A 72,089-nucleotide genomic window follows, 5' to 3' on the forward strand; every position below is an offset into this window, starting at 1 on the left:
GACACTATTCCCTCTGATTGTTGCAACCCCTTGTGCAGCACGTGAGGGTGCATGAGATTCTTGATGCTCTAAAGTCCATTTATAGGCACAAGAGTCCGGACATTGATGGGTACTCTTCTGGTTTCTTTTTAGATGCTTGGCATCTGGTTGGGCCTGATTTTAAAACTGCCATTTTTTAGTTTTTCCAGACTTGTTATATGCCTAAATCTACTAATTCTACTCTGCTGGTGCTCATTCCTAAGATGGAGACCCCTCTCACTGTTAAAGACTTTAGACCTATTGCCTGTTGCACCACTTTTTATAAGGTGGTGAGTAAAATACTAGCAAATAGGCTTCAGCAAGTTTTAGACTCCATCATTGGCCCTGCACAAGCTGCTTTTGTGGCTAACAGGGACATTTTTGACAATACAATGCTAGCTCATGAGTAGGTTTCTAAGTATGGCCGTGCTTATATCACTCCCAGATGCTTGCTCAAGGTTGATATAAGGAAGGCTTTTGACTCTGTAATTTGGGGGTTCCTTAAAGAAAGTCTTCTCTATCTTAAGTTTCCTCCTCTTTTTGTTGAGTGGATTATGGCTTGTGTTACTTCTCCCTATTATTGTTTGCTTAACAATGGAGTGGTTCATGGTTTTTTCTCTGGAAAATGTGGGCTGGGACAAAGCGTTCCTCTTTCCCCTTATCTCTTTATCATTTGCATGGAGGTGTTTGTAACACCCCCATACACCAAGGTGCCTTACCAAGACCACCTAATACATGGAAGTTCTACAATCTCGGTTGAAAGATCATAGATCCACATTAGACTCTCTAATAAAAATTAAATTATCTCATAATTTATAATTTTGATGATCTATGTAACATGCAAATATAAAAGCATAAAAATGAAAGTTAAAGGAAAAAAAATTTCCTTACATTGATTTTATGGCAATTTGGGCACAATTATCTCCTACCTTGATTGTTCTTGAGCTTATAATATAAGGACGATCCTCCTAACAAATCTTCAAAGAGAAGATCTCCTTCAAGATGCACCCAAGAACTTAACCCAAAACTAACAATTATTTTACTAGAAACTTGTTAAAATTATACCCTTGATATTATTTTGTAATATTACTAACATTTCTTAGTAATAAAAATGATTACTAACTTCTTAGTAAAGATGTGTAATAATTTTGGAGAGATAGACAAAAAAATTTGTTCACATGCAAAAGTGAAAATGAGCAAGTGTGCAAAAATGAACAAACAATTGGTCTATAAAGAGGGAGGAAAACCGGTGGTGAGTGGGAGAGGTGGAGTGTTCAATTTGTCTTATATTTTTAATCTTACATCACATGCAAAATCTATTATAAGATAACTTATGGAAGGATATAAAGTAAGGTGAAATGATTATGTTCCTAATCATCCACAACTCTATTTTACACGGTCCACCTGCCCATTTACGGGTCCATGTCGGTTTTTATATTTGTCGCACAAATACGTGTAATTTTATTAAACATCGTTTCATGTTTAATTACTTCCATAATTAATTCGTCCAAATCACTCCGTAAATATACGTGTACCACTACACATATTATTTACGTACTAATATTAATCACATTAATCAATTAGTACAATTTTAGTGAATTAACAATTAATTAACTAAAATCCGTCTCCCAAAATTTATTATTCAATTATCACATAATTAAATAATAACTGTCGTGCCTCGAGTTCACAACTCGAAATCTCTCTAAAAATAATCGACTAACCTCTTAGTCTATAAATCAAGGGACTAAATAAATTGTATCTCATACAATTAATTAGTTGTCAATTGGGGTTCGTTCCTTTAGGTGTGACCGAAAGGGGTCAGTTGATCACCGCGGTCTCACGACAATAACGTCAAACTCTAGTCAGCAAACCGTTATCGATTTACATTAATCAACTGACGAGGATCAAATAATTAAATATCTGATAATATTCCACTAATGAGATTTATTATGTATATGCACTATTGTGGAGGACACTAACTCCAACAATCTCCCACTTGTCCGACACAAGGTGTGCGCTACCAATTCTCTTGTCCGTTTTAATCTCCCACTCAATGCAACGTGTCTTTCAGGTCACACTTGCACATGAACATATCGCGAGTAGTTTTCTCGATCGGGAGTGTGACTACCTGACCGGAAAAATCTATCACAGATTACTTTCGAGCGTGGCCACGCATTTGTAGTCATCAACTCCTCGAGTGGCCTTGAGATATAGTTTACCCAACGTGGGTGGACAATTCCTGTATGCCCTATCTATCCTATTGCACAACACATATCACCATGACCTAGTAAATGCCCTTTTGGCCTCCTTTCACGGCACGTCCTAGGACAAAAACCAAAGTCACTCGGAAACTGCACTTGCTCAGATAATAGTCTCCAGTCAAAAGAATCGACTCATTGGAACATCTTAGAGATCCCTTCCACGACCAAGCGTCTATAATAGAACTTAGGGACTCACTAAATGGTCATTGTCCGGCAAAGTATCACACACACTGCCTATGTAATCGACTAGTCATCACGTATGACCTCATGGTGTTGAACAACTATGAATCGACTCACAATCTAGTCACTCCGAGACGTAACCTCATTAAGTGACTTGGGATAAAATACAATGTTCATCTTATTCACTTGAATATTGTTCAACATTGTCTCCACAACTTATTCAGATAAACAAGGTATTCATGTTTTCAGTGAAACTGAATAATTGAGTTCTTTAGAGACTCAAACAATGAATGCGATCATCACTTATGTAAATATCAATACTCTATCCAATATTTACATAACGATCTTCAGCAATTAAGGTATACTGGTCAATCACATTGAGATGACATAACCATCATGTCTACCTTATACCTACGGCTTTGGTTAGAGGATTAGCAACAGTTGCATCACTTTAATTTCCATTGCTATTTTCTTTTGTTTTATGCAATCTTTTCATCACATAGAGCCTGTCTAAGTACATGTCTAAACAAGTTTTTAGACTCTGGTTCTAAAGCCAGTCAAACACTCCCACTGTTTTCACAGTCTCTTGGGATACGATATTCGGCTAACAGAACTACTCTAGTCCCATTAAATTCCGGTTATCAACTATCTCTCTTACAACATCGGATGTTGTAATGTACTTAGCTTTCATTCATGATTTGTACGTATAACACTTATACATACACATCCTTCATATGACATCTTTTATGTATGACTCCTCATACATGTTTGCTTTATACATGTATAACTTCTTATACACATATGTATAACTTCTTATACATATTATTCTTTATGCACATAGCACTCTTACATGCTAACCATTCCTTAACGAGGCCCATAACATCTTATAAGCATAGGAATGTTTCCGTGTAATCCTTTTACACAAAATTCACAAATTCCTCCAAACTACAAGAGTAAACCTTAGTGCTTCTCAAGTACTCAAGGTTGCTCTTGATAATTATCTAGTGACACTCACTAGGAAATGGTTGGTAATGACTTCTCATATTCTCAATATGATAAGTCCTGACGAGAGAAGCTTTTAGCATATTTAATAGATCCTGCAGCGAAAGCACAAGAGATCATATTAATTGTTTAACAACTTGAACGAGTCAAGAATTTTATCACATAAATCTCTTGACTAAAATGCTAATATCCATGGAGATCTATCTCATTAGATCGGGATGTTTAAGATGCGCCATGCTACTCTCAAATATTCACCCGAGAATATTTATAGTCACTAATATGTCAAACACATATTTAGACTAAGAAATATCACCTTAGCTACATTTCTAGTCAATAATATGTCAAGCACATATTTTAGACTAAGAAACTCACTTTAGCTCCCACTAAACTCCATGTATCATCATGTTATCTCGACACTCGAGTAATACCGTTTTGATAGACTACATGATTGAACCCAAAGTTCCAACTCTTTGATGTATATAGATCACAAAAGGGATCTTTCAAGCACGCCAGGCTTCTTAGCATTGACAAGATTAACAAAACTTCTCCGAAGGAGAAAGTTTCGTTATCCTTTTGCCTAAACTCATCCTCATGAGAGGCTATATTACTAAGACCATACGAATTGATAAAGGCATTTGGGTTGTCACAAACTCTCTATAACAAGCCCAAATTTTAAACATCTTATGTAACCTTTACGACAAGATCAAGGTAACCAACCAAAGTATTCACTTTAAATCAAGTCTCGAAAATATCTCGTGTTTCCTTCCTTATCGAATCATGTGCAAGGAGATCAATTCGAATTGCATGGCGACACGCCATCACATAGAATTCATACTATAGAAAAGCCTTTGATGAGGATTTAAGATTCGTCACTTTTGAAAAGTAACGCAATATTATCGCAAAATTATCTCCTTATAACCACTGAGCCACATTAAAGAAAGTCTTCTTGCATTGTACTCACCACTGAGCCTCAATAAAGAACATCTTCTTACATTGTACCCAGTTTGTGGGTCTTGGACTTCCGTAAGTTCAAAATTTCTCCCACTCTCTCTTCCAGAAAATGAAAATCTTTCTGGAAAGACAGCATTACGAGCCACAAAGTCTTTGTTCTCGTTTTGGAGGAGTAAAAACCAAGTGGTTCAATTTTGGATAACCCTCACAAATACACAAATTGGTTCTGAACATAAACATTTATGGTCCCAAATGTATAAAAAGACAAGTTAGGGACTCTCCATATCCATATCTCATATGGAGTCATTTAGGCTATTATAGTCGGGTTTTAATCTTTTAGTGAGAAAATAGCTTACAAAAATTGCGGAAAAACCTCAAACTATATTTCATAAAGTTCGGTTTATATACTTGACTACACCATACTCTATGGTGTCCCAAGGAGAATGTATTATGTGAACTGGTTCACAATCTTCTTAGTGATTATCAAGGTCATTACTTGATATTACCGATTTGATCTTCAAAGTCATTACCTTGAACCTTCCGATCAACATCTTGATCATGACGTGCTTTTGGTTTACTACTTCATTTTGAAAATAATCCACGTTTCAAAAATCACTTTTATGTCTTATTAAATAGATACGAGGTTTTCATATCTACTTAACATTACGGTAAAAGTAACGAAGTATATTTATAACCAACTATTGGCCTTACACATCCGTATGTATATGGTCAATCACCTCACTATTGTGTTTCTTTTCTGCAAAAGAAAACATAATAAATGCACATACCATAAGATTCTCAATCAAATGGTTGTACGATGTGCTAATCGTTTATACGTGAAACGAATTTACTTGAGGTTTGATCAATTGGGTTCACCAGATTAGAGACTTTAAAATCTACAAGATAGTATAACATTTAGTTTTCTTGAAGAATGTAAAATTCCTCTAACTTAAGTGGTCTAAACCAACCACCAAGTTATCATATGAGTAGGTACAACATTTTGTTTTAAATCACTTAAGTGATGCCTTCTATGTATAAACATAGATGATTACATTCTTTTGAAACCAAGTTTAGGTACATTTGTCCCTATCGAAATCATTGCTACTCGAGCACCATTTCGATACAAAAATATCTTATGCTAGACGTCTTATGTTTTATCAATTCATGTAAACTTCTTTACTAAGAAATGACCCGCACTTGGTATCTCATACCAAGATAGTGGAACTAGCCTATCCTTAGAGTAGATGTCTCTTTCAACTTTGTTCTATCGCATACATCTAGGGTTGATTCTTCTTAACTCCCACTCACTTTCACATTCCTCTTTGCTTCAACAAGCAAAAATGAATCTTATGAAGACCTCTCTTCAAGTCATTCGTGATATTTTATACACTTAGTAAGAGTGAATTACTATAAAGTGAGTACAACATGTGGCAAAATCTCAATTTCTTGCGAAATTGGACTACCTAACCGTTCAATTGTTATCATATGCCTAAACTCTTTAGCGCATAAACAATCGATTTGGCCTTTTTCGAAGTGAGCCATTTGACGGTATCATATTGGAGTATTATAAGTGTTTTTGAAAACTCTTTTCGCAAACTTTTGAATTACACTTGAGTAATTAAAACTAATATGTCATCATCATGATGGAGGTGTCACTTTCAAAACCAAGACTCTCTTGATAAAATGTGACTTCCTTTTAAACTCGTAATATGAGTTTGCAACATGAAACCCCTTTTTTAATATGTATGGACATTAATTAAGTTGTATAATAATCGCAAAAATCGTTGTAAGCTTATGTAGGTGAATTGGTAAATCATGTTACCAATCATTAATTCTTTCAAAGAAACAGCTTTCTATGAAAGATTGAAACAAGTATAACAATAAATAGAGAAAGGAGGATGTAGTGCGCGATGTCATACATTTATGAGAATGAACGAAAAATAGGAAAAATTAACATTCAATGTTTTCATTTTACTTGTGAAACATCTTTAACAAGTTTTAACATTTATATAATGATCTCTCACTAAACTATATAAATGATTCCAAGACCCAAATATTAAACAAAAATAAGCATCGCTTGGGCGAAACATTCCATAATTGTGTAAATTCGGTAAGTCACGTTGACTAATTCTACCTCTAGAACTCTTGGTCGACGAATTTCCTTAAATCCATATACTAGCCCCGGAACACAAGACCGTCTTATATCCCGTTGAGTCGAACCAATTTTGGCATGTGATAACCGCTTACCACCCTACTTACTAAAGGTAAAAAGATAACACCCCGCTTGGGCGAGCGTGGCTCTAATGAACAAGAGATTGATAGGTGTTACTAATTGGTAAGGCTAATCTCAATTTTAGTTATGTGAAAGATCTTGTCAATTTAGTCATAAATTCCCTATAAGTAAACTAAGTCGGTGAATGTAAATGACGTGAATTGACAACCGCGAAAATAAAATTCATGTGAATGGCGATTTTGGCATGCGCGAAAATAAAACAAGCAATTAAGTAAACATATGAATAAATCCTAGTATGGCCACCTAGTTAATAAAAACTAGTCTATTACATATCGGAAACCAACTCCTTGGTCCCTTGCCTCTTCATTCCAAAAGTGGCTCCTTCTTGTGGGATTTGGAACACCTTCCAAAAATAGACTCCGTCTCGATGTAATCCGTCTTTTGGAAACGACGGTAAGAATAACTATTACAATTTAATTACATAGCTATTACTATTATACATTAATTAATAAAATAAATAAAACTACTAATTAATTACAAACCGACGATACGTGATCGTATTTAATTACAAACAAATCGATATTCTCATTCATTTCTGGTAATAACGATTAAAATAAACTAGGCCATACTAGGAATACTTTAAATAAATGACAATCATTCATTCAACTTAAATAAATATGATTAAAATGCTGTAAAATGATGCCAAAATTGCCCTATCTATCAATCATTGGTATCCATCTCGGTTTTTGTGGATTTAATCGATTTTTTAACATGTAAAAATCAATAATCAACTCTTAAATCTCATTTAAGTCAAAAATAATTGTCTAAACTGTTTTGAACCTCAAAATTAGTAATCACTAATTTTATGATGAATAATTAGTTTGATTTGGTGATATTTTGCTAATTTAATCGGTAAAATCATAATATTTAAGTAAAAATCCAAAATAATTGAAAAATTACCCAAACAATTGAAAGAAAATTTTTGAGTATTTTGAAACACTCCCAATAACACCAAAATGTCAGAAAATATGCCCCAAAAATCCGGATAAAATTTATGAAGAAAAAGATCGATATTTATCGGTTTTTAACCTCTAAAACCAATAAATATCAAAACAAGGTGAAAACACATTTTAAAATTCACTTTTAATATTTAAATAATATTTTTAAATGTACATAAATTTATAATTGGCAGAATCAATTATTTCAAAATTATGATTAATTAATTTCACTTTTCTCGACTTTTAAATCATAAAATCAATAAAGAAGCAAAAAATTCGAACCAACCTTCAACCTTTTGCATACAATCGGTAGAAAATATACATGAAATACCATAAACATTCCATGGACGAAATCAACTTTTAACTATTTTTAGTCAATTTTTAACTAAAATACGGCATTTTGACTCGGTTTTCTACCAAAAAATCATTAAAAATAGCAAAATAACTTCATAAATCACCAAACTTAACCACAAACTTTTTAAGATCAGTAGGTATGCATGCCCCACAAATTTCGTGCTAAAACCTCTTCTAACACAATTTTTGAGTTTTTTTATAAATTATCTCATAATTTATTAATATGCTTAAAATCAACATTCAAATTACAAGCCTAAGCCCTGATACCACTTGAAAGATCATAGATTCATATTAGACTCTCTAATAAAAATTAAATTATCGCATAATTTATCATTTTGATGATCTATGTAACATGGATGCAAATATAAAAGCATAAAAATGAAAGTTAAAGGAAAAACAATTTCCTTACATTGATTTTATGGCAATTTGGGCACAATCAAGATCTCCTACCTTGATTGTTCTTGAGCTTATAATATACGGATGATCCTCCTACAAATCTTCAAAGAGAAGATCTCTTTCATGATGCACCCAAGAACTTAACCCAAAACTAACAAGTATTTTACTAGAAACTTATCATTTTGATGATCTATGTAATATTACTAACATTTCTTAGTAATAAAAATGATTACTAACTTCTTAGTAAAGATGTGTAATAATTTTAGAGAGATAGACAAAAAAATTTGTTCACATGCAAAAGTGAAAATGAGCAAGTGTGCAAAAATGAACAAACAATTGGTCTATAAAGAGGGAGGAAAACCGGTGGTGAGTGGGAGAGGTGGAGTGTTCAATTTGTCTTATATTTTTAATCTTACATCACATACAAAATCTATTATAAGATAACTTATGGAAGGATATAAAGTATGGTGAAATGATTATGTTCCTAATCATCCACAACTCTATTTTACACGTCCACTTGCCCATTTACGGGTCCATGTTGGTTCTTATATTTGTCGCACAAATACGTGTAATTTTATTCTAAATATCGTTTCATGTTTAAATATTTCCATAATTAATTCGTCCAAATCACTCCGTAAATATACGTGTACCACTACACATATTATTTACGCACTAATATTAATCACATTAATCAATTAGTACAATTTTAGTGAATTAACAATTAATTAACTAAAATCCGTCTCCCAAAATTTTTTGTTCAATTATCACATAATTAAATAATAACTGTCGTGCCTCGAATTCGCAACTCGAAATCTCTCTAAAAATAATCGACTAACCTCTTAGTCTATAAATCAAGGGACTAAATAAATTTTATCTCATACAATTAATTAGTTGTCAATTGGGGTTCGTTCCTTTAGGTGTGACCGAAAGGGGTCAGTTGATCACCGCCGTCTCACGACAATATCGTCAAACTCTAGTCAGCCAACCGTTATTGATTTACGTTAATCAAATGACGAGGATCAAATAATTAAATATCTGATGATATTCCTTTAATGAGATTTATTATGTATACGCACTATTGTGGAGGACACTTACTCCAACATCGGTTACCCGAGGTAATGTATATCAAATACACCTTAAAAGAACGTACTTTAATAGATAAGTTTAAGTGATTACATAACAAAACCAACTGTAAAGTAAAGTACAACTGTTCTAAAACCAAACTACAACTAAAGTAACAAAAGTATTATGACAACACAACAGAAGACGACTATCAGACTCGTGGCAACTCCATCCCCAGCTAATCCCGCGTGCATCCATAGTATACCTGCTAGACAACTACTCACCACCCTCGAATGGATCACCACAGTTTTTAAAACATTTAAACGAGGTCAGTTACTGCATAAACAATATAAGATAAACAACAGCAGATACACTTACACAATCTCCAACACCGCCACATCACCAATCATCTGACTACACACTAAAGTGTGTAGCCCTGCCAGAATATCCATCGCAACAAATATTCCTCACCGCCAGTGGGGGACCGCAGCCGTTCGCACCTTAGCCCCGCTCATCTCCATCGAGCGAATAACCCATGTTCCTTAATGTGCACATCCCCTATGTGGCGGATTCCACAGGGGGCGAATCAAGTGCATGAAGCCACTCCCGCAAGTGACTCCACTCAGTCGAGGGTGCACCTTGAGAACCAAAGACAATTAACAACAACCAATCAGAATATCAATGTAACACGGCAATACCAATTACGATATAATCATCATGCCAATCAACCATCATATAATCATTTATACAGTAACTAAGTAGGGAAACCCTACCTGGAAAAGCAATCACCAAGATCGTCACAATCAGCTAATCAAAATCGTTCTTCAATGAAATCAACTCCTATCAAACATACAATCATACAATCACCATCTAATAAACACAATACTCCCCAAACCCCCAATTTACCCAATTAGGGTTTCAACCAAAATCAATGAAACAACATAAAAACTATACTAGGATCTTACCCACAATATGACGGTCTCAACGGTGTAAAGAACACAACGGTCCAACAAATCTTGCCCTTAGGATTTGATAGCAATGAGAGAGAGAGAAGCAACGTAAATTTGTTTTGTCATTGTGAAGTTTATAAAAGTGTAAAAATGAAAAGAAACTAACGGATTAAGATTATATATATTTCTCACGTTGTTATCAAAACCCATCAAAACCACCCGTAAAACAAACTTACTTGATCGAGTAAGTAACTTACTAGAGCGAGTAAGTAACTTAATCAATCGAGTGACCCTTACTCGATCGAGTCCCCAACCTACTCGATCGAGCACCCATCAGCAGAACACGGTTTCGTAAACCAAACATACTTTCTCGACAGAGTACGCCCCACTCGATAGAGTATCCAAAGCCATAGAAAACCGTAGTATTACAGTCTTCCCTCCTTAAAATGAACTTCGTCCCCGAAGTTCAAACTCAACCTATAAAACACGAACTCCACCAACTATGCCTACCTCCACAACATGGCTCACGATATTATATCAACCACATTATAGTCTGTCGACACTAACTCCATAGACTTCCAAATACCATCCACCAACGTCGCTAGCTTCGTCTCACTACCTATTATACACTATAAAATCAAATATCAAGGCACTCATAAACATCAAACGGAATGTTACATTCTACCACCCTTAAAAGGAACTTCGCCCTCGAAGTTTACTCCTACTCATAACATCATCATCCAACTGTCAACACTATTAAAGTATTCTCACACTCTTAAACATCACACTACTACAAGCACGGCCATGACCTTTTAACAATATCAACCACAATACAAATCCATTCTTTATTCTCCACCAAGACTCAAACTTCCAAATCTACTACAACCTATACAGCCATCAAACTCTCTTTGTCGCATCCTACTCCTCTTAAGATAAATGTTACGTTCTCGTAACTCACTAATACTAGATCCTTAGCCATATCTTCTCATTATCCTCATCCCCACTGCATGTCAAAGATAACCGCCTATAACCTCAACACCTATAACCATTCCTATTTCCAAGGTTCTCTTACCTTAACAGTTCTCCTACCTCAAATTATTTTGCACTCCCTCTAACCAATATCACAAAATCCTTAACATAACCAATACTCCAACTGTTCCACATTACCGCAAAACGACATTCCCCTCTACATAAAGCACCAATCTCCAAAATCATAACTCACAATCCACACTTGTTACACACACTCATACTAGATCCTCAAGTTCTTTTCTTTCATTACCGCAAAACTCATCCATAACCTAACATGATACTAATTCCTAACACCCTATACTCACTGTCTCAATAAAAGATTATGAGCCACCTGCAGCTTCAAGAACGGTACAACATATGTTCCACAAATCACTTGCCATTACTATGTCAACCAATGCCTCCTCTAAAAGAAGATCACAAGTACTCCAATAACCTCTCGCAATTGTGTCCCATCAACAAGATATCACTATACCATGACAACAACGGAAACATACACAACTCTCTTCCATATCATACTCTACCCTCACTCCCAAGCTGAAACTGGTAAGAAACATGAATAAACAAAACAACCGTCTATCTATCCAAACCAAAACTCGCAGGAAACAGCATTAAACACACAACAATCTATGTATAACTGGTATGTACTTTCGAAAACTTGTATCGTAATCATCCCACCTACTCCACCTCAACCGATGACGGCATCGCAACACCGGCACCAACAGTCGCACCGCAGCGCGAAAATACCTGCATCACAACACGAAGTACCGTGCCCGGATCACAACCCGAGGCACAAAAACCACATCGATAGTCATCACAACTTATACAATTCCATAAACACTGACTCAATATAACTTCTCGAACAAGAAAACTTACTCAAAACCGCTTTACTAGATCACAACGCAACATATTACACATGATAAATAGCTAAGAACCTCATGAATCTCATCCATACCATTTCACGGAATAAATATATAACAGGAATACACATGCAAGTATAACTAGCCATGCGAGATCACCCAAATTATCACTTTTGAATATCATCTCATTAGGTTACCGTACCCAATATATATTAAAGAACATTCAGATAACAACTTTATAACTATTACGCCATACCACTTCTAGTGAGGTCAGAACCTCACACAAACATTTATACACATCATAGACCCGCAGTCAAATCTAACTAGTCGATCCTGATCACATAAGTTACCACTTGATAAAGGTTATCTCTCGCCCGAGCTTAAACTCGTGCCCTTCATAACACATTCTCTCATTCGCATAACTATCACCTCATGACAGATGTAACCATACCACTAATACCCAACTACTAGCAATGACCTCCAATAACCACCTATTATTCTCCCTCACATCCATAAATATCAATCTGGTCTCTACAAAATCAACCTCGTGAGAATGGCTATCTTTCCTACTTATCATCACCCTTAACCACTAGTGACAACACCTCAACACTACCACTGTTCGTATATCAAACCTCTTACACTCATCTCTAAATATCACAATTTCTTTCCTATCTTCGGTTAACATCCCAAATATCGAACATTAAGTCCATCAACAAAAATTACCTGAACATTCATCCCAATTCTGTCGTTAATTGTATCGTTACCTAACTCACCACCAAAATCTCGTATCGTGCAAATACTCTACCAACTTTTTACTCCTCTCAATTCTTCGAAACTCATGGCTAAGATGTTGTCCTGAAACTCCTATATAACAGTTAAATCACATCCTCATGATAGTATCATACATCTCGACGATTCCTTACTTTTATATCACCTAACTCCGGTCAACATTCTCCTAGTTTACTCCCCTCATTCTTTTCGTTTTACACTCGACAAAATCAATTAACAATTCAACTCCTTATTCCTTCTACCTAACTCTTTAGTGCTCCAGTTACCTTCTCATTGCTCCAAAACTCAAATCCCTTTATTTCATATCAGTACTGTAATACTCCACATATTTTATGGTTATAAGACCCTTTGTATGTGTCTAAAGTACAAGGTAGACTATGAAAGGTTAATAGGAAGCTTGCACAAATGTGCCAATTACGGAAATATGATCACTAATTTCAGGGGTAATTTGAAACGGTAATATCTAGAGTTTTACAGCTTCTATGAGGGTGATTCAAATTTGAGAAGAAACCTTATTGTCTTAGCTTTCCAACGCATGGTCACAAGCTTGATTCCGATAAGTAACGAAGAAATGACAGCTGTTTGAAAATCAGTGTGTAAAGCGGAACTCGCTGAGTGATGTTACGCGCTAATTAGTTTCATAATTTCGCACCTTATTATAGTATTCCTAATAATATAATATTATATCCCATTATTATTATTATTATGATTATTATTATTATTATTTATTTATTTTACCTGCCATAAATATTTTATTATAATATTATTATATCTTACAACTTATAAACTTTCCTAAAACGATACTACCTTACTACTATATATAGAATAGCAAACCACAAGTTTTATTCACTTTCACAAAACATAAAATATATATATATATATATATATATATATATATATATATATATATAGAGAGAGAGAGAGAGAGAGAGAGAGAGAGAGAATGAGATTAGAGAGATAAGGAGCTTGTTCATCTTTTCTTCATCTGAAGATTAATTTGTCACGCTTTTGTGAGACGGGTTTTGTTGCTTGGATTCATGTGCTTTGCTATTTGGATTTTGTTGAGCCGCTTTGCTATACATGTAGGATAGCTACTCAATTACTTTAGTGATTACTTGGATAATGTTATATGATTGTTTGATTGAATTGTGTTGGATGAATTATGATTGTTGGATTGTTGGATTGTTGGATTGAGATGACTATATTGAAATTAATCGTTTAATGACTACCTCAGCTCGTGACTGAGATGCTTATATAGATTAGGTTTCCCCATCCTCATATCTGGGATGGTAAATATATTATTTGCATATCATATCATGAGCACTTGCATTGGTTTCCCCAGGCCGGTTCTGCAGGACTTGTCTCTGGGATGTTATTGAGATTACCCCGGCCAGGGATTGGCGGGATGAACGGGATCGTCGGAGGATTGATCATGAGCATGCATTGCATTTGCATTTGATATTGTCTTGTATTTATTTATTGTTGTTGTTTAGCAATTCCTACTCAACCTTGTGGTTGACAATGTATTCGTGAACACCTGTGGTGAACCATAATGGGGAGCAGATTTGACAGGTACTAAAGATTAGCTGACTTGGGAGCTATGGAATACGTGAGGACTTGGCCAATCTACCTAGAAGTCTAGACCACGTAGATTATGAGATCACTTTATTTATTTCCGCTGCGAGTTGTAATTATTTTATATTAAGTTTTAGTTGATTAATTTGTAATACATATGTATTCATTAAAGTTTTAATTTAAAGTACTTTGGTGAGTTGGACTTTGTTATTCACTACCTTGGGAAACCGAGATGGTAACACTCTTATTTATTTGGGAATGTCTAGCTAAAGGCTCCTGAATAAATGGGGGTGTTACAAGTACCATCTCACTCCTTCTTACCATGGATCTTTTCTCATCATGCTATCACTCACACTTGTCACCAATCCGTCCACACAAGCAAAGTTTACTCTTCAACAATCTAGAAACCAAAACTCATTTCATATCGTTAATTGCACAAAATCACACACTAGTTTCACCACTTAATAAACCAAATTATTCCCCAAACTCGCTCACTATCTACAAATCCACGTCGTGACATGTCTCCATCTAAGTTAACTATATACCACTCTTCTCCATCCCTCTACAATGACCCTTTCATTACATATATTCTTAACCAACACAATCCTAACCATCTCCCTCCATAATTCCTTACACATCTCAAGTTGCTACTATCCATATCCTTCCTTTCAATCATTTCATTCTTACGTTCCTTAAACTTACATCATCCCTTGCCCAAATTCACTTACTTTTACATTACTCAACACGCGACTATACCACTCGCCACATCACACAAAACAATGGAAAGATCCGGGTAAAGAGCTCTTGTTTGGCCCCTTTGATGGATATGTAATCCTTGAAGGCCCGGTTATGATTGAGTGGGTCCTCCACTCCTTTGAACTTAGGCACATCAGTTAAGGTAAAATTGTCAGGCAGTTGATCCCTGACAGTTTTGAACCTTCGATTTTTCTGGATGTTGTTTCCACGGGCCAAGAGTTGATCTTCGAAGAGCTTAAGCCTTTTCTCGGTTTCGGTTAATGGCGGAGTATTATGCTCTTTGATTTCCTTGTTTTCCACAGTGTCGATACATGTCTCAACACGGTCCAGAATGACCTTAAGGGCTGTTAGCAGGCTGGCTAGCTGAGCAGTTGTGAGATCTCTGTTGTCATCGTTGTTGTTGTTGGACGAAGCTGGAGATGGGACCAAGGTTCTGAGGTATAAAATGGCTCACGTTACATCTCAATCCGACACGGTTTAACGACTAAAAGCAGACAATACAAAGGACGGAAAGACACTTTGGTCTCAACGAGACGAGGGCAACCGTGCGTGGTGCCTCGGTGCTAACTCGATTAATGGTGAGACGGTGTTGAGTAGACTTTGACTCGCGTTCCACGTGATGGTGTGACGTTGTTGAATGAGTCTCGAGGTGAGATGACTCATAAGTAAAGACCAAAAAGTACGTTTGCTTTGACGCGGTAGACACGAGGAGGAATTGGAGTGGTGGACTAAAATATTTGAAAATAAATTTTTAAAAAAGATACATTTGTTGCTTTATGGACGGCTTTCGAAGAGTAGGGATCTTCAGAGAGTCGGCCAGTTAAAAATGGTTGTCTTAGGTTTGTTTTCAATAGACGGTCTGAGTTAAAGTTGCGGCGGCTTTGAAAACGATGCTTTATTTCCGAAGAAGTTTTTGAAATTCAAAATCGTGCTTTTTGAAAATCGAGGTTTGCATGGTTTGAAATTGTTATGATCTCGAGAATGGTATGTTGTCCTCGGAACTTTAAAAGCCTCGAAAATGGTGTGTCATTCTCGGGTTTTGAAAGGGCCATTATGTTGGCACAAAGGTCCATTATGGCAGCGCAAAACGGTTTAAATTCCGTGTTTTTAAATTGCCATTATAATTGTAACACCCCGTAATTTCGGACCGTTATTATTTTGCGAAAGTAATTTATTAATCAAGTTGAATTTAATATTAATGTATTTGAAGTAATAATAATTCAACGAAATATAATTCTATTATATTTTGAAGTAAATTATTTAATTTGATAGTTTCAAATTGTTTAAAAATAGTTTGAACCGTGTAAAAACCTTTTTATTTCGAAATAAAAGCATATCGGGAAAAATGGCAATTCTTTTGAAAATTGGGCAAACGATTTTGGAAATGGGTCATATGAGTACTAAATCTTCTTGTAATCTCGGGTTTAAGAACTTTGGCATCGTCGGAATTTGCATTTGACGAACGGTTTTAATTATTGTTGAAACGAGCCAAAACCGACTCATAAAATCCCGCCAAATTCCCGCTCTTCCTCTCCCTTTCTCACGCCACACCTCCCCTTCCTCCTTTCATTTTGATTTTTCTTTACCAACTTCATCATACTTGAATGTTCTAAACTATTCCAACTAAAAACACCATTTTTATATGAAAACCTAAGCTTTTCTAAGCTAGTTTTCATCGTAATTTACTCGTTTCTACTCCAAATCTCATAAGGATTACATATTTGGAGTCCTCTCTTCATTTCCAACGTCCTAGTATATATTAAATTCATTTGCCCTAAATTTATTTTGTCCACCATTTTTAGGGTTTTGTTTATTAGTGCTTATAATTGTGTTTTTATTGTTTATTTAGGTGAAGATTTGGAAGACGAGTTTGGGGACTCGTATATTGTTGAAGATAGTGGCTAGTTGTATATTAGGGTTTGGTGTGCAAGGTGCTAGTTGCTCATTTTGTTGCTAAAGGTAACATATTTCGAGTTACTCGACGATTAAATGTCACATTCTTTGCTTTTTGTATGATTTTGTGATTGTTAATTGAGTGGTTTATTTCACATGATAATATGGGTTAAATTCATGTCTAATTCAGGTCTTTTGTTAGTTTAAGTTCACATATTAGTATGGAAATGAAATAGGAATGATTAATTGATGCTTCAGACGATATTAAACTGAACAAAAATGGAAAAATGGAGGGTTTGGGGTGGCAGCCCAGCAGGCCCGATAGGCCCACCAGGCCCATGGCAGGCCCTGGGTTGGCTCGGGTCGGCCCGTTGCTTGTTTCGTGGTTTTTCATGCGTTATTCGTCGTTTCGGGTTCATTAATGTTATATTTAGCATAAGTAACATATGGGTAATCTTTTGAAATGAATAATGTTAGTAATGAATATAATGATGTTGGTAAAATTATGCTTATATTGGTAGTTGGCACATGTTAGGATAGGTTATGATATGAAATTGTAATGAATAGGCTTAAAATGAATTTTATAGCGATAATTGTAATGTTTGGATGATTATGCCGAAAACTGAGCCCTTGGTCCTTTTGACTGAATCGATGTCAGTCAATTGTGTGATTGGTCAGCCGCGATTAAACCCGTACCTGTCGCAGGACTGGGGTTGCGGGTAAAAATTCGGTTGGATGAATTATTGTGAAAAATGGGTAATTGGCCTTATTCTTGTTTTAGGCCATTAACTATGTTTTTATTTCACATATATTGTTGGTTGATTTGAATGGGTTCTTATGTTGTAGAAACGGCCTTAGATTCCTCGAAACCTTTAATATTGTTAATATTGCTGGAAATGGAATTGGTATTGAATACTTCTTGCAGGTTGTTGTGTTTGTCATAGAGAGGCCTTTATAGTCTTTGACGAGTATATGTTCACTGCTTAATAGCCTTTGTGTTCCTGACTTGGTGGGATTATATCCAAGTTGGGGCATGACCTCGTTACTTATTTAGATAGTAAGTGGTCAGCTTAAGTACTAGCCAACCCTTTGGTGGACTCCTTAGGGTACTCACTTTGTTTTAGAAAAATTGTGGGTCTTGGGTGCGGTGGTGTGTATCCGCATGTCTAGGTCTCAAGCATTTTTAGGCTAGGGTTGTGTTATGTCTTGGCCATGTTTTGATAGAACCTCTGAGCCAGGATACCGGTTCGATTACCTTCCCTACCTCGTGGTATAGACTCGAGTTACAGAGTGACTATTGACCGTACTAAGAACTTATGCCTGTCTTTGATATATTGTCCTTTCTTGTATGGTGATTTTATGAATTGTAATAGGTGAGATGCAAGCCGGTTACAATTGATAAAGTTTGGATTACTGCTTGTTATATGTTTCACATGATAGTTTAATTTGGTCATTTTAGAGTTCACTTGTTAGAATATTTGATATCTAGATTATTTGTGATGTGGTTTACATGTTACGTTACATGTTACCTTAAATATGACATTTCGTGGCTGGGAGGACTCGAAGTTACTCCCCACTGAATTGTGGCTTTCGTGTTTGTATAAAATGCGATTGACAGGTTGATGATGATTAGATGGGGTCACAGACGAGCTAGTGAGCAAAAGAACCTTGGACTTAGTTTGGTTATTTTGTAGTAAACCTTTAAACATTTGGTTGTGTTTATATTTTGAAGGGACATATGTCTCCCTCTTTTACTTGGGTTTGTATCACTTTATTTTCGCGACTTTAGCTATGTTATGTAAATTAGCTTGTTAGTATTTGCAGGTTTTGGCACTCTTCATTTGGAAGTGTTTGTGAATGGTTTAGAAAAGTTTTTAAAATCACAGGTTTTATCTAGTTGAACCATTTACAAACATATCCTGTCAGTTTTTCTGTAGAATTTACGTGTTTATTTAACGCTAAGAATGAGGGTGTCACAATAATGGCGTGAAAAGGTGTTTTTGAAACGGTTGTAAAACCGGGTTTGAAAATCGTCATTATAACGGCATGAAATTTTTTTGCAACGATCGGCGGAAGACGAAGGTTTGAAACGGCCATTATGACGACGCAAAAGGGTGTTTTTGAAACGGTTGTAATACCGGGATTGAAAATCGTTATCACGACGGTATGAAAAGGGTTTACAACGGCCGGCGAAAGACCGAGGTTTGAAATAGCCAATATAACGACGCAAAAAGGTGTTTTTGTTGAAACGGTTATCGAACCGGGTTCAAAAATCCCCATTACGACGGCATGATAAAGGGTTTGAAACGGTCGGCGAAAGACCGAATTTTAAAATGGCCATTATGACTGTAATACCCGTCTTTTTGGGGACCCGTTAACCGTCGTTGACTGACCTTAGACACATGTATAGACCTTTAATAACCTTACGAGTTTAGTCTTGCGACATAGTAACCTTTTGAGTTTAGGTTGCTCGATCTAGCGGAGGCTACTCGATCGTGTAGCTCAGTCACTCGATCGATTAGAGGCCACTCGATCGAGTAAGTTACATACTCGATCGAGTAACTGGAGTTTAGCGGTAAAATATAAATCGTGGAATCGTGAAACCAAAAATCATTTCGTTTCATTTTCTCCTAAACCTAACTGTCATCATATAACTCTCCTTCACTTATACTCATCCTTTTGGATCCTTTAAGAGTTGAGACATCAAGGGGATGGGAAACATGAGTCGAGTAGCGGTCTTGTCGCCAGAATGTTATGTGTAGGTATGTTGTCATCATCATCATCGTCTTCCTTAGTCTGATTACGGTTGTCGTAGTTGTAATAGGTTGTCATACTGTATGTGTAGGTGGTTGTGGTGGTTGCTTGTCACCTTATGGTCGTACGCGGTATTACTGCGGATCGCTAAAGGTAGGTTTTTCCTACTCAGTACTGTTGGTTGATTAGTATTTTGTTTCTAGTGTCTGATTGCACTGGTATTGTGGTTGGTACTGTAGTTTGATTGTAGTTGGTGGTTGTGTGTCTATCTCTGGTTCGTGAGGCGCATCCTCGGCTGAGTGGAGTCACTTGCGGGAGTGGCTTCACGCCCTTGATTTGCCCCTTGTGGAACCCGCCACAAGAGGGGATGTGCACATTAAGGAACTTGGGTTTTCGCTCGGTGATGATGAGCGGGGATTTGGTGGGTACGGCTGTGGTCCCCCACTGGTGGAGAGGATTACTGGTTGCGATTGGTAATCTGGCAGGACTGATCCTTCGGGCAGTCGGAGGAGTGTTGGTGATTAGAGGAGGTGTAGGGTGTATGTTTTTTGTATCTAGTTTGTGTTTTCCTTCAGTTACTGACCTTGTGTAGTGTCGTTTGTGTTTTCTTCTTGTGTTGTGTCTGCCGTGATCCATTATGGTGAGTAGTCAGTCTTAGCAGGTTGTTACATAGATCTTAGCTCGGTGCTTAAAGGGACGAGTCTACCACGAGTCATGGCAGAGATAGTATCACGTATTTGATAGATGGCACGAGTTGTATCTTTATTTTATTGATAACTTGTAAATAAACATAATTGTTCTTTTATCGACTTTTGATATTTACTGTTCCTCGGCCAACCGAGATGGTAACGCCCTTATCTACTAGGGAAGGTCTTGTTAAGGCTCCTTGGTATATGGGGGTGTTGCAATTATGGCGCAAAAAGGTGTTTTAAAAGTTTGGAAATGACACGGAAGGACTTATGATCACATAGCACATAAGCACTCACCGTTCATTATATCATGCATAATGCTGACACGGGTTTTGGCTTAATAAGGGTGGTTACACACCAAGCGATCAATCCCCGATTTTCAAGAGGGATGCCTCGTGCACGTGGGAAGTGAATGCTCTTTGGCAAAACAGAAATGTGTAACGCCAATGGTATGCTTGACGCAATCGGGATTCGAAACGGGGGGATGAGAAAACTCACGCCGACGGGACGAGCCAATTGGTTGATAAAGGTTAGGTTATGGGCCCGGACAAGGAACCCGACTTATGACCGTAATATCAATTAATGCACTTAAACCAAGACCTCGTTCGAGTTTCACCATCTAGGGATCGCAAAGACACAAGTGTCCTAGTTTTCCCCAGCGGAGTCGCCAATCTGTGGATATGTGCCACCTACACGCTAGACCAATCTGTGGACGCGCAGCAGTCGGAAAGTCACGCTCTGCGGCGTAAGAAATTCTTTCGATCGGATCGCTTTAGATCGGTCGGTTTCGTCTCGGTGAAGGTCTCGAAACGATGCAGAGATGTTCAGAGTCGCCACCAAGTAATTATGGGATGCCTGGAAACCGTTCGAATCCACTTTATACCTAGGTCAATCAATGCAAAAGCGGTGCTTGACATAGGTACTAAAGATAGGAATCGTCCCTCTTTAGCATCCGATCGCTAGAATGACACTCGTTCGCCCGGGATAAGGTCGTCCACTATCAAAAGTCTCTGAGTAAGTGGTGAGGGTACGTATTGGGAAGCCCTTTAATCGGACAGCCAATCTCGGCCGCGGTAGTGGCGTCTACTGATCGATCTTAGTTGGTTAAGTGCAGAAGTTGATAAAACGGGTTAAATGCATGAATGGGCATCCACAAGTTTAAACCTAACATGTGAAATTTGCTATGTCATTGTTTATCCAAATATCAAGTAATTAATGTCAAGTCGGATTTAATGTTAATTTACATGCATGACGGAAATTAAACATCCATTTAACGATTTAGGTTTATGGTGCTTAACACGATCCATTTGTCTTAGAAAAAGTGTTTTGTAATGCAAAGTTTAAAATGTAAACTCGTCAATCTGATCCGTCCATTATTCGGGTTAACCGAAGTCGGGATCATACTAGATGAGTGCTGGAAATGGGACAGGAGCAGTGCCAAGCAACCATTGAGGCTCGAGCTATAAGGCGATGCAAGGGAGCCTGTCCAGATTTGAAAACTGGAAATCAGAAGGCCTGTTTAGGCGCGAGTCGGGCGACGACCCAAAGTGGTGTCTCCTGGTTGTTGAAGATGTTTGTGAAATTGCTTGTACAAGGGTGTTAAAACCCGCTTTTGTTGAAAAGGTCGTTAAGACCGTTTTTGTGCTAATGTGAAGAACGGGACTCGGAATCATTATCATTGTTTTGATAATATTCGATGCCGGGTTCGGTTTTACAAGCTTGACATGAATAGTTTTGTAAGAAAAGATGCAAAAATGTTTGATATGAACTAATCATGTTAAGTTCATTACTTTGTAATTAAGTGTGCAAAAGATGCTTGATATGAACTAATTATATTAAGTTCATTGCTTTGTAATTAGTCAAAGTTTATCATCGTACTCGGGTTAAACCGACATGGTATGTAGAACCAAGGATGATTATGCATGTATGACTAATATGGTTTTTGCAAATGTTAACAGATGAAAAGAGGTATTTAAAATACCCTTTGAAATGTAATTAACCAAATATTATCACCGAGTCACGAATTAAACCGTCATGGTACAATGAACCAACGGTGAATATAATTTATGGTTAAAAAAACTTGTTGTAAGAAATGGTTTGAAATATTTGAAATGGTAAAAACCGAATACAAATAGGAAATGAAAATAGAGGAAACACGGACTCACACACATTTGGGTTATGACTTGGGATGCCAAAAGAGGCGCGAGCCACCTAGTTGTGATTAGAAGCTTCTGCCTCAGGTAAAAACCCGGTTTTGGCTCATTCAATCCGTATTTTGGATCATGTTATGCTTGTTTTATCATGTTAAAGTCATAAAAACAGATAAAAGAACATGAAAGAAGAGGATTAATTGCACCCTCAGACTTACATGCTAGGTTGCTTGACGAGGAATTGACAAAGTGTAAACTTATGAGTTGGAAAACTCGATTTAAAACCGCTTTTGTAAAGTATGGAGTGTTGCTTTACTTTAGTGATGGTGTAGTTGGTCGAAGTGGTAAGTCAAGTTATTTATTGCACGATGACGGTACCAAATAATGTGTAAGGCTCGTATTTTCAATCGGTAGGTTGAAAATACGTGTCGTTTGTTGACTCGGAAAGTCGAGGTCTAAAATTTTAAGGGAGAAAAGAGAGGGCGGACGCTCGCGTACCTTCAAATGGTGGCATATGAGGGGTATTCGTAGAGGATTGTGTGGTTGTGTGCGTTTTGGGCGACGTGGCCACAGGGGCTGCTTGAAGAGGCGCGAGCATGTTCGCGAGTCTTCAAGTTGTCTTGTCATTATCACGCATTTGTATTTGTGGTTTGTTCTATCCTAGGTTTTGTAGGATATGATTGTTGTACTTGACTATCAAGTATACCGTGTATACTTAGCATGGAAGGTTTGTGATGTTTGTTTTTTGTGTTTGACTCGGTTTGACCCGTCGTTGGGGTCGGGATTTGAATTTTGAGTCGGGTTTTGATCCGGTGTCGGTTTTTGGTCCGGTGTCGGTTTTTCGTCCGGTGTCGGTTTAGACTCTAATTAGTGTCATTGCGACCCCGTTGTCGTGCATTAAAAACTCCAGGTATTTTTGAAATGTTTTGTTTTCGAAATCAGTTTTGGGTTTTCCAACGCATAGTAATATAAACTGTCGATCAAACGTAGCGATTCCTAAGCATGTTGTAGTCCGATAATCATCGAGTGTTTGTTGGGGATTCAACAGATACTGGTTATGTACACCTTCTCCTACAGCGTCCCTGACACGGGACCAACCGGCCTAGCGGACTCTGAACACTCACCTGGATTCAAAACAAAAATAATGTCAGTCGAAATTTCGGCATTACGACGGCACAAAATCGGCAAGAGCCATGAACGGCCAAAACAAAAATCACCTGCAAACGCAAATCAAGAGCGAAACCAATAAGGGCAAACCCGCCCGATCTCTTCCCGCAAAATATTTCACAAAAAAAAAAAAAAATTCACAACAACCCGACTCGCCCTTCTTTTCAAGCAAAAGACAAGTCAAGTCAACAACAAAGCAACTAAACCCCCCCTCTCCGCGGCTAACACTAAGCCTACGGAAACAAAAATATACACTCGTCTTAATCGGACACTTCACAAAGCTCAATAGGGAAAGTTTACGCCGAATTAAGCGCTAAAAAGGACCAAAAATTGAAAAGCGGCCACGGCAAAGCAACATAACCCGATCACGTCATAATGTGACCAAAACTGTTTCTAGGGAACATGTCTAAGCAAGTCGGGTCAGTTTCAGCCCAAACAGGCGCTTATATCGTCAGCATAAGACCGTCTGACAAGGGCAAAATGCAAAATTTTCACCCCTCGCGTACGACAAGGATTCCATATGGCAAAGACGGTGTTCCACGACTACAATGCAACATAGTGGGGTCCACAACTCGAGCAAACAAGCACAACATTGCGAAATGAGACGGTTTCATGCCTCATTCGCATTTTTCGCACATAGGCGACAGGAACGGGGACCAAAATGCAAATTAAAAGCACATATATACTCCTAAACAGGTTTCTAACCTAATGCAAGCATCAATTACACATAAAAACGGGCAAATAAAAAACGCCCAATTTAATTTGGGATGATTTATGGTTCGTCTTAATTCAAACAACAAAATTGCAAATAAAATCAAGTTGAATCTAGAGGATAGACATACATTGAGATGACATGGCGATTATAGCACTAATCCAAGCAACAATCGAGATCAATAATGATGATTTTGAGAGCTTTTTGGGTAATTTGTCGAAGAAGATGACGGGAATGAGAAACAGACTGTTCTCGCATCTTTTTAAGAAAATAAGGGAAGCCCCTTATGTCGCCCCAGAACTCGCGCCTCTTTGGGGCGACTCTGTCTGTTTCAGCCAAGTATTGGGCTTTGGCCCAAACACACGCCTAATCATCATTTTACGCAAATGCAAATTTTCAAATGACGGAATAAAAAACCGTCATTTTCTTCACAAATACAAAATGTCGAAATTCAAACTCGCTATTTTCACAAAATTTTCAAATGACGGAATTAAAAACCGTTATTCTTCTTCATAAATTTTGGTTTTGCTAATTTTTAGCTTATATAATCTCGATTTATTCCATTTTAACCATTAAAATCATAAATCGTGCAAAATTAATTGCATTAACTTCAAATTTTATATACAATAAGTACAATATGCATGTGAGATCATATTAAAATTTCGTGGCCAGAAACAACATATAACTATTTTTAGTTATTAAATAACCAATTTACTCAGTAAAATGTAATTATTATCTAATAAATTATAAAAATGAGCAATAAAATTCCATAAATCATCTTAAATGACCTAAAAAATTTTAGGACCAGAATGTATACATGCATCAAAATTTCGTTTATATACTATATTTACACAAATTTTCCGGTTTTTATTTTAGTCATCAAGTAACTCGTAAAAAACTCAAAAAATGATTTGCATGCATCAACAAAGCTCTGATACCAGTTGTTAGGTCCATTAACCCCTAATTAGACTCGTTTAATTAATCTCTAAATTACTTGTTAATTTAGATTTACAAGATCTAGTGCATGCAATATATAAATAAATGAAATAAGGAGAAAACAAATTTATCCTTACTAAATGGTGGACCGATTTTTTTGGGCACAAGGTAGTACACCTTCCTAACCTTGTTCTTGAGCTTAATAACATTGGGATGATCCTCCAAGATCTTCAAGTTTCAATATAGAAACAGTACTCTTAGTTGCACCCAAGACTTACCCTTAACACTAATAATATTATTAACTAGATAATATTACTAGTAATCTTAAATTTATTCTAATAAAATTATTATTACTACACTAGTAATCTTTTTGAGATATTAGAATATTTGAACAAATTCAAGTATATAACTATTTTATATGAGAAGGTCCCTTTTTAGAGAGATAAACATAAAAGATAAGAATCATAATAAAATGAGAACATCACATGCTCATAAAAAGGATGGGAGACCGGTTTTTCATACCTTGGTTAAGGTGGGTGGTTTGCTTTTTGTCTTAGCTAAAAACTAGGGTAGCTTTTTTAGGTCATATGTCTCATGATTGTGTTTTTACAATTAAAAACAATCAACCACCAAAATCCCTACCAAAAACCGGTTTCCAACACTAAAATGGACCTCCATTTTATCTTTGAAATTTGTCATTTGTAATATGTTGTGAGATGTGACATGTAATATGTCATTAGACATATTAATGCATATTTAACAAATTAAATATCATTTTAGAACAAATAAATTAAATTTAATAAATTAACAAGTAACTCACAATTACATGTATATAAAATGGGTCACATTTAGTCTAGCTAATATATCTACAACATTTTGTAATTAGGATTAACTAATTTTTGTTATGTCAATTGTTTCATAAACATTAATCAATTTTAGTAATATAACATTCAATTACTAAATTCAATCTTATTTAATCACATTAAAATAAGATATATAATTCTCACTCACAAATGAAATTTGTTCAATTTAAGGAATTAATTAATCTATATCGACATACAATGAATTAACTTATCAGTTAAGGGAATTATCCTATAGGTGTAACCTTAAGGGATCAACTGATCACCACCATCAAATGACAGTAACGTCAATCTCTAGTCAGCTAATCGTTACCGATTAATGTTGATCAGTTGACTATATATTGAATCATCCCTTGTGTATTCTTAATTTGAGATTTAAAAATGTGATCGCACTATTATTGCGGACACATACTCCAACAACTAAATCTTGATTAAAACTTGATGCTTAATCTCCTAATACAATGGGGTATTTATACTATGTACAAGTATTAGGGTAAATAAGGGCTTAAATGACGATTAAGTCCCTAAGATGAAGATTAAAGCCTTGCAAGTCCTCTAAGGAGCCGCTCGACCTAACCCTGTTGGACGCCCTTGCTGTAAGGAAATACGCCCGTCCTGCTTGTGGGACGCTCGGGCAGTGTCTTGGGATGCCCGTCTTGATCATCAGGACGCTCGGGCTGAGCTTGGGATGCCCGTCTCATAGGCCAATGTGGCTTCTTCTTCAATTTGGTACCTCATGATCCGTGCGGATTGTTTGAGGAGCCTTGGGTGTCCTTCATCATTGCCCAAATACTTGTTTTATTGACCTAAGCCTTTAGTGTCGGTCTCCTCCTTGTTGCTTGGTCATTAGATGCGATCCATTTAACTCCATATATGCAAGGTTAACATTCCTCTCCTACCAAGGACACAAAACCTCAAAGAATATGCAAAGTAGGAATCTAAAGATAAGAAACGACCCTAATGTATGAAAGGTTAACATTCCTCTCCTACCAAGGACACAAAACATCAAAGAATATGCAAAGTAGGAAGCTAAAGATAAGAAACGACCCTAATGCATGCAAGAAAGCATAGGAACGAGGTTAGTTTGGGGACTAAATGTGTGAAAGTATGAGTCAGATCACATCCTCAAATTGAGACTCGTCTACGACATTGACAAACTCTTCATTAGAATCACTTCTATCAATATGATGAAAAATTTGGTTCAATTGGGTTTCAATAACGCTCATTCTTGTATGGTTAAGTTCTATGATCCTTATTGTAATGTTCATAAATTTTTGTTGGTCCCTTACCATTTCTTGTTAGAATTTCATCATCGCTTGTTGATATTTCGCCAAGGTTCAGATTATTTCCTCAATACTTATAGAAGGGGCATCTTATTGGGCGCGTAATGTATCAGTATGTTGGTATTGAGGTTGTGAAGAAGAGTTCCATAACTACCACTCCCTAGTGCTATGAGCTAGGTATTGGAAATGTTCCCATTTATCCTCATAACTCAACGCATAGAGCCTTCCATTTCTCAAACAATCCACATGAGACATATTTTTCACATTCAAACTATTATAAACCACAAGATAAAATTAAATCAATTATAAACATGATAAATATCATAATAAAAATATATATTTTGACAGTAAGAAACATCATAAATTCGAGACATAAGAACCAAATTTTCGAATCATATATTTATATCATAAAAATGATAAAAACATCATAAATTGATAAAACATGCAACTACTCATAATAACAAAATGAAATGTCGAGTCATGCCATCATGCGATACCTCGTTTCCGGATCCGAATCAACAATAAGCTATCCTTCAAATGAATCCTCTATAAGCCTATAAAATAATATAAATATATGGTGAAAAACCATATAAAATGTTAATTAAAAAGAGGAATTAATTGTAATGATCTTACACTCTCTGATACCACTTGTAACACCACGGCCCAAACCCTGGAACGGGAGCGGGCACACTCGGTAGCTTTACAGGCTATGTACTTGGCCCACAGATCAACGCAGGTCTTTCCAGCATATTTTATCCTCATTCATGCGCATCTCAAATACCTTCCCAGGAGGGAACCTATCCAAAGACTACTCCAAGCCAAGCACGTTAACTGTGGAGTTCTTTTGCATGGATAACTAGAAAAGAAATTGCACTTTGTTGATATGAGTAGTACTTTCATTCCTTTTAAACACTAGGCAGATTTTAAGCCTATCAATGAATCTCTTCAAGGGGTTACCCCACCCCAATAACATCTTCGGTTCTGTGGAGTATTACACACCTTCACTTGAAGAACGCAACATCCTCGTTGCGCCTGGAAGCATCTGGCCGCAATATATCCTAGAATCCTCCCCACTAAGCGGGTGATCCAGTTACTCGTGACCACATTCTCACCACTCGTTCGCAGGGTTGCTCTGATACCACTTGTAACACCCCTTCACCCATCCTAAGACTACTCCTAATTGATGAGCGTGTCTTTGTACACTCTCAAACATATTTATACCCAACTACTAGCATAACAGGCAAGTCGGAGTCGAATCCAAAGGACGGGGGTATTTGTATTGTTCAATCTAATTGTAGTTGTACTTAGGGTTGTCAGAATTGAAATGGGTTGATGACTCTAAACTAATAAAAGGAATGAAAGGTAAAGAAGCAATGAAACAATGATGTGAACAAATGATAAATAATACTAGGGAATCATGGGATCATAGGGGAATCATGGTGAGATCAAACAAACAAGTTTCATAGATGCAAGCAATTATTATTCTTGGAATCAATTTAGTGTATTTCTTACGATTTTTAGGGGAAACATAGGTCTCGGAGCCGAGTCGGTCAAGACTTTACAACACCTACAAGTCGACTTGGTTTTTCCTATTCACGGTGAGATAACATGTAACACCCCGGCCCAAACCGGGTCGGGAGCGGTTACTTATGATAGCTCACCAGGCTGTATACATGGCCCATAGATCTGTTGGAATATGTGTCCTCCGACAATAATGCGATCACAACTGTTGATTATGATGATCACATGTTTAAATCTCATTTTAAGAATACATGTGGGATGTAATATTTTACAGTCAACTGGTCCACACATATCGGTAATGATTGGCTGACTAGAGTTTGACATTACTGTCGTGCGATGATTGTGATTAGTTGATCCCCTTAGGTCATACCTAAAGGGTAAAACTCTTAATTGATTATTTAATTGATCGTATGACGATACGAGTTAACTAAATTACTTAAAATTGACGGACGATTTTGGAAGTAATATTTACGTGTCTCGTTGTAATTTGATTAAATTAGACACGGTCTAAGTAATCGAATTGTTTTATTTCTTAGATGAAATTATTGTTTACAAAAACAATTGAAACTGAATGAATAATTTATTATAAATACAAGATGTTGTGATTTATTATTGGTAAACCGTTTTTGGTACAAGTAATTATAAATTACTAAGTCAATTTTGTACATGACGTATTTTTATTAATACGTTGATTTTTAATATGTTAAAAATGCATGACAATTTTACATGACTTGTGACATGTGACAAATTGATAAATTGACAAAGATAAAATGGAACCCATTTTATCTTATATGGACCGAAATATGGAGGGAGTATGGTGTTTAAATTGTGTTAAATTATTTGAGTGGAAATAACATGATTACACACCTAGCTAGTAGCCATGCAAGTCTATGTTTTCTTGAGAAGAATAACTTGCCCATGCATTGGCTCTCCCTCTTTTCCCCCACCGGTTTTCTAGAGCCATTTTAGAGGTTTTTCTCTCTAATTTTTCATTCATACTTCACACATTATTTCTAGTGTAAGAAATACAAAAAAAATCTCTACATCTTATGAAAAACTAGAGAAATAAAAGCTCCAAAATTATCCTCTCTTGGCCGAAATTACAAGAGGCAAAATAAATATTTTGGGTCATTTTTAGTAAGATTATTATTATTCTAGATCAAGTAATTTTAATCTATTAAGGGGTTATCTTGGGTATAAATCCTTCGGAGGGATTCTAAGGTTGAATCCTTGTTCATCCAATATTAGGAAGCTCAAGAACAAGTGAGTAAGAGAACTCATTTGTGCCCATATATCCGAAATCACAATGTAAGGAAAACGATTTCTTCTTTATTCTACTTATGTTTGCATGCATAAGATCTAAATTAATTTTATGAGTAAATTAAATTTGTCACATATATGAATATGTTGGGTATAATGAGATAACGATTTCTAACAAGCGGTATCATGAGCCTTAGGTTGTTTGCATGCAAATCGGTTATTGTTTTTCCGAGTTATATGATTAACAAACAAAACTTATAAATTTGTGTTTATTATGAAATATCACGAAATTTACTATGCATGTTAAAGTTTCTGGTCCTAAAATGTTTTTAGGATATTTTGGTTTATTTATGGATTTTATTGTTCATTTTTAATAATAATGGCATTAAAATGTGATTTTTATGATAAAAATGTCATTTTTGGACTAAAAATAGCTAAACTTCGATTTTTTCAGTGGTTTTTGGATATGTTTTCACATATATTATCTAATGATGACCTGTAAATGTTCATAATAAAATGAGTTATTATGCTCGAAATATGGATTTTTCAAGTTAAAATCGTATGTAATTGGTTATATAGGTTAATATGTGTTATATTTTGAATCTGGTCATAGAAATTTAGTATGTTGTCACTTGCAATTTTACAAGATGTTTGTAAAATATTTGGCTATATAGAATTCTTTATGCATGATTTATGAATTTTTGATGAAAAATCACATAAATAGTGACTTTAATTAGTAAAAATTGCTAAAACATACTTCATGACTAAGGAAAAATGTCACATGTTGCATTTTATCATTTATTTCAGATCTAAAATTGAAAAGTTGATGAAAATAATTTTTCTCATATTTTTATGGTAATAATTGATAAATCCGATAAACCGCAACATTGTTTTTCTCGATATTTCTTAATGAGTGTCATGGTATTTTTCCAGAATGTTCATGAGTTTAAATTTCGAATTTTGAAATTATTTGAAATTTTTATGATTTAATTTGAAGTTTATGGCAAAATTTTGTATTTTGAGTCTTTTTATGAACAATATTAAGAAATATAAGTTAATTATTGTCAATATGTTAGTGGAGACTAATTTTGAGTCCTAAGTTTGTTAGGGTAATTAACTTGTAGATAAATATGATTTTATGTAATTATTGTGATTTTAAAAGTTTAAATCACGCAAATCCGTAAAAACCAGTTTAATATACGATATTGGCTCCTTAAAGGCGATTTAGCATAAAATTGGGCATGTTCATACATATTATAATGCTGCATTTTATTTATGATTGTCATATTTTAAGTTTATATAATTTTTGAATTATGTAATTTTACTTAGTATGGCCTTAGTTTAATTGGTATTGCCCGAAATGTATGGGAATATCGATTTGGTTGTAATTTATTGTGATCTCGTATCACCGTTTTGTAATTTAATAGATTTATTTTTATTTTAATTACAAATGTATGATAGGAAATTAAGTGATTTATTATGTAATTTATTTATTCCGGAGTTCCTTGAAGACGGTGCCGCTCGAGAAGGCGATCCATTAAAGAAAGTGTTGCCTTGAAATGCGTGCCAAGACCGATGTTCAAGGGACCAAAGGAGTTGGTTTCCGAATATGTAATAGTTAATTACATTTACTATTTTAGGAAGGCCATACTAGGATTTAATTTATGCTTTGCATTTTATTTATATGTTGCATGCATCACTAAATCGCCATAACTGAACATGCATTTGTAATCGAGTTTATTGACCGTGTCAATTACAATTATCGTAGTTCACCGCTTTAGTTCACTTAAAACTTGATAGATAATAAATTGACATGACCTCTCGCTAAAATAAACAATTGAGACTTAGCCTTACCAAAAAGTAGAAACCATGAAAACCAATTTCGCGAGGGAGTGCACTCGGCTACCCAGGGGTACAAACCTTGTTACGTAGGGGAAGTGGGTGATAAATGTCTATCCACCGAATTCATGTTGATGAGGGATGAATCGGCTAACCCGTGCCCAAGTTAATGTGAATTTGGATCATGGACACATTTATTTGAAATTTGGATTGACCTCAACGGAAGTATTCGTGACTGTAGTCGCATGTGTTCCGGGCTATAGATAAATATTAGAGTAATTTTATCGACCGAGAGTTCTAAAAGTAGAATCGATTAAAAGGTTAATCCACCGAGTTATATTGATGAGGAATGAATCGGCTACCCCGTGCCCAAGTTATTATGAATTTGGATCTCGGAATCATTTATAATAGTTGGGTAGAGGTCGCAATATAAATACTCATATCTTGTTGAAATATTTACAAGTATGATTTAAAAAGACAAATGTTAATATTTCCTTTTCCTCCATACTTGTAGTTCATTACAATGAATCCATCAAACGCTACTACACCGATTACCATTGAGTCTTGCCACAATCTTTTTGACAACGTTTGCTTCAACAATGATTTCGACACTACTAGAGAACTTTCTTTTGGGATAGGTTCGGATGGAAACATAAACTTCATCACTTCTTCTAAACTTCCTACCACTACAAGATCTCTTGTGAGCCGGTCTCAGGAAGACCGCCTCATAAATCTATAGGATCTCTGTCTTTGGAAGAGAAAGATGCCAAGACTAGTGGGAGCTCAAGCAATCAAGTTCTTGCTTCCAAGGGTAAAAAGTTTAAGAAGAAGGGAACGAAAGAAAAAAACTTCAAGCAAGTTGAAGACGAGTGCCATTATTGCTATGGCATGGGACATTGGCTTAGGAATTGTCCCGTAGATTTGCGAAATATAAGGGAAGGAATCATCGTTCCAAAAGGTAAAATTCCTAAGGAAATTTATGTTATTGATGTAAATTACACTTCCACTACTACATGGGTACTAGATACCGGTTGTGGTTCTCACCTTTGTAATCATTTACAGGGGTTAAGAGACGTGAAGAGGCTTAGCAAAGGAGATATGGATCTACGCCTTGGAAATGAAGCTCGAGTAGCGGCCGAATCCAAGGGAACTTATGTATTAGCTTTGCCTAATGGGTTTGAGTTGTATTTACATATAATTGTTTTTATGTGCCTACACTTTCTAAAAACATTATTTCAATCGCTATGTTAGACATGGACGGTTTTTGTTTTGTCATTAAGAACAATCGGTTTACTATTTCAAGGAATGACTTGGTTATAGGCCAAGCTCCTTCCATTAATGGCATTTACATTTTAGAAACCTCGAATCCGACTAATGACATCTACAACATTCAATCAAAGAAACTCAAATCAAGTGATCCAGATGAATCGTTCATTTGGCATTGTCGATTAGGTCACATAAACGAGAATCGCATCAAAAGATTAATTTCGACTAATGTGATTACACCATTTGATTATCAATCATATGGAACATGCGAATATTGCCTTCTTGGCAAGATGACTCATAATCTTTTTAGCGGTAAAGGAACACGAGCTAGTGAGCTATTGGGACTCATACATACCGATGTGTGTGGACCAATGAGTATCACCGCTCGAGGAAATTATGATTACTTCATAACTTTCACCAATGACTTGAGTAGATGTGGGTATATCTATTTAATGAAGCATAAAAGTGAATCTTTTGAGAAATTTAAGGAGTTTCAAAACGAAGTAGAGAACTAATTGAACAAAAGAATAAAGGCACTACGATCCGATCGTGGTGGAGAATATCTTAGCCTTGAATTCGGTTCACACTTGAAAGGTTGTGGCATTATATCACAACGTTCTCCACCCGGAACACCACAACTCAATGGTGTTGCCGAAAGGAGAAATCGAACCCTACTTGATATGGTTCGATCCATCATGAGTAAAACCGAGTTACCGAACTCGTTTTGGGGATTTGCAATCCAAACTGCAATTATATCTTTGAATAATAGTCCCACAAAGACAACCGAAAATACTCCATTTGAGATATGGAAAGGAAGAGTTCCTAATCTATCCTACATGAAGATTTTGGGATGTAATGCTTACGTCAAGGCAGAGACCGACAACAAGTTTGCCCCAAGATCCGAAAAATGCATCTTTGTAGGTTACCCCGTGACCTCTCGAGGATATTACTTCTACAAGCCTCAAGAAAACAAAGTGATTGTGTCTTGCGAGGTTGTCTTCTTAGAAAGAGAATTTATTTCTAAGAGACAGAGTGGGAGAAATTTTAAACTTAATGAAGTTCAAGAGCCACAAACCGAGTTAGAGACGCAAGAAGATGTTCCTTCGTCATCTAGCGCGGTTGTCCCTCCTCCTCTCAGAAGAACGGGCCGAGTTATTCGCCATCCCGATCGATATGTGGGACTTATCGATGAAGATGGAACACTCGATGTGTTGCTTTTAGAAAGTGAAGAGCCCGCCACCTACCAGGCCGTAATCTCTAGTCCAAATTCCTCCTTATGGCTTGAAGCCATGAAGTCCGAGATGGATTCTATGCATGAAAACCAAGTTTAGAACTTGGTGGATTTGCCTAAAGGGGCAAGACCTCTTCAATGCAAATGGATTTTCAAGGTTAAGAATGGCATAAAAGGACATGATGATGTCTACAAAGCTAGGCTAGTGGCAAAAGGATTTACCCAAGTCCAAGGTCTCCATTATGATGAAACCTTCGCCCCCGTAGCCATGCTAAGATCCATACGGATTTTGTTAGCGATTGCCGCATTTCATGATTATGAAATCTGGCAAATGGATGTCAAAACCGCTTTTCTAAATGGGCATTTAGAAGAGGAGGTGTACATGATACAACCCGAAGGTTATGTCGATTCTAAAAATCCTAACAAAGTGTGCAAACTTAAGAGATCCATTTATGGTCTTAAGCAAGCATCTAGAAGTTGGAATCATCGATTCGATCATGTGATAAAAGAGAATGGTTTCACTCGAAGTGTTGAGGAACCATGTTTATACATGAAATTTAGTGGGAGCAATGTTGTGTTCCTAATCTTGTATGTCGATGACATACTACTCATTGGAAATGACATTCCAATGTTGTCTTCTGTTAAGAAGTGGTTAGGTAACCATTTCCAAATGAAGGATTTAGGAGAGGCACAACGCATATTAGGTATCCGGATCTATAGAGATAGATCCAAGAGGATATTGGCACTAAGTCGAGAATCTTATGTTGATAAGATTCTTCGACGTTTCAGCATGGACAAATCAAAAAGGGGATTGGTACCTATGGTAACTGGGACAATATTGAGCAAGTCTCAATCTCCCTCCGAACACCCTGATGTTGAACGCATGAGGATGATCCCTTATGCTTCCGCTGTTGGATCAATCATGTACGCCATGATATGCACACGTCCTGATGTCTCGTATGCCTTGAGCATGACGAGTAGATATCAAGGAAATCCAGGTGAGAGTCACTGGATAGCCGTCAAGAACATCCTTAAGTACTTGAGAAGAACTAAGGATTCAATCTTAGTGGTTAAAGGAGACATCGAGTTCCGTGTTAATGGTTACACGGAGTCAAGTTTCCAAACGGATAGAGATGACATGAAATCATAAGCTGATTTCGTTTTCATGCTCAATGGTGGTGCCCTTAGCTGGAGAAGCTTCAAGGAAGTTGTGACTGCGGATTCAACAAAGGAGGCCTGAGTACATTGCAGCATCAGAAGCTGCCAAGGAAGCTGTATGGATCAAGCAATTCACGGAAGGTCTAAGAGTAGTACCTACCGCCAATGATCCCATCACTCTCTATTGTGATAATAGTGGGACGATCTTCCAAGCTAAAGAGCCAAAGTCTAGTAATATATCTAGACATGTACTTAGAAAATATCATGTAATTAGAGATTTCATTGAAAGAAAGGAAATTGCGATATGTAAGGTTGGGACGGATGACAACATAGCTGATCCTCTCACCAAGCCTTTATCGCAGGCTAAGCATGATGGACATGTTGCGTCCATGGGACTTAAACATGTACCAAGTTTGTGTTAGATTTTGAAATGAAATAAAAGTGTTGTTTTTGTTCATGTTTATAATCACATATGTCTTTTATCTTTTCTTTATACATTGTTACATCCAAACGGGTTGTAGTGATAATTGAACCCCGTTAAAGTGAACACGGATTAACATTGTATTCGCCCTTAGTCACTTGTATGAGGTGACGTCTGGAAGTGACTAGAGTGTGATGTGATTGATGGCAAGTTCAAGTGCCATGGAGTCATATGAGAATGACTAGTCGATCACATAGGCAGACTATTAGGAACACTTTGTCGGGCCTTATGACTGCTTATAGAGTTCTGGCAAATTTATATAGCCTGGTCGTGGCGAGAGCTACTATAGTATTCTAATGAGTCGATTCTTTTGACTAAAGACTGTTCGTCTAAGGTGGCACAGTTTCAGATTAACTTTTATTTATGTTACTGCGACCTTCGTAAATGGGGTCAATTGGGCATATTTTGGGTTATGATGGCTGTGGCTAGTCGAAGGGAATAAGTGCGATAGGAATTGTCCACCCCTTGTCAGGGTTATAACAATATCTCAGGGCCACTTGAGGAGTAATGAACTTGAAATGCGTGGCCACGCTCGGAAGTTATCTATGGTAGATAATTCCGGTCAATCAGTTATTCTCCAGATCAAGGAAACCACTCTCGATATGATCACTTGCAAGTATGACCTGAAAGACACCTTGCATTGAGTGGGAGATAGTAATAGGACAAGAGAATTGGTGACGAACACTTGTCGAGGACAAGTGGGAGATTGTTGGAATATGTGTCCTCCGACAATAATGCGATCACAACAGTTAATCATAATGATCACATGTTTAAATCACATTTTAAGAATACATGTGGGATGTAATATTTTACAGTCAACTGGTCCACACATATTGGTAATGATTGGCTGACTATAGTTTGACATTACTGTCGTGCGACGGTGGTGATCAGTTGATCCCCTTAGGTTATACCTAAAGGGCAACACTCTTAATTGAATATTTAATTGATCGTATGACGATACGAGTCAATTAAGTTACGTAAAATTGACGGATGATTTTGGAAGTAATATTTACGTGTCTCGTTGTAATTTGATTAAATTAGACACGGTCTAAGTAATCGAATTGTTTTATTGCTTTGATGAAATTATTGTTTACAGAAACAATTGAAACTGAATGAATAATTTATTATAAATACAAGATGTTGTGATTTATAATTGGTAAACCGTTTTTGGTACAAGTAATTATAAATTACTAAGTCAATTTTGTACATGACGTATTTTTATTAATACGTTGATTCTTAATATGTTAAAAATGCATGACAATTTTACATGACTTGTGACATGTGACAAATTGATAAATTGACAAAGATAAAATGGAACCCATTTTATCTTATATGGACCAAAATATGGAGGGAGTATGGTGTTTAAATTGTGTTAAATTATTTGATTGGAAACAACATGATTACACACCTAGCTAGTAGCCATGCAAGCCTATGTTTTCTTGAGAAGAATAACTTGCCCATGCATTAGCTCTCCCACTTTTCCCCCACCGGTTTTCTAGAGCCATTTTAGAGAGTTTTTCTCTTTAATTTTTCATTCATACTTCACACATTATTTCTAGTGTAAGAAATACAAAAAAAATCTCTCTACATCTTCTGAAAAACTAGAGAAATAAAAGCTCCAAAATTATCCTCTCTTGGCCGAAATTACAAGAGACAAAATAAATATTTTGGGTCATTTTTAGTAAGATTATTATTATTCTAGATCAAGTAATTTTAATCTATTAAGGGGTTATCTTGGGTATAAATCCTTGGGAGGGATTCTAAGCTTGAATCCTTGTTCATCCAATATTAGGAAGCTCAAGAACAAGTGAGTAGGAGAACTCATTTGTGCCCATATATCCGAAATCACAATGTAAGGAAAACTATTTCTTCTTTATTCTACTTATGTTTGCATGCATAAGATCTAAATTAATTTTATGAGTAAATTAAATTTGTCACATATATGAATATGTTGAGTATAATGAGATAACGATTTCTAACAAGATCAACACGGGTCCTTTATAGCATCCCGGGAAGCTTCCCAGGAGGTCACCCATCCTAAGACTACTCTCAGCCAAGCAAGCTTAACTGTGGAGTTCTTTTACATGGATGACCATAAAACAAAGTGCACTTTATTGATATGATTAGTAATTTCAATGCCTTTAAGCAGGAGTCATTTAAGCCTATCACTGGACATCTTTAATTAACGTGGGGTGTTACAATACTTGTAACACCCCAGCCCAAACCGGGTCGGGAGCGGTTACTTATGATAGCTCACCAGGCTGTGCACATGGCCCACAGATCAACACGGATCCTTTATAGCGCATTTTGTCCCCACTCACGCGCATCCCGGGAAGCTTCTCAGGAGGTTACCCATCCTAAGACTACTCTCAGCCAAGCACGCTTAACTGTGGAGTTCTTTTACATGGATGACCATAAAACAAAGTGCAGTTTGTTGATATGAGTAGTACTTTCAATCCCTTTAAGCACGAGTTATTTAAGCCTATCACTGGACATCTTCAATTAACGTGAGGTGTTACATAACATAAATGAGTCCTAGGAAGGTTTTGGTCCCGGAGCCGAGTCGGTCAAGACTTTACAACACCTACAATCGACATAATTCTTCCTAGTCAAATATATGCATGGTCTAACAAGCCTTGAGTTGGTTTTTGTCTTACAAGTCTTGTTGAAAGGATAAGAGAAACATGCTAGGTTGTCAATCAAGGTTTTCATCAAACATGACATGTACATAAGTTGGAAAACAATAAGCAAGCACTCATATTATCTCATTAAGCATAAATCTTTCCCATGATTAACTCCCCTAATCCCCCACTAATCCCTAGTTAGGAAACTACTCACTCATTATCATGGAAAACATGTTAACAATGGTGTCAATCATCTTAATTAAAAAGTATAAACATGATAGAACAGTAAAACAATAAGCAATAAAGTAAAGAGTAAAAGAATTATACCAATCTTAAGATGAACAAATGGAAAGGAAAGAATAATGGAAGACAACTTGATTGATTGATGAAGATTTGTCAATTCTCCAAATAATAAACCAATAATCTTCAATTACACAATAAGAAATCTCGAACAATAATTAAGGAAAGATTAAAGTGCAATTTGTGGAATGATGAAGATTAATCTATTCTAATCTACTCCTAATCTAATCTAAGAAAGCTTAATCCCTTGATTATTACAAATGGAGTATATATAGTAGTACATGAATTAGGTTAACTAAGGGTTTAAATGACGGTTAGACCCTTTAATTAAATTTAGCGCTTTGCAAGTCCTTAAGGAGCCCCACGACTTTCCATTGCGAAGACAATCTTTCTGCCGAACAATTCGCTCGTCCTGGCTTGGGGACGCCCGTCCTGAGCTTGGGGACGCCCGTCCCGGCGGTGAGCTTGTCTATTTGAGCTCGGAATGTAAAATAGAAGTCGTTTCCTCATCCGAACTCTTATTAGAGTGATTCAAAAGCCTAAACCACTTGATTTTTCGACACCGTTTCATCTATCATAGTTTTGGAGCAAAACAACCGACTTTTGGTTTGGTTCCAAGCAATTTCCTCTTGTAAGGGCTCCCTTCTCGTCATCCTTGCTCAACAACTTGTGGGGGTGGTGGGGGGGGGGGGGGTTGGTCTCCTCTTTGATGCTTGGTCGTTAAATGTTATCAATTTAGCTCAGTTTCACTCTGTTTGGCAAGGTTAGTGCTTCTCGTCTATAAAGGACACCAATCTTTATAGAATATGCATAATAGGAAGCTAAAGACAAGAAACGACCCTAATACACACTCAAAAGCATATGAACTAGGCTATTTGAGGTCTAAATGTGCGTAAATAGGAGTCAAATCAAATATCCCCAAACTGGACCTTTGCTCGTCCCGAGTAAAGAGGTGACTAAGATTATGACCCTTATTTAAACTAATACTACTAACATAGCCATTGTGAGACAATTAGTGGGTCTCACTCCACCCCTTCAACTCACAACAAGACATCCATGAGGTAATATTCCTTCTTGTAAGGCAAGGTGGGGCACCCAAAATGACGACACATTCAAGCATTCAGCCCACAAAACAAACAATTGATGCATCAACAAAAGAATAGCCACTTTTCTCATCTAAGTGGCAGAAATCACCTACAAGGGAAGCAATTCAAGGGCACACACTCCATCATAGATATTGGTTCTCCTAGTTACTAAGTCCAAGAAGATACAAACAAGTCACCTCCAAGTTGTGATAAACTAGGTTACCTTTGTGCACAATTGCTAAATGCTTTTGTCAAGAGCCAAGTCCCTATGGTGTTAGAAAACACTGTAGGATCGCGGAATTCCCCCTTTTGCCTAGACAAGAAGAAGGGTCGTCCCCTCTCCACCATGTAACAAAGAAAGGATCATCAATGGATAAAAGGGTTTCAAAGTGTATGAGTTTCATGATAGTTGTTTGCTTTTGGGTTTATCCCCCCCCCCCCCCCCCACACCCACATTTTTGTAGCATTTGACGATTAAGAACATTCCATGCCATTTTTTATGTTTGGCATTTTGATACTTGGCAATTTCAATTTTGCATTTTTTGAACATTTTTCATAGTAACCCCATTTGTAACAAGGGTACTTCTATTAAAGCATAGGAGTCTATTTTTACTCCTCTTTTCATTTGATGCAATTTGCAAACATGTGATTTCGATTTGGTACTTGAACTCAATTTGTTGTTTTTGTGCCCATTCCCTTTTTCTTGACAAAATATGATGATAGAAGTGTAAGGACGGTCGCATGGCATCAAGGGTCACCTTGGAATAATCAGTAACCAAGGAGTTATCACACAACAAGGCATTCTTGACTAGGCCTTAGACCATGGGACAAAAGATACTAGTATGACACATCCTAGGGTGTCTTGAGAGTATTCTAGCAAACAAAATCTCAAGGAGAAAAATTATCTACAAGGGCCTCATATACAATTATCAAGCTTTCCAAATAGGCATTTTCACAAAATTTTTCTTAAATGCAACTACATGCCATGATTCAACTAACATATATACAACTCTAATGCATATGCTTCTATCAACTAAAATGCCATGTAAATTAAATGCAAACTGTTAGCAACACATTGGTTCATACCGCATCAATCAAAATTATAGCCACATTGTCATTAACATATAAAAAAGAGGAAGGAGATTTGGAAAGATCATACCATGCGGACTTCTATTTCCTTAATGCCTCGAATGTGGCGTAGTCAACCCAGTGTGATAAGAGTGACAAACAAACAAATAAAAATAAACAATATATACAATTGTACACTACAAAGGAAAGAACATATTTTTGGAATTTTTAAATTTTCATATTTTTATGGATTTTGTTTTTATGAAATTAAAGAACATATTTTTGAGTTTTTCGAAATTTTTCAATTTTTATGTATTTTGGAATGTAAATTCCCATCTGATGCAGGCGTTTTTCATACGTTTACTCTACTATTTTGCACGCATTTTTATGCTATTTTGGGTAGCGTAAGCTACTTTTCTCCCTTGTTATCGGTTACTTCGGTCGTACTATGCATTTTAGCAGGTTGTTGGACCAAGAGGAGTGAAATCGAGCCAAATTCTGCCCCCGGAGTTAAAGTTGAGGCGTTAGTGAAGCTAGAGCTCAGAAACGGTCATTATGGAAGAGCGTGAAGAGAAGGCTGAGTGATGCTGTCTACTGAAAAAGTCGATCGACTGCTTTATCTAGTCGATCGACTAGTTTTGCTTGAGGATTTAGTCGATCGATTGATTTTTGGTCGATCGACTATTTTCACTTACCAGGCCCTTTTCGGTTAATAAGTTAGTCGGCCCATTAGTTATTTAGTAATAATTTTTGGCTATTGTTATAAAAAGGATAGCAGAGAACAATTTTAGTTTATCTTTTTTACACTGTTAAACACTTCATACGTTAATTTGCTTTTGGAATTCGGATCTGAAACCTGTAATCAAACCTTCTTTCTTTCGGTAATTTAATGTTGGAATATGTGTCCTCCGACAATAATGCGATCACAACTGTCGATCATGATGATCACATGTTTAAATCTCATTTTAAGAATACATGTGGGATGTAATATTTTACAGTCAACTGGTCCACACATATCGGTAATGATTGGCTGACTAGAGTTTGACATTACTGTTGTGCGACGGTGGTGATCAGTTGATCCCCTTAGGTCATACCTATAGGGAAATACTCTTAATTCATTATTTAATTAATCGTATGCCGATACGAGTTAATTAAATTGCTTAAAATTGACGGATGATTTTGTGAGTAAAGTTAACGTGTCTTATTGTAATTCGATTAAATTGGATACGGTCTAAGTAATCGAATTGTTTTATTACTTAGATAAAATTATTGTTTACGAAACAATTGAAATTGAAATTGAAATTGAATGAATAATTTATTATAAATACAAGACGTTGTAATTTATAATTTGATAAACCATTTTGGCACAAGTAATTACGAATTACTAGTCGATTTTGTATATGACATATTTTATGAGTACGTTGATTTTTAATATGTTAAAAATACATTACAATTTCACATGTCAAGTAATATGTCACATATGTCACAATTGACAATTGACAAAATAAAATGGACCATCCATTTTATGTTAAATGTGCCGAAAATATGGAGGGAGTATAAGGTTTATATTGTGTTTTTCATTTTAAGTGGAAAACATAATAATAATTACAACCTAATATAGCCTTGCATGCCTAGTTGATCTTGAGAAGAACACAAGCTCATGCATTGGGCACTTGTCACCCCTCCCCACCGGTTTCCAAGAGGGAAATATAGAGAGTTTTTTCCTCTATTATTCAATCTATCTTTACCTATTATTTTTTCCTAGTGTAAGAAAAATATTCTCTCTACAATTTGGAGAAACTTAGAGAAATAAAAACCTCATAAATCATTCCTCTTGACCGAAATATTCAAGAGCAATACAAATTATTTTTGTATCAAATTTTAAGTTAGACTTTTATTATTACTAGATCATAATAATATTAGTTATTAAGAGGTTTTCTTGGGTATTCACTTTTGGGAGAGGTTCTATTTTGGACCTTTTGTTCATCCATTATAAGGAAGCTCAAGAACTAACAAATAGGTGAATTTGTTGGTGCCCTAATATCCGAAATCCCAAAGTAAGATAGATGATTTCTTCTCTTATCTTGTTTTAGTTTGCATGCATAAGATCTTGAATTTATTTTATGACTAAATAAATTAATTCATATATGAATATGTAAATTAATGAGATTAATATTTCCATCATTTAATTAATCTTTCGTACTTCAATTATTAGTTTCTTTATTCATTTTGCTCATCTTTGTCCTTTCTTTATTTATATGCTTAGTTATTATTCACATAATTTCATCATGTTTAATTTAGTTATTATTATTCTTGTTAATTTTATTAGTTCAATCATGGGTAGCTAATTTATTCATGCTAGGATTTAGGGGATCTATGGTTTAATGACGGATTTTAATTAGGTTTTAGATTTGGAATAATTATTCGTCTGAATTGTTAATCGTAGCATTTAATCCCTATTTAATTAGTTGAATGCATGCACCTAGTTATTTTAATATGATAAGCTCCGACCTAGATCGAGAGATTGGAAAGAGTGAGATCTGCTACGAACAATAGAGTACTTTAAATAGGGCGAGAGCATATTATAAAGTTTCTAGGGTGATTAGCGGACCGAAAGGACCTTATCAGTGCCCTTCAGACCGTAATTAGACCAAGTCTTTGACCCTACCTTTTACCGTTATTAGGCCATAGTGAACCGATGATCAGTTTTTTCGTTACACTCATTTACTTATTATAAAGTTTCTATTTTCCTTTATATTTTTATGCTCAATTTTTTCGTTACACTCAATTTACTTATTGTTATATTAGTTTAGTTAAATCAACAAAACAACGCCCCTCTTTGGTTACTTAGACAAATTAGATTTAGCAAATAGAATAAATTGTCTCACTGTGGATACGATCCCGACTTCCTTGCTACATTAGTTTAGGCCAGTTGGTTTATCTTTGATAGGCGCGCGATTTAGCCTGTCACCATCCCCAACTTTTTTTTTTTGGTGAAAGGTTAGAAATTCTCATTAAGCTCATAACAAACAATTACAAACACAACAATTCATAAAACAAGGATAAACCAATCATATTTGAATTTATTTTATCCAAGTTTCATCACTAACTCTTTTAGTACATTTGAGCCAATACATAGTACGTAAATTGAGAATGCTACTAATATGCTGAATGACTGCATCAGGATGCATAATACACCCATTGATTCTTGCACTATTCCGCTGAATCCAGATAGTGTAGTAAACAGCTTGAATCCAAGCTATAGTAACCCATTTCTTCACCTTAGCCCAAGATTTGGAGGAGATCCATCCAAGAAGATTAACAGCAGGCAGAGAGATCTTCAATTTGCTGCTCAGTAATTGCATCAGTCTTCGTGTATACACACATTGACTGAACAAGTGTACATGAGTCTCAGTAGCAGCACCACAGAGACAACAGTCTGCATCAGGAGAGACTCCAAGATGATAAATCCTATCCTTGAGCAGCAGAGCTTCACGAGTTATCAACCAATTAATAAACATGTGCTTGGGAACAGACCAGGAATTCCAGACAGTATGCTCCCAGTTAACCACAGGCTGCTTCTTCCTGATCCAATTATATCCACTAGCAGGTGTGTAGTCATGAGAACTAGGCAACCATTGACTAGAGGAGGAGAAAGCCAGTTCAAACTTCTGCCTAACTCTATAAATGGTTTTCCACTCAAGCGATGTCGCTTTTGGAGTATAAACATGCCAGTGAACTCCTTTCATATACACATGATGAACCCACTGAACCCACAAGCTATCGGGCTTTGTATAGATCCACCAAGATAATTTGCGATGGCGTGAAGATTCCATGCATAACTATTTCTAATCCCTAATCCACCTTCACTTTTAGGGACACAAACCTTCTCCCATCCAACCAAGGGAACTCGCATATATTCAGTAGAACCATCCCATAGATAGTTCCTACAAAGAGCATCAATTTTCTTCAAGACCCCCTTGGGAATAATAAAGATTGTTGCCCAATAAGTATAAAGAGTAGTGAGCACAGCATTCACAAGAGTTAGCCTGCCTGAATAAGAGAGTTTTTTTGCAGCATACCCTCTAATTCTATCAGTGACTTTTTCAATGAGGCAAGCATAATCTTTGACAGGGACCCTACCAGCAGAAATAGGGACTCCCAAGTACTTAAATGGCAGAGACCCTTCACTGAAACCAGAAACTTGCATAATATCAGCTTTGAGACTAGAAGAAACAACATTAAAATAAATATTGGACTTCATGGTGTTCATCTGTAGCCCAGTGGCCACAGAGAAGGTAGCAAATGCCCTCAAGAGAATCATTATGGAAGTTATATCACCCTTGGAAAACAACAGGAGGTCATCAGCAAACATTAGGTGAGAAATTTTGAGGTGACTGCAAAGAGGATGATACTTGAAAGGCATAGTAGTGGTCACATGCTTAAGAATCCTACTCAAATATTCCATTGTGATAGTAAATAGCAAGGGGGAGATGGGATCACCCTGCCTTAGTCCTTTTGCTCCTTTAAATTAACCAAAATTCTCTCCATTGAGAACCAGAGAGTAGGAAGCAGATCTAATACAAACCATGACAAGCTTAATGAACATTGTCATTAATTTACATGTAGGAGTAGGAATGAAAAAGAAATACATGTTTTTGGATTTTTGAATTTATGGAAATGAAATACAAATGCAATGATATGATATGAATGAATGTATGCTCTAACTAAATGCAATTCTATATGACATATATAACAAATGAATGCAATCTAAACTACACTAGATGATGCATGTTTTCTATTGAATTTAGGTCACCTATGATCAAACCTCCCCAAACCAATTTAAGCATTATTTCTAGTGTAGAAAGGAATAGGTTTGATCATTAGTGACTATGCATGAACTCAAGTCTATATGCAACTAAATACATTAATCATGTGAGATATTACAATGCAAACTAATCTAAAATGTAAAGCAACTATACATGAGAGATAGGGAAAGAAAAGGTATCATACAAAGGAGGTGGCATGGCCAAGTGTCTCTAGCCATTGTATCCTTCTTTATCATCATCATTGGGTCCTCCATACACACTATGTCCTCCCTTCTCTCCGTAACCTTCGCCTTGGTATCCCACACTTTGGCCGCTAAATTCCCCTCCTTAGTTGCCATAATTGGGGAACAAGAGATATGGTTGAGCCCAAGATGGGAAAAGGGCCTCTAGGATTGATGTATCCTTGTTGAGCCATGTTGTAGTAGGAAGGGGTATTGAGCCAAGTAGTTGTCAACCCTTCTGATACCGTCGTCAGGTACCAAAAATAAATACCTATAACTACTAACAGAAGCCAGTGGCAAGTAGGGTCGATCTCCACAGGGAGATGGGAAAATGTCAGCTTAACTAAATCTGTCAAGGTAACCAGTTCTTGGGGGTTTTTGGTTGTTTATTCTAATCTAATAAGGACAAAAGGAGAGAAGGAAAGCAAGAGAGTCGAAGATAAACAAGCAAGGAGAAAACATCTAAGACAGTCGGTTCACCATGATTCTTAAGAAATATAATCTAAGCTCTCAGGTTAATGTAAATTCGATCTACAGCGCAGCGAATATCTCCTCTCGGTGTCAATTCACCCTAAGGCACTATTAGTTTAGCTTTCGCCCTCACTAGAGTGTCCTAATGTTCGTTATAGGTCTTACCCTTTCCAATCTTTCGATCTAGGTCAAGGTGTACCACGATTTATTACCTATTTGCGTCGACTCGAACAGGAAAGAACAGTTATATGTAACGATTAACAACATAGACCCAATTTGTGTCAAACCTAATTACTCAATTCACAATTCCCTTAAAATCATGGCTCCCCTATGTCTTAGCAAGGGAGGATTAGCTACGCATAGTCATTAAACGAGTAACAACAATACATAAACCGTAGGAATTCAACATAGCAAAAGTATGAAAGAGAGAAATAACAATAAAGATTAAAGGGAAGAAAAGGAAACAAAACAAGTAATTGATATCGATCAACAATAGAGTAGAGTACCGATTACAAGCAATGGCCAATCCATCGTTAGGGTTCAAGAGCATGGTTTTTAGAGAATAGAGAAGAGAAAGTACTAAAGTAAGGGAGAGAGAAGAAGTTATGCGTATGATACTGCCGTCATACATATATCAAATTACAAAGCCCAACTCGAAATTAGACTAAAGCTCGCATAAACCACAAAGCCTCTCGATCGAGTGAAATGAAACCACTCGATCGAGGACAAATCTTGAAAAACCAATCGATCGAATGAATATGGAGTTCGATCGAGTACTCCTTATATCAGCTATTTCGATCGAGTAACAGGACAGCTCGATCGAGTGATTCTTGATGGATAAAGAATTCGATCGACCAAATAGTGTAGCAAAACTGGTCGATCGAGCTATATTAGCACGTATAGACTCCTTGGCACCTTCCGAAGCTACTTCACGCATCTCTAAGTGAAAGATTCCAGGCTCTTATTCCTTATTCTCCAAAATGCATGCGAATAGGACAAGTTTCGGCTCGATTTTGCTCCTTTCTGGTCTGTACCTGCAATTTACACAATAAAAACCAAAGTAGACTATTCGGGGGTATTTGTAGCTAGATGCCACGTAAATAACATAGAAATGCGTGTAAAAATGAGGTAAAAATCTTATACAAAATATACGCATCAAATCTCCCAAACCAAACCTTTGCTTGTCCCCAAGCAAACTATGAATGCAACTAATGGAACGGGACCAACTCATCAGCTACAAATCACCCACCCAAACCAATTTAATGCAACAAAAGACAAAGTAGCAATAAATAAATGCAAACGAGTTAAATCAATGTCTCAAACTACTGAACCGTCGACCTTGAAAGACTCAAAGATATCGGACTCTCACGGGTTGCTCATCACACAAAATAAGCACAGGGTGAGTATATAGGTAATAGATAGATAGAAGTAAAGACACTCACCTAACTCGACCTATAATAACATGCATGCAGTCTAACATGAATAAAATCTCTACAACCGTATATATCCATTCCAACCAACTAATGACCAAGACACATGCCGTGGACTTACTGATGTGACCATAATTAGAGCCTATTTAGTCCCCGAATTACCCTTGTTCCCATGCTTTTTAGTGCATATTTGGGTCATTTATTTTCTTTAGTCCTTTGTTTTGCATATTCTTTGAGGTTTTATTTCCTTGGTAGGAAAGGAGTGCAAACCTTACATTTTTATGCCAAAATGAAGCTAAAATGATTGAATTCAATGACCAAGCATCAAAGGGAAGACAAGACTAGAAGGCCTTTGTACATACTATAGTAGATGGGCAATGATGAGAAAAGATCCTTGCATCCCCGAGGAAATCCTCAAGGATTCTATGAAGAAAAAGGAAGAAAAGAAGAAAGAAAGTAGCTGTAAGACAATCCGAGCGGATTGTCCACAATCCGCCCGTCCAACAAGGGAAATTCGAGCGTCTTTCCCCAGTGGACGCCCGTCCAGAAACACCTGAATCCGCCCGTCCACCACCACAATCCGCCCGTCCAGAATCTCCATAATCCGCCCGTCCCGTGCCCTGGACGCTCGGATTGCCTATCAGCCATTTCGTCTTCTACATGCTTCATGAGAGGATGCGCATATTTTTCTAAGACCGGCAAAAAGGAGATCGGAGTATCCCTTGAGACCGGCGATTCCTCAAGGACTTAATCATCATTTAAGCCTTTAGTAAACCCTAATTTATGTAACTAATCCCCACTATAAATACCCCATTAGGCTAATTAGAAGAGAATGTTCTTCTTAGCAATCTCTAGTGTAGTTAATATCAATCAAATCTCTCTTTAATCTTGTAATAAACATTTAATCAAGTCTTAATACAAGTTTCATTTCCTTAATCTCTCTCTTGTTCATCTTTCATTTTGGGTAATTGAAGATTATTTGGGTTATTTTTGGGAGATTGACAACCTTCCAACCTTCCAATCAATCATCAAGTACTTCTATTATTCTTTGCTTTATTATTGGAATCATTAGTAGGTATAATTCTCTTAATCCTTTTTTAATTATTGTTAATTATCTTCATTTATTTATCATGTTTCACTTTGTTGGTATGATTGACAACCTTGCTAGCATGTTCAACATGATAATGACTGAGTAGTTTCCTTAGCTAGGGTAATGGGTAATTAGGGGAAACCAACATGGGGGATGATTCATGCTTAAATTAATATGTTTTCATAGTTTATTTGCTTGCTTGTTGTGATCTCAACTTATGCACATGTTATGTTTGATGAAATGCGAGCCTATGAATCCTTGCATTTTTTACCCATCACCTATCTTTTCAATGAGATTTGTAAGACATAAACCAACTCGAGTCTCATTAGACCATGCATATAGTTGAGTAGGGAAGATTAAGTCGACTTGTAGGTGTTGTACAATCTAATCGATTCGGCTCCGGGACCCAAACTTTCCTAGGATTGTAAGACATAAACCAACTCGATCCATCACAACAATAATTGCTTGCTTATAATTTGAGAATATGTTTGTATGATCAATTCCCATGAATCCCCTATGACCCCATGACACCCTAGTGCCTTTTATCAATTGTTTACACCCCTTTTTAATCATCTTGCTTGTTTACTTTTATTGCTATTTAGTTTAGTGATCTTCTACTTCAAACCACAAATTGTGACACCCTTAGACACCGCTAGTTGCAATTGAAAATCTAATCTCAATTCCCGTCCCTTGGGATCCGACCTTTATTTGCCTCTTTACTAATTGTAGAGTTGTTTTTGAAGTTATAAATTGTGTTTTGGTCTAGGTGCTCCTAACGACAAGTACCGAAAACTAAACCTCCATCGTGAGTACGACCAAAAATGGCGCCGTTGCCGGGGACGGTGTTAATTTGATTTAGATTTTCTTAAGCTGTTATTAGTTGTGTCTTTCTTTGCCTTGGGGAAGTAAAACTCCTCAAGGTTTGTTCTAATTGTTTTCAAGTTGTTCGATATTTTGCAAGATGGACCTTATAGATTGTTTTATAGAGGACCACTTAAGTATACCTTTCTTCAAAGACCCCATGCAAGCATTGGAAGCCTTGGAAGTAAGTGAGGCTAAAAATATGTATTGGGAATTAGAGGTAGATCTTTTTGAGGCCGCTCTAGCTAACAAAGAACTTACTCATGCACAATCCGAATTAGTACATAACATCCTTGTGGAAGCATGTTGACACGGCTATCGTGTACCCTGTCAAAGATAAAACCTAACGGTCTCAATTAAAATGTAGCAGAGGCAGTCGAGTATCGAATCCACAGGGAGGTAATGTAATTATCAGTTGCCCAATTCTAGTCCTAAAGTAACAACTGGGGGGTTTTGTTTGAATTGGTTTCTAAACTACGAGATTGAGGGAAAGAGAAATAAAGATAAGAGTAGTAAGACAAGATAAAGGTTTAAACTATCAAGAGAGAAGGGACATGTCGGGAATTCGGTTCACTACGGTAGTCTAGTGACTCAGCTGTAAATGATTCAGACGAACTAATGTGAGACGGATGTTGAAAGGTCCTTTCGGTCCACTTTCTATCCTAAATTACCACTAACTTAACTTTCATCCTCATTAGGGTAGTCTACTGTTCATAACAGGCCTATTTAATCCAATCTTTCGATCTAGGATTAATTTTAGCCAGATTAAAGGGTGACATAGAAGCGTGCACTCAACTAAGTCGAATAAATACAATTAAATTGCTATGGTGACAGGGTCTCACAATTAAATCATCTAATTCATTTACTACATCGTCACATTTCTACCGCAGATCCCCTAATCCCAACATGAAAGGGGTTTAGCTACTCCTATTGCTAATTAAACTAACAGCAATTAAATTCCCAGCAGTAAACATTATGAAATAAACAATAAATTGCATAAAAGAAAATTAGGGCAGAAGGATAATCGAAGTAAACAAGCAATTAAAAGCAAATAAATGATTAATTATTATTAAGAAGGAGAAAGGAATTACAATCCAAGCGAATCCGGCGTAAAGAACACAAAATCCGAGTGAAAATAATCCCAAAGCAAGGTTACAGTGAAGAGGAATAATGTACGTAGCAAAGTTTAACAGTAGAGAGTTTGATAAAATAAAAGATAGCCCTAATTAACCTAGTAAAGCGTGCTTAAATAGCAAAATAAATAAGTTTAGCGAAATAAACATTCACGCGGGCTAATTAAAGCCCATAGTCATCAAAACCACTCGATCGAGTGGATTAAAACCACTCGATCGACCAAATCCTCAGCCAAAACTACTCGATCGACCAGAAAGTTACTCGATCGAGTAGTTGGTCTTTCTGCAAGTCAAGGATCGAGTACAAAAGTGCTCGATCGACCATCTTGGGATGTAGAAACCACTCGAACGAGTGGGAAAACTGCTCGATCGAGTGTTTCATCTTCATTTCAGCTCAAGTCCGCCACCGAATGCCTCGTAATGCGTGCAATAATGCATTCAAATGCAGTATTTCACTCTGGGACAATCCCGTCTCCTCTAAATGCATGCAAAAAGGACGAAAAAGGGTACGATTCCACTACTTTCGCGATCATTCCTACAAAAAGGACAAAATGCACAAAAGTAGCCAATTCGGGGCAAAATACCATAAAAACAGTATAAATATGCATAGAAATACGTGCTGAAATAGGCTAAAAAGACTATACATTAGGCACGTATCAAATCTCCTCAAACCGAACCTTTACTCGTCCTCGAGTAAACTCAAAACTAAACTAATGGAACGGAAATGATAACTCAGAGCTAGCTTAACTTGTCTACTTGAACCAATTTAATGCATCAAAAACTAACAGTTAAAGCTAAGCAGTCAATATGCAAACGAGTTATAAGCTGTTCAGAAATATAGCTGACCTATCGACCTTGCAAGACCAACAAAATCGGACTCTCTCGTGGTCACTCTTCTCTCATGAAGCAAAGGGTGATTGTTATATGTAAAAGAGAGAAGAAAAGACAGTCACTCACCTAACTGCGACCTACATAGCATGCATGCAACAAAAATTAAAGACAATTCAAATACTAATGCACACACTCCAACCAATAATGTCCGTCACAGCCGAGGGCTTACAAATAGTTTGGGAATAGTGAGGTTCAGGTGAGAAAAGGCAAAACATGTTATGGAAATGTGGAGGTAAAAGCGTCAAGCTAGTTCCTAACAGGACCATAATCAAACCATCCAAGTCTCAACTGACTGAAAAATAGAATACAAGTGCCCTTCATTTGGCACACAACTCACTAAACTCAAACACAATCTCCTCAAAAATATAGAATAAGAATGGAGGAGTCAGACGATCACAAACTTTCCTTTTTTAACACCGTCTGAATGAACTAACTGAAACAAAACAATTTTTTTTTTCAAACATTGTTCTTTTTTTTTCTTCTGTTTCACGTTTCCAGCCTCTTTTTTCATTTCTTTTTTTTTTTCTTTTTTTTTTTTTCATTTCCTTTCTTTCACGTCTTTTTTTTTTTTTTTTTTTGTCATTTTCAATACTTTTTTTTTTCTTTCTTTTCCTCCTCCCATAATACTTACACCAACTCCGAAACAAGAAAAACGGACCAAACTGCAATGGAAAAAACATACCACAAAAGAACATTCTAACTAGCTTGACTAGGCAAGCTTAGTTTGGGATGTAGCTAATGGGTCAAAAAGGCAAATTTGGCTAATGTGGAGCTAAATGGGTGAAAATATAAGGAAAGGGAAATTTGCAAGCCCCTCCCTGCATGTGACACCAACCACGAACTCGAATATGTGCATTTGACTCGAAATTGAATGTCATAAACTTGCAAAATAGATGAATATGCTATGCAAGGAGTACTACTCTCAATTCCTAATGAGCTGGTCATGAATGTCACTAGTTATGGGCTGTAATATCTTAGAATTTTTAAGTAGGTTGCCAATTTATCAGGTCAAGTCTAAACAGTCAGCTATATTTGAACAGAAACTCGCAGACTATGCATATGACAAAGCTAATAACTATCAACAAAAGTGCAAGGCTCAAGCAAAATGACAAGTTATAGTGCAATTTCATCACGGAAATCGACCGTTCCGACTCAACCTATATGCAAAAATAAACGTGAAATTTTTGAATTTTTGAATTTTTGAATTTTTTTGGATTATTGATGGAAAATAAAGAACAATGCAAGCTGAAAAGTAAACGTGAATGCAAAAACAGATGCAGATGCTGACTCAAAAGGATGCAATACCCTCCCCAAACCAAAACGGATAACGCCCTCGTTGTCCTCCAGCATACACCAGCAGATATATTTACTAGGGAACGGGAATATACAACCAACAAAATAAAAACAATAAAATAAAGGAGACAAAATAAAAGAGTAATAGATACATACAAAATACGAACTTCCCCAAACCAGCCAGAAAACTGGGGAAGTGAGTAGACCAGTAGCTACTCGTCGTCGTCGTCACTGCTCTTACGACCAACCTCCGCCCTGTACTCCGGGTCTCTCTCCTCCTCTCTCCTCCTCCGCTCCTCAGCGCGAGCTCTCTCCACTGCCACCTATGGGTCCTCCTCCTCCTCCTCGTCAGAAACCGGGTACCCCTCAGGTGGGTACCGGAAGAAGGAAGGGTGTGGCCAACCCTCCGGGAACGGTCTGTGTCGCCGCAAGTGGTACTCGTACGGAGGGTGTAAGGCAAGAGCCATGTCCCTCTCCATACGAGCCTGACGCTCTGCAATCTCACGCAACAAATCGTAAACGGCGCCCCCTTGGTCCAGGACCGCGGGCGCCACAGAAGGAGGAGGTGGTACGTAAGTAGCCGATAAGATCGGCTCAGACTGTGTCTGGTCAGTGGGAGGTGAAGTAGGAGTGGTAGACGGTGGCCCTTTGCAACAGTAGGCAAGGGCTTAAGACGGGGGAGAGTCTCACAAGGTAACTCAACAGACAAGGAGTCGTCTATCTTCCAAGTCTGGTAGTCTGGGGGTAAGCCAATGCTGAGAGAGCATGGCGTCCAGACTCAGTAGCCTCTCTCCAGCGAGGTACTGCAAGTCACGAGGCCAAACGGGGAAAAGGCGATGGGCAAGAATGGTGGCTATGCCACCGCAAGCAATGGTTCCCGTCTCCTTCAGCCCCTGGCTCCGAAGGTACTGGGCGGTCAAGTAAGCTATGTTGAGGGTGAAGGGACCCTCGCAGTCAATGGTTAGGTAACCGCCCAGGATGGAGAGCTCGGTGTTGGTCATGTTGTTCGGCTCCTTTCGGCCAAAGATAGTGCTCCCCATCAGTCTAAGGAAAACACGGACAGGGGGTAGGTGGACCTGATGGAGCTTCCGATCCCTGAAAGTGGTCTGGGCCAGACACCACCAAAGCTGACGGTAGACCTTCCTCGGGGCAGCAGTCAAGCCCGTAGAGGAAAGGTCAAGTAACCTACCAAACTCCCCTTGTGTCATCGGAAAGGTCCGGTTAAACAACCAGAAGGACACTGAAGAACTCTCGGGGGCAGCCTCGTGTGCCCCGGGGGAGAAGGTAAAAGAGCTGAGAAACTCGAGGCTCAGCTCTAAAAAGGTACGGCCTCTCATAATGATGATGCCAGGCATCCCCGTGGCCCGTAGTAAGTCACAAACCGACTCGTAAATGCCGAGTCTCGTAAGCGCCGATTCCTCTAGAAATCGGGAAGGAACATGTACACACTTAAGCAGGTTATAAAATTTAGTACGGTGTAAAGCGTTGACGAATAATACCTGCGGATAATCTGGGTGAGGGTCGAGGGAGGTGTCCCCTCGGACCGTAACAGTGCCAGAAGTAGAAGCAGCAGCTGTAGAAGTGCTGGGACCGGAAGTAGAGGTAACAAGAGCTGGCGTAGCTCGAGACTGTCTACGACCCCGGCCTCTGGAACTCAAGGCAGAAGCCCGTGAAGCGACGGTGTGAGGAACCAGGGCTGCTCTGAAGGCAGCTGTGACTGCTGGCGAGTCCGCCACAGGTGTAAAAGTTGAAACTGGTGCAGAGGTAGTGGCTACTGTGGTCACCGCTGAAGAGGAGCTAGCTGTAGTGCTAGCTGTGGTGGTGACCGTAGAGGAAGAGGTAGCCTGAACTGTGCTAGCTGGACTAAAAACCGTCCCTGCAGCTGAAACTAGGAACCCAGGGGCTGCAGTGGTGACTAAAGTGGAGACAGTGGCAACAGCAGGGGCCACTGTCTCACTCAAGGACGGGCTAGAAGTGGTACTAGTAGAAGGTAAAGTACTAGACTCCATCCTATAATCAAAGCAAGGGGTATGATAAGAAAACAACTGCTAAACGTGGCTAAAACAGCATGTAAAACCAGCATGTGGCAGCATATGAATCCCCTACAAGTCGAAAAATTCGACTTTACAGCAAACAATCCCCAACAATTCCTCAAAATTTCCGAATTTCAGCATGTACTGGCGATAGGGAATGGGAAAAACAGTTAACCAACAACAGTGAGTAAGCGATGACTGAGGCTAATCAAGGCATGGAAGCTCATAAACCCGTCTGACAGTCGAAGACTTCGACTGAAATACCCTAATAGCATATATTTGGCGAATAGGTGGTCAAAACAGGTAATGGTAACAGCAATGAAGCAACCTTAAAGCTACTAGGCAGATTACAGCAAAAAAAACCACAGTGACAGTCGAAAAATTCGACAGTCCTGCACCCATATCGCAAAATCGCGGAAAATTCGAATTAAGCAAGCAACAACAGCGAGGAAGGGGGATTTGATCATCAAGCAAGCTAATTAAGGACATACAAACACAATCAAGTCGAAAAATTTGACTAAACAGGGATTTTCGAAACCCTAGAAATCATTTACCTCATAACAATTCGAGAAAACGAAATTAAGATGCATAGAGGAAGGAAGAAACACTTACTTGATGATAAAAGACCTACAAATGCAATCAATTTTCAAATAAACAAGCAAGATAAGGCGATTTTCGATCAAAAAAATCGTAAACCCTAAAACCCTTTTAAAACCGAGAAGATGAACGCAATCAAGGGGGAATTTAGGGGGTTTGAAAGATTAATTGTCAACCAACAATTTGTAGGAGGCGGATTTGGTGATTAGGTAAGAAATAACAGGGATTTGGGAGAGTTTAATCGCAAATTAGGGTTTGTTAGACGAAAAATTGGGGAAAAATGAAGGTTAAAACAAAACAATAGAGTTTAAGGCAAAAAACTCCCTGTGTCCTGTTGATTTCACTCGATCGAGTGGTTTTAAACCACTCGATCGAGCACTTTTATGCTCCAGTTGCTCGATCGAGTAGAATTCTACTCGATCGAGAAGTACCCCTTTTTGTTTTACTCGATCGACTTAAAAAGAGTGCTCGATCGACCAATTTTCACTCGATCGAGTACAAAAAGTACTCGATCGAGGACTTTTCTCGCGTAAGCTCTTGAATTTTCGTCTTTTCTTCCTTGGAATGCGTAAAAACTTCCCCAAACCTGCATAAAAACACACGCAAAAATTTCCCAATATACCAAATGCGCATAAGAACAGTCTATAGTCTTAATTCTACACTAAAAGCAGTCTAAAAAACTAATTATCCTAATAAAAGCAATAAAACAAATTCAACGGAAATTCAAAAATTATCTATTACAAGGTATTACACGGGGCATTTCCCCGCTTAATTCCCAACAAATTTCAGTAGCCCCTTGGTGGGCTCCTGACTGGAGGACGTCACCTTAGCAACATTGACTGTCCTCTTCAACTTCCATGAGCATGAATTATCACTTGAAACGGTAGGAGGGGAGTAGTTCACATCCATGTAAGCGCGAACTTTCCTCGTCCTTGCTCCTTTATCACCAGCTTTAGCGACATCATCTTCAATTTGATTGATAATAATTACACCATGTCCTTTGACAGCTCCTTCATTGCTTTCATCTGTACCTGCAGCAAGGAAAACAGACGAACTTTCCTCCTTTTTGCTCTCAGTCCGAGGCGGAGGGTTAACAATATCAGCACAATTCTCCAAATTTGCATCTGTAGTGTCAATAATAGGATCAATATAAGAGAGAGCATTGCAAGGCTGGGCTTGCATGGGAGCTCTCCGGAACTTAGACTGATGAAAAATCAGCTCCTCATCCCCTACCTGGAAAGTCAAAGTCTTCCCCCCGACGTCTATTACTGCACGGGCAGTAGACAAAAATGGTCTCCCTAAAATGATAGGGGTGTGTGCATCTTCGAGGATGTCTAAGACAACAAAATCAACGGGAATAAAGAATTTCCCGATCTGAACAGGTACGCCTTCTACTACACCTAGTGGCTGTGATAAACTACGGCCGGTCATCTGGACAGTCATGTTGGTGCAACTCAGCTTTGTCAAACCAAATCTCTTAGCCAGAGACAACGGTAGGACACTCACGCTAGCGCCTAAATCGCATAGCGCGTTATCAATCAAATGCATACTGATATGACACGGAATTGAAAAACTACCCGGGTCTGATTGCTTAGGGGGTAACTTGTTTTGAAATAGGGCTGACCCCACCTCAGTCAAAGCTACTATCTCACTATCATTAATAGTCCTCTTACGCGATAAAATTTCTTTCATAAACATTAAATAAGAGGTACCTTTGTCGACAATTCGAAACGGCACGGTGACTTCCAAGCTCTTCAGAAGTTCGACAAATTTGCCGAATTGTTGATTAGCTTTAGTATTCTGGCCGCCTCGGAAGGGAACCGTGATAGGTATCTCAAGTCCCTTGTTTCTCGCTTCCAATGTATCTTCCGGTGCAAGTTCTGTATCCTTTGGACGCTTCTTACCTCTCGAACGGGGTCTTTCCGGTGATTCCTCGCTTAAACGAGCACTAGCAGGCTCTCGAATAAGCTTCCCGTCATCAATACTACTCGATCGACCAATAAACCCATTCGATCGAGCAGTTTCTCCTTCAAAATCAGTCGATCGAGTTAAATTCCCACTCGATCGATCAACTCCACTTTCTGCGTCACTCGATCGAGTAGAATAACTACTCGATCGACCAGTCTGATCTTCCTGTTCACTCGATCGAGTGGGAAAACCACTCGATCGAGCACTTTCGCCTTCAGTTCTGCTTGATAGACCACCTGTAATCAGTCGATCGAGCACTTGCTTTGCCGTGATCTTATTTTCTTCGTCAGAACACTGTTCACCATCAGTTTTAGCCTTCCTCGAGTCTGATTTCAACACTTTAGGTCCTTCACAAGAAAGGCCGCTTCTCAATTCTATCAGATTTACCGTCTCATGTGGATTCTTCTCGTTTTGAGTCGGTAAATGGCCCTGCTTTCTCAGGATTGATTCACGGCTAGTTGGGCAACTTGAGTCTCAAGTGCCTTTATGGACGCGTCCTTTTGTTGATCACTTGAGTTTCTTTGTTGATCACTCAGCTGAAACTGGTTTGTAAGGGCTTGCATCATGGACTTAAGCTCACCAATTTCACTCACCCCACCGGAAGATGATGCACCGTGATTAGGAGGATTGAAGGACGGAGGCTTCTGATAGCCTTGTTGATTCTTATGTGGAGGAATATACGGCTGCTGCTGGTTCGGAGGAGCAGTAGGATTGAGCACATTTTGACTACTCCACCTCAAATTGGGATGGACGTTCAGCTCGTAATAAGTGTTGTTCTGCCTGTAATGTTGAAAGGCAGCACAAGACTCAAAAGGACTAGGACAGTTATCTGAAACATGTCCCTCAGCTCCACATCTTCTACAGACGAAAGGACCGTCTCAAACAGCATTTACCTGATACATCCCTCCTTTTGAAGCTCCTCCCAACTCATATTTATCAAATCTTGCAGTGACAGCTTCAAGTGCAGCTACAGAAGGAGATTCAGCACTCCTCCTTTGATTCCCTCTGGAATTCCCATACTCAGCTTTATGGGTGGCTAAGTTATCAATGATCTTCCACCCCTTAGTCTCTCCCATATTCTCGGCAAATCGGCCACTAGCTGTAGCATCCAAAATAGCCCTCTGATCGTCATACAGCCCGTTATAGAACTGATTGCATAGACTCCACTTTTCGAAACCATGGTGCAGAATGGTTCGCACCAACTTCTTGAAACGGACCCATGCCTCATAAAAGTTCTCATCAGGCCCCTGTTTAAAGCTCGTGATCTGAGCTCTAATGGCATTAGTCTTCGAGGCAGAAAAGTACTTCTTGTAAAATGCCAAAGCCAGTGAATTCCAGTCAGTTATCCCATGAGCAGCCCGGTCCAAATCCCTATACCACTCCCTTGCAGCATCGTGGAGTGAGAAGATAAACATGGTTTCTTTTATCTGATCCGGGGTCACGCCAGTTGGTGGGGGTATGGAGCAGCAATAATCGATAAAGGTCTCCATGTGCTTAGCTGCATCTTCATTTGCAGCTCCCCCGAACTGGTTCCTCTCAACCAAGTTGATATAAGAAGGCTTCGGTCCGAATTTTCTTGCCTCCCCTGGTAGTACAAATACCTTATAGAGATTCGCAGTTGTCGGCTCAGAGTGACTGGCAATAGTTGCTTCTTCGGCCATTTCTGGAAAGTCCGGAGAAGTGACGGTTTCAACTGATGAAGTAGAAACTGGAGAGCAAGGTGGATCCTCCTCGAAAAGCTCATTCTCGTAAAAGCTAGAATGAGAACTAGGCTCTTCCTCTGACTGTTGGTCTTGAAATAATCTCCTCCTTGCGCGCAAGGTTCTCTCAATCTCAGGATTGAATGGTTAGTTCACCACCCTATGACCTGCGCATAAGAAGAAACTACAAATAGAATATAAGAATAGGTTAAGGAACGGACGCCCCTTAAACTAAAAGAAAGACTAAAAATAAACAACTAATAATTTAAACAATTGGCTCCCCGGCAACGGCGCCAAAAGTTGACACGGCTATCGTGTACCCTGTCAAAGATAAAACCTAACGGTCTCAACTAAAATGTAGCAGAGGCAGTCGAGTATCGAATCCACAGGGAGGTAATGTAATTATCAGTTGCCCAATTCTAGTCCTAAAGTAACAACTGGGGGGTTTTGTTTGAATTGGTTTCTAAACTACGAGATTGAGGGAAAGAGAAATAAAGATAAGAGTAGTAAGACAAGATAAAGGTTTAAACTATCAAGAGAGAAGGGACATGTCTCAGCTGTAAATGATTCAGACGAACTAATGTGAGACGGATGTTGAAAGGTCCTTTCGGTCCACTTTTTATCCTAAATTATCACTAACTTAACTTTCATCCTCATTAGGGTAGTCTACTGTTCATAACAGGCCTATTTAATCCAATCTTTCGATCTAGGATTAATTTTAGCTAGATTAAAGGGTGACATAGAAGCGTGCACTCAACTAAGTCGAATAAATACAATTAAATTGCTATGGTGACAGGGTCTCACAATTAAATCATCTAATTCATTTACTACATCGTCACATTTCTACCGCAGATCCCCTAATCCCAACATGAAAGGGGTTTAGCTACTCCTATTGCTAATTAAACTAACAACAATTAAATTCCCAGCAGTAAACATTATGAAATAAACAATAAATTGCATAAAAGAAAATTAGGGCAGAAGGATAATCGAAGTAAACAAGCAATTAAAAACAAATAAATGATTAATTATTATTAAGAAGGAGAAAGGAATTACAATCCAATCGAATCCGGCGTAAAGAACACAAAATCCGAGTGAAAATAATCCCAAAGCAAGGTTACAGTGAAGAGGAATAATGTACGTAGCAAAGTTTAACAGTAGAGAGTTTGATAAAATAAAAGATAGCCCTAATTAACCTAGTAAAGCGTGCTTAAATAGCAAAATAAATAAGTTTAGCGAAATAAACATTCACGCGGGCTAATTAAAGCCCATAGTCATCAAAACCACTCGATCGAGTGGATTAAAACCACTCGATCGACCAATCCTCAGCCAAAACTACTCGATCGACCAGAAAGTTACTCGATCGAGTAGTTGGTCTTTCTGCAAGTCAAGGATCGAGTACAAAAGTGCTCGATCGACCATCTTAGGATGTAGAAACCACTTGATCGAGTGGGAAAACTGCTCCATCGAGTGTTTCATCTTCATTTCAGCTCAATTCCTTCACCGAATGCCTCGTAATGCGTGCAACAACGCATTCAAATGCAGTATCTCACTCTGGGACAATCCCGTCTCCTCTAAATGCATGCAAAAAGGATGAAAAAGGGTACGATTCCACTACTTTCGCGATCATTCCTACAAAAAGGACAAAATGCACCAAAGTAGCCAATTCGGGGCAAAATACCATAAAAACAGTATAAATATGCATAGAAATACGTGCTGAAATAGGCTAAAAAGACTATACATTAGGCACGTATCACATGTCAACCTATAGAAGATGAGCAATCCATCCTAGAAGACATCTTACAAGCTCAAGAGCAAGAGGAATTCGTCATGGAATTCGAGTGTGATGAGATTGATGAGAACAAAGAACAAGTTGAATATGCAATGAGAATGGAATGTCTAATGGAAATGGAGCAAATTCTCAATGAACCTTCAAAGGAGGAAAGTGAGGTACAAACCCCTACTTTAAAACCCCTTCCCCCAAATTTGAAATATGCTTACCTTGATGAATCAAAGACCAAACCCGTGATTGTTAATGATAGACTTGATGAAAACCAATTGGAAAAATTGCTTGATGTGTTAAAACAGAATGAAAAGGCTATAGTTTATAGTCTAGATGACCTTAAGGGGATAAGTCTCAACTTTTATATGCATAGAATTCATCTAGAGGAGGACCATAGACCTACCATCTAATCTCAAAGGAGATTAAACCCCCACATGCAAGTAGTTGTCAAGGGAGAGGTTATGAACTTACTTGATGCGGGAATCATATATCCCATATCGGACTCTTTCTGGGTTAGCCCTTTTCAAGTGGAACCTAAGAAAGGAGGTACCACGGTGGTGACAAACAAAAAGAATGAGTTAATACCCACAAGGAAGATCACCGGTTGGCGTATCTGTATTGACTATCGAAAATTGAATTCCGCTACAAGAAAGGATCATTTCCCCTACCATTCATTGACCAAATGCTTGAGAGGGTAGCCTCCAACAAATTCTTTTGTTACGTTGACAGGTATTCGAGATTCTTTCAAATCCCTATACACCCGGATGATCAATATAAGACCACCTTCACATGCCCTTATGGTACTTTTGCATATAGGAGGATGCCTTTTGGCTTATGTAATGCCCCCGCCACTTTCCAAAGATGCATGATGAGCGTCTTCTACGACTACCTAGAGACTATAATGGAAGTTTTTATGGATGATTTTAGCGTTTATGGAAAGGACTTTGACTCATGTTTGCATAATCTTTCTCTTGTATTGCAAAAATGTGAAGATGTTAGTCTTGTTTTAAATTGGGAAAAGTGTCACTTCATGGTCAATGAAGGAATTGTTTTGGGTCATTTAATCTCGAAAAAGGGCATCGAGGTCGATAAAGCTAAGGTTGAGGTGATAGAGAAACTCCCACCTCCCGTGAATGTTAGAGGGGTGAGAAGTTTTCTCGGTCACGCGGGTTTCTATCGCCGTTTCATAAAAGATTTTTCAAAAATAGCGAAACCCCTCACTCAACTCTTACTTAAAGATGCCCAATTCCATTTCACTGATGAGTGTGTTGAAGCCTTTAATAGAATCAAGGAAGCACTAATATCGACACCGATCATTCAACCTCCAAATTGGGAACTACCGTTCGAGATTATGTGTGATGCTAGTAACTACGCCGTTGGAGCGGTTCTTGGCTAACGGGTAGGAAGAGCTCTTCATGCCATCTATTATATAAGCAAGACTCTTGATCCCTCCCAAGTGAACTATGATACCACCTAGAAAGAGCTTCTTGCCATTGTCTATGCTTTGGACAAATTTCGTTCCTACTTACTTGGATCCAAAGTGATTGTCTTTTCGGATCACCGTGCTCTCCGGCACCTCTTGATAAAGAAGGAGGCCAAACCAAGGTTGTTAAGATGGATTTTGCTTCTTCAAGAATTCGACATGGAGATAAGAGACAAGAAAGGAGCCGAAAATGTAGTGGCGGATCACTTGTCAAGGATCCGGTTTCATGATGAACAAGGAGAATCACCGATCAATGACTCATTTCCCGACGATATCTTAATGGCCATTCAAACACAACTTGAAAGGCACATCACCCCATGGTTTGCTGATTATTCCAACTATATCATTGGAAGAGTACTCCCTCCAAATTTGAACTACAACCAAAGGAAGAGGTTCTTATTCGAAGTAAAGAGGTACTTTTGGGATGACCCAAACCTCTACAAAGAGTGTAGTGATGGGCTCTACCGGAGATGCATCCCTCAATGGGAAGTCCAAGGAATCTTGGAAGGATGTCACTCATCACCCTACGGTGGGCACCATGGTGCAAGGAGAATCATTGCAAAAATCCTTCAATCGGGATTCTATTGGCCTACAATGTTCCAAGACACGAGGGAATTCATCATTCATTGTGATACTTGTCAAAGAACGGGGAATATCTCTTGGAGGAATGAAATTCCACAAAGGGGCATACAAGAGGTGGAGATCTTCGATGTTTGGGGGATCGACTACCAAGGTCCGTTTGTGACATCCAATGGGAATAAGTATATCCTTGTGGTCGTAGATTACGTCTTAAAGTTGGTGGAGGCAATTGCCACTCCAAACGATGATGCAAAAACGGTCACCAAGCTCATCAAGAAAATAATCTTCCCAAGATTTGGAGTTCCTAGAGCAATCATAAGTGATGGAGGAACGCATTTCCATGAAAAGAAACTCGCATCCCTTTTGACCAAGTATGGTGTTCAACATAGAACCGGCTTGGGATATCATCCTCAAATAAGCGGTCAAGTTGAAATTTCGAGTAGAGAGATCAAGCAAATTCTTGAGAAAGTGGTGAATAAAACCCGGAAATATTGGAGCACAAAGCTTGATGACGCTCTTTGGGTTTATAGGACGGCCTATAAGACTCCCATAGGAGCCTCCCCTTAAAAGCTTGTCTATGGAAAAGCATGCCACTTGCCAATCGAATTGGTGTACAAAGCTTTTTGGGCAATCCGAGCCCTTAACCTTGATCTCAAATTAAGTGGTCAAAAGAGGATGATTCAAATTTAAGAGTTGGAGGAATTCCGACTACAATCTTATGAGAATTCCAAGATCTACAAGGAAAAGACAAGATTGCTCGATGACAAGAGGATTAAGCAAAAAGCCTTGCACAAAGGGGATAAAGTCCTTCTATTCAATTCCCGTTATCGACTCTTTCCCGGGAAGTTGAACTCTAGATGGATGGGTCCCTATGTGATCACCGAGGTTGGAAAATATGGGGATTTTGAAATCAAGGCGGAAGATGGAAGCAAACTCAAGGTCAATGGTCAAAGATTGAACCCATATTACGAGGGAGCATTTATTGGGGAGGTCGAGGTCACCTTCCTTGGGCCCCCTCATCCTTGAAGGAATCATCAAAGGGAGAGTTTGGTGGAGTCCTCCCTAAACCACCACTTGTAAATATACTAACCCTCTAACTTGTATTTATAATTTTGTTGCATTCCCTTTATCATAAACATAAATTCTTTCCATGAGAGTAAGTTAGGGAGGGTCACTAATGAATTTTGAATGAAGGAAGGAACCAATTTTCAAGTGTGGGGAAGCTTTTATCGGAGTCAAGGAAATCAAAAGAAATCCACAGCAAGTAACGCGAGCATCCATAAAGAGAATCCGCTCGGATTGTACAAAGACGTCCATATCTTGGAGAATCCGCTCGTCCTGTTGGGATCCGAGCGTCTGAATAGGAATCCACTCGTCTTTTTGCCAGTGCAAAATAAGAAAAGTTCCTGTCACAGAATCCTCCCGTCTTTGGGAAAAGACGCTCGTCCTGCTCCAGAAAAGACGCTCGTCTTGGGCTCGATCCGCTTGTCTTGGCTACGTCAATTTTTTTCAAAAATTCGCTGTAAGACAATCTGAGCGTCTTCCCTGGAATCCGCTCATCCCAGAATGACAGAATCCGAGCGTCTTGTGCCCGAGTCCGCTCGTCTTCCTGCGGTCTTCATTCCCGATTTTTCCCAATTTTAATTCACCCCACCACACAATTTGTGACACATCACCCTTCCTTCCACTTGTATTATAAAAACCCACCTCCTTATGACTCCAAAGCATATCCCAAACACTCTTTTATTCCACAAAATCAAAAAGCCCCAAATTTCTAGGGTTTCAAAAGCAACATTCAATCCACAAAGAGCATCTTCATACTTTAACAAATCAACAAAATCCAACTAAACAATCAAAGAATGGCACCAAAGGAATCTTCCTTTGGGGATAGAAGAAGACCAAGAGTAAGAGGAAGCTCTTCTACCTCCCACATCAACACCTTAAGAAGGGACCATGAAGAAATTGTGGATCTTACAAGGCTTGATTACTTCTCAAATGTTGAATTCGTCAATGATGTGCAAAGGCTCGTTTTTCACCGGCTTCTTCGTAAGAACATTCTCCCTACTAAGTTTTTATGTCATAGAACTTTAAAGAAACTTGGGATTTATCATCAAATGGAAGCTATTTTTGAAGTGTTTGGTCTCTCTACCCTTTTCCACATGAACGAGCAAACTTACCGATCCCTTGTGCTTGAATTTTTAAGCTTCTTGAAAATCACAACCTTGAATAGAACGATATTCATAGAATTTAGGTTGGAGAGTGTTTCAAGAATGATGACTCTAGTGGAATTTGCTAAATGTGCTTGGTCTCGATGTCTCGCCTACCCGGACATCAAAACCAAAGAGATATAGTGTTGCACCCCTATTGAGGGCCATGACCGGCCGAGATTTCATGTACATCAAGGAGTGTCTAGCTTTCCACATTCAAAATCCTATTTTGAGACTTACTTACCGGTTTCTTTCCGGGACTCTACTTGCTCGCCGAGACCCGACAATAGTGAATGAACTTGACCTTGTGTTCATGGAGTCATATCTCGATATCCAAGGAAGGGGTGGGTACCACTTTAATGCGCCTCTTGTGCTACTAGAAAAGTGGGCAAAGTTTAGGAACGGTGATGATGATGGGACGAAACACATTGTTAATGGAGGGCTCATTACAAAGATTGCAAAGCATTTCAATCCAAAATTTAATGAGAATAATGAGTACACTCCTCTTACTGGGAACACAAGGATAAATGAAGACCTTCTTCTTGTACATCATCATTGGATAACCCTTGAGGGGGTTGATAAAAGGGTCAAGTGAATAACAAAAGGAAGTGATCCAATCTACCTACCAATGACCGGACTACCAAGAATCTCACCAAGAAGGGGACCTTTATCACCAATCCCATCCTACCTCATCCCTCCAAACCCAACCCAAGCAAGGCAAGCACCACCACCTCCAAATCCCCAACAACAACAACAACAAGATCAACAACCACAAGATGAGAAAATCAAAGTGCCTCCCTACCCTTTCCCATATAAACCGTACAACCACCCTAACCCCTTTATCCTCCCCCGTGATGACTTTGTAACGAGAATTCTACAAGATTTGCACTTCCGACAATATGAAGCTACCGTGGATAATTATTATGCACTCTACCCTCAATACCACGATATGATTCAAAGGGGGAAGATTAGTGACGAGGGAGCATTTCCCTCTTGGGCACAAATGGATTTACTCTTCCTAAATTCGGAGAGGGCAAATGAAGAGGAAAACGGGCGACAAGAGGAAGGAAGAGACAAATCTTGCGGTGGGGACACGGTGGAGCTTGGTAGCGAAGAGGATGAGTTCATGGACCCGAATACAAGTGATGCATCCAAGGAAATGTGGGATAGTGATATAGAAGAAGATGACGACGATCTCTAGAGGATCACTTCATAGCTAGATGGAGCGGGCGTGAGGCACCCATCTCAAAGCTTAAGTGAAGTTTCCTCATCTCCTCTCTTTATTTTCAATTTTCATGCAAGAAGTTTATGTTTTGTTAACTTGTACAATATTTGACTTTGTCTTTGGTTGGAGAGTCCTAGCAACATGAGGACTAACACCTCGGCCCCATTGAGGTGTTCTTATTTCATTGTTCCCGTTTTGAAAATCCAAAATGACAATTTAGTTTCATGCATTGCATCTTGTGTGCATAAACTACCCCATATTTTACGACATTAGAAATAATGTCTATCTCGGTTTGGGGAAGTACATGCATACGCAACGGGAGTTAATCTAAATTACGCTCTCCGTCATAAACAAAAACCCATGCATCATGTAGTATAGATTAGTGTAGCTTGCATTTAGTATAGAATTCATGTATCAATGCTTGCATAATTTCCCATCATTTTGGCCATCGAGGACAATGCCCATATTAGTGTGGGGATGGGGAATTCTAACTTAACTTTTATTCAAAAACCCAAAAAAAAAATCAATCAAAAGGTTTCGAAAAATAAAAAAAATTGAAAACTTTAAAAATCCAAAATCAAGTTCATTTCCTTTGTAGTGTAGACTTGTATATAATGTTGTATATATTTTATTTGTTCTATCATTTTTCACATTGATCGACTACGCCACATCCGAGACATGAGGATATTGAAGACCGCATGGTATGATCTTTCCAATCTCCTTATTCCTCTTTATGTTAATGACTATGTCGCTTTATTTTGATTGATGCGGTATAATAATGTGAATTTAAGACTTGCTTTTAGATCATATGGCATATTAGTTGGTAGAATCATTTGCATTAGGATGTTTATATGTTAGTTGCATCATGGCATGTAGTTGCATGTTAGAAAAATTTTGCGAAACCGTCTACTTGGGAAGCATGACAAGTGTATATAGGCCCTAGTAGATGCTTTTTATTCTTAATACTTTGCTTGTTATAATACTTGTAAAACACCCTAGGATGTGTCATGCTAGTATCCTTTGACCCATGGATTAAGGCCTAGTCAAGAGTACCTTGTGGTGTGATAACTCCTTGGCTACCGTTTATTCCAAGGTGACCCTTGAAACCATGCATCCATCATCCATGTTCTACCACATTTTTGTCATCTAAGGGAATGGGCACAAAAAGAAATTGATTTGAGTTCAAGAAATGAAATGAAAAGTGAAAGAAAGTTTGCAAAATGCATCAAATGAAAAGAGGAGCAAAAATAGACTCCTAATGCTTCAAATATAAGGCACCCTCACTACATATGGGGTGACTTTTAAAATATTCAAAAGAAAATGCAAAAAGTCAAAAAGTTGTCAAGTGTTGAAAAGCCAAACATCAAAGAAATGGCAAAAGAAAGTGTTCTCAAATGTCAAATGCCACAAGAAATTGGGGGGAAAAACAAAAACAAAAGCAAACTCCAAAAATGAAACTCAAATATCTATTGATCCCTTTATCTATCGTATGCATTTTTGTGCATGGTAGAGAGGGGACGACCCTTCTTCTTGTCTAGGAAAGATGGGGAATTCCGCGATCCTCCAGTGTTTCTAACACCATAGGGAGTCTACTCTTGACAAAATCATTTAACAATTGAGGACAAAGGTACCCTATCTTGACACAATTTGGAGGTGATTTATTGGTATCCTTCTAGGCTTAGTAGTTTGAAGAAATTGCATCTATGAAGGAGTGTGTACCCTTGAATTGCTTCCCTTGTAGATAATTTCCGCTACTTAGATGAGGAAAGTGGCTATTCTTTTGTAGATGCATGCATTACTTGATTTTGTGTGCTTAATGTTTGGATGTGTCGCCATTTTGGCAAGGCCCACCTTGCTTTGCAAGAAGGCATCCTACCTCATGGTTGTCTTGTTGTGAGTTGAAGGGGCGGAGTGAGATCCGCTAATTGTCTCATATCGGCTATGCTATTAGGTTAGTTTAAATAACGGTCCTAGTCTTTGTCACCTCTTTACTCGAGACGAGCAAAGGTTCGGTTTGGGGATATTTGATGTGACCATAATTAGAGCATATTTAGTCCCCGAATTAGTCTTGTTCCCATGCTTTTTAGTGCATATTTGGGTCATTTATTGTCTTTAGTCCTTTGTTTTGCATATTCTTTGAGGTTTTGTTTCCTTGGTAAGGAAGGAGTGCAAACCTTGCATTTTCATGGCAAAATGAAGCTAAATTGATTGAATTCAATGACCAAGCATCAAAGAGAAGACAAGACTAGAAGGCCTTTGTACATACTATAGTAGATGGGCAATGAGGAGAAAAGATCCTTGCATCCCCGAGGAAATCCTCAAGGATTCTATGAAGAAAAAGGACGAAAAGAAGAAAGAAAGTAGCTGTAAGACAATCCGAGCGGATTGTCCACAATCCGCCCGTCCAACAAGGGCAATCCGAGCGTCTTCCCCCAGTGGAAGCCCGTCCAGAAACACCTGAATCCGCCCGTCCACCACCACAATCCGCCCGTCCAGAATCTCCACAATCCGCCCGTCCCGTGCCCTGGACGCTCGGATTGCCTATCAGCCATTTCGTCTTCTACAAGCTTCATGGAAGGATGCGCATATTTTTCTAAGACCGGAAAAAAGGAGACCAGAGTCTCCCTTGAGACCGGTGATTCCTCAAGGACTTAATCGTCATTTAAGCCCTTAGTAAACCCTAATTTATGTAACTAATCCCCACTATAAATACCCCATTAGGCTAATTAGAAGAGAATGTTCTTCTTAGCAATCTCTAGTGTAGTTAATATCAATCAAATCTCTCTTTAATCTTGTAATCAACATTTAATCAAGTCTTAATACAAGTTTCATTTCTTTAATCTCTCTCTTGTTCATCTTTCATTTTGGGTAATTGAAGATTATTTGGGTTATTATTGGGAGATTGACAACCTTCCAATCAATCATCAAGTACTTCTATTATTCTTTGCTTTATTATTGGAATCATTAGTAGGTATAATTCTCTTAATCCCTTTTTACTTATAGTTAATATTTATCATTTATTTATCATGTTTCACTTTGTTGGTAAGATTGACAACCTTGCTAGCATGTTCAACATGATAATGAGTGAGTAGTTTCCTTAGCTAGGGTTAATGGGTAATTAGGGGAAACCAACATGGGGGATGATTCATGCTTAAATTAATATGTTTTCATAGTTTATTTGCTTGCTTGTTTTGATCTCAACTTATGCACATGTTATGTTTGATGAAATGCGAGCCTATGAATCCTTGCATTTTTTACCCATCACCTATCTTTTCAATGAGATTTGTAAGACATAAACCAACTCGAGTCTCATTAGACCATGCATATAGTTGAGTAGGGAAGATTAAGTCGACTTGTAGGTGTTGTACAATCTAATCGATTCGCTCAGGACCCAAACTTTCCTAGGATTGTAAGACATAAACCAACTCGATCCATCACAACAATAATTGCTTGCTTATAATTTGAGAATATGTTTGTATGATCAATTCCCATGAATCCCCTATGACCCCATGACACCCTAGTGCCTTTTATCAATTATTTACACCCATTTTTAATCATCTTGCTTGTTTACTTTTATTGCTATTTAGTTTAGTGATCTTCTACTTCAAACCCCAAATTGTGACACCCTTAGACACCGCTAGTTGCAATTGAAAATCTCATCTCAATTCCCGTCCCTTGGGATCCGATCTTTACTTGCCTCTTTACTAATTGTAGGGTTGTTTGTGAAGTTATAAATTGTGTTTTGGTTTAGGTGCTCCTAACGACAAGTACCGAAAACTAAACCTCTATCGTGAGTACGACCACTTACATTTGGGTAAGTGAGATAATGGGTAAGAAGGGGCTATAATGAATCTGGAGATGTGGAGTTAGCAGCCAAGATAGCAACAACGGGTCCAAATTAGAAACACTTCCCAACTTCATACTCAAAATTTCAATACAGAACAGTGCTAAATTACAGCACACAACTCACTAACCATCATAAAATTGTTAACACCCCATAAGATACAAATAAAGCATGGGAGCGTAAATCACAACATAATATACTTTTGGCTCATGATTTTTCATAATATTTCTTTTTCTGTTTTTTCTCTTTCTTTTCACATTCTTGTTTTTCATTGTTCACAATTTTTTTGTCTTTTCATTCATATTTTCCATTCCCTTCAGCATTTCCACCAATCTTCTCAAACCAGATATGTAACCATATTGCAATGAAACATTCCCAACAGCTACTATTACTAGCTCGGCTAGGGTAGGCAAAATTATAGTTTGTAACTATATAGGACAAAATGGACAATTTAGCTATTTGGAGCTCATGGGTAGAATGAAATAAAGGGAACTGCCTCTCCTAACATGTGTCACCAACCACAGACCGACTGTATACAGGTATCAAGCAGACTGAATTCATGTTTATGCAAATTGATGTTACATACCTTATAGAAAGTACTACTCACATCCTATATATGAAATTGGTCATGAATGTCACAAGTTTATTAAGCTCTAACCTTAGAATGTAAATGTAGCTTGCCAATATATGAGTCAAGTCTATTCGTTCAGATAAAAGTGAAACAAAAACTCGTAGATTATGCACATTACCATGCCAACAGAATGTC

At 37.9% G+C, this 72,089-nt stretch overlaps 1 protein-coding gene across 1 annotated transcript; it reads right to left on the bottom strand.

The window, feature by feature from the left end:
* Window positions 1-44,771: 44,771 nt before the first annotated feature.
* On the bottom strand, window positions 44,772-46,156 carry LOC141640975 (uncharacterized). Its single transcript, XM_074449651.1, has 2 exons — window positions 45,575-46,156; window positions 44,772-45,455 (listed from the first exon to the last, which is right to left on the bottom strand). Exons 1-2 carry the CDS (start codon window positions 46,154-46,156, stop codon window positions 44,772-44,774), a joined length of 1,266 nt encoding a protein of 421 aa, XP_074305752.1.
* Window positions 46,157-72,089: the final 25,933 nt, after the last annotated feature.

Source organism: Silene latifolia, chromosome 2 (assembly GCF_048544455.1).
Source record: "Silene latifolia isolate original U9 population chromosome 2, ASM4854445v1, whole genome shotgun sequence".
NCBI classification, from domain to species: domain Eukaryota; kingdom Viridiplantae; phylum Streptophyta; class Magnoliopsida; order Caryophyllales; family Caryophyllaceae; genus Silene; species Silene latifolia.

Bases quoted from the DNA above. Each gene is read 5' to 3' on its own strand.
- LOC141640975 (XM_074449651.1), bottom strand. From the start codon at position 46,156: ATGGAATATTTGAGTAGGATTCTTAAGCATGTGACCACTACTATGCCT. The intron at 45,456-45,574 runs GTTTGTGTCCCT...TTGTGGGTTCAG, and splicing joins CCTTGGTTGGATGGGAGAAG to TGGGTTCATCATGTGTATAT.